This window comes from Strix uralensis, chromosome 38 (assembly GCF_047716275.1).
Source record: "Strix uralensis isolate ZFMK-TIS-50842 chromosome 38, bStrUra1, whole genome shotgun sequence".
In the NCBI taxonomy this organism is placed as follows: Eukaryota; Metazoa; Chordata; class Aves; order Strigiformes; family Strigidae; genus Strix; species Strix uralensis.
This window is the reverse complement of record NC_134009.1, coordinates 425,493-477,466: the sequence shown is the minus strand read 5'-3', so window position 1 is coordinate 477,466 and position 51,974 is coordinate 425,493. Positions and strand designations below refer to the sequence as shown.

Genomic DNA, 51,974 nt, shown 5'->3' with positions numbered 1-51,974 from the left:
GGTCCCCACTGTGTCCCCAACCTGTCTCCAACACCTCTTCAGGTCCCCAAGCTGTCCCCAACGCCTCCCCGGGTCCCCACTGTGTCCCCAACCTGTCCCCAGCACATCCTTGGCTCCCCAGCATGTCCCCAACTCATCCCCAGTGTGTCCCCACCACGTCCCTGGGTCCCTAACCTGTCCCCAAGTCCCACTGTGCCCCCACTGTGTCCCCACTGCACCCCTGCCATGTCCCCACCGTGCCACTGCATCCCCCTCCATCCCTGCCACCGTGTCCCCTGAGCCCACCATGTCCCAGCCACATCCCTGTGGCACAGCCATGTCCCTGTCCCCCCCCCAGTGACAGCGGTGTCCCCGCGGTGTCCCCACAGGTGGAGCTGGCCACGGGGCAGTTCCCCTACCAGAACTGCAAGACGGATTTCGAGGTGCTGACGAAGGTGCTGCAGGAGGACCCCCCACTTCTGCCCCCCGCCATGGGCTTCTCCGGGACTTCAGGCCTTCGTCAGGGACTGGTGGGTGACAAGCCACCCCCCCCTCAGGCTGGGGACACATCCCCGGGTGTCCCCGCGGTGCTGACCCCCCTCCCCTCTCCCGCAGCCTCACCAAGGACCACAGGAAGAGACCAAAGTACAACAAGTTACTGGTGAGTCCCCAGGGCCACGTGTGTCCCCCACTTTTGCTGTCGCTGTCACACGTGTCCCCAAGGAGGTCCCTGTCTCTGTCCCAGGGTGCACATGTGTCCCCTTCGTGGGTGGGCGCGTGCTGCCATCCCTGGGGGGATCCTCAGCCTCCCTGTCCTTGTCCCCAAGCCCCTGTCCCCATTTATGTCTGCATCAGTGTCAGATGTCCCCGTGTCCCTGTCCCCATGTCCCCATGCATGTCCCTCTCCCACACCAGTGTCTGGTGCCCCTGTCCCCATCCCCCTGCCCCTGCATGTCCCCACACCCCTGTCCTGCTGCTTGTGTCCCTGTCCCCATGTCCACGTCCCCCCTGCTTCTGCCCTGTGTTCCTGTGCCCATGTGTGTCCCATTTCCGTGTCCTAGTGCCTGTCCCTATGTCCCCAAATGTGTCCCTACACCCATGTCCCTGATGCTCATGGCCCTCTCCCTGTCCCCTTGTCCCCCATCCCCATGTCCTGGAGCCCACATCCATGTCCTGGTGCTCGTGTCCACCTCCCTGTGCCGTTCTTGTCCCCATCCTTGTGTCCCCCATCCCTGTCCCCAAACGTGTCCCTACAACCATGTCCTGATGCTCTTGGCCATCTCCCTGTCCCCTTGTCCCCGTCCCATGTCCTGGAGCCCATATCCATGTTCTGGTGCTCGTGTCCCCATCCCTGTCCCAAACGTGTCCCTACAGCCATGTCCTGATGCTCGTGGCCATCTCTCCACTTCCTGTCCTTGTGTCCCCATCCCTGTCCCCAAATGTCTCCCTACACCCCATGTCTTGATGCTTGTGGCCATTTCCCTGTCCTTGTGTCCCCATACATGTCCCCACACCCATGTCCTGGAGCCTATATCCATGTCCTGATGCCCCTGTCCCCATGTCCCCACATCCCCACTCTCACTCCCTCCCTCCCGCGCAGGAACACAACTTCATCAAGCGCTACGAGACGCTGGAGGTGGACGTGGCCTCCTGGTTCAAGGACGTCATGGCCAAGACAGAGTCCCCTCGCACCGGCGGTGGCCTCAGCCAGCACCACCTGCCCTTCTTCACCAGGTAGCACCCGCTGCCCGCCCCCGCCCGGGCCTCCCCCCCGCCGTGGCCGTGACCCCCGCCGTGGCCGTGACCCCCACCCATGACACCCGCCGTGGCCAGGACCCCCGTGACAGCCACCACGTGCCCCGGTAGCCGCGTGGACACCCACGGCACGGCGTGTCACGGCGTGTCCCAGGACATCCCAGTGTGTCCCAGCGTGTCACGGTGTTGTCCCAGGACATCCCAGTGTGTCCCAGCGTGGTCCAGGACCTCCTGGTGTGTCCCCCGCCGTGTCCCAGCACATCCCGGTGTGTCCCGACGTGTCCTGACATGTGACAGCACGTCTTGGCCTGTCCCAGCACATCCCAGTGTGTCCTGGTGTGTCCCCAGTGTGTCCTGGCACATCCTTGCCTGTCCCAGCACATCCCAGTGTGTCCCAGTACGTCCTGATGTGTCCCCAGTGTGTCCCAGTACATCCTTGCGTGTCCTGGTGAACCTAACACCTTTGTCCTCGTGGATCTACCAGTGTGTCCTCATCCTGATGTCCCCACCCCCCTTATAATGCTGGGGCATGGGGATGCCTGTGTCCCCCTCTGTGTCCCCTCTGTGTCCCCCCCCAGGGTGGCCTGTGCCTCAGTTTCCCCAGGGCCAGCCAGCTCCTCAGCCTCCGTGCTCAGGCTGTTCCCTGCCGCTGTCCCCTGTCCCCAACCCCGGGAGGACAGGGATGGGTACAGGACTGGATGGGGGACACTGGGATGTGACATGAGAACGTGACACGAGGACGTGACACGCTGGGACATGACACAGGGACGTGACTCGGGGACACGGCGCAGGGACGCGGCACGCTGGGATGTGACACGAGGATGTAACACGCAAATGTGGCACAGGGACACGGACTGTGACATGGGGACACGGCCCCACGGGCGTGGCACAGGGACGTGACACGGGGGCACGGCTTGGGGATGTGACACGGGGATGTGGGCACGGAGGTGGCACGGGGATGCGACACGGGGATGTGACGGGGCGGAGGACGACGCGTTGGGGACACTGCGGGGATGTGGCACCAAGGGACGGCGCAGAGGGACGATGAGATGGCACAGGGACGTGGCGTGGAGGTGTGACATTGGCATGGTGACACGGGGAAGAGATGTGACACGGCGAGATGCACGGTGACATGGCGTGGAGATGTGGCACGGAGACGGCATGGTGACGTGGCGTGGGAATGTGGCATGGGGACACGGCACAGAGACATGGGACAGGGGCAACACGGAGACTCAGCGTGGGGACGTAACATGAGGGACGACATGGGGATATGGCAGAGAGGTGACATGGAGGGGATGGCATGGAGATGGCACTGGGATGTGACCTGAGGACACAGAGGTGGCACCAGGATGTGACCTGGGGACGCAGATGGCACCAGGGATGTGACACAGGGACATGGAGATGGCACCAGGATGTGACATGGGGACACGGAGATGGCACCAGGATGTGACATGGGACACGGAGATGGCACCAGGATGTGACACGGGGATGGAGATGGCACCAGGATGTGACACGGGGACACGGAGATGGCACCAGGATGTGACATGGGGACACGGAGATGGCACCAGGATGTGACATGGGGACGTGGAGATGGCACCAGGATGTGACATGGGGACACGGAGGTGGCACCAGGATGTGACACGGGGACACAGCGCTGAAGGGTGACATGGAGAGGTGGCCTGGGGACGTGGCATGAGAGACAACACGGAGCGGTGGCACAGAGGTGGCTCGGGAGGTGGCACTGGGGGACGCCATGGGGATGCGCCTGGGGCCACGGCACAGATGTGGCACAGGGGGACATCAAGGGGACACATCACCACGGGGACGTGACCCAGAGGGACAATGTGGGGACGTGGCCCGGGGACGCCGTCCCAGAAGCCCCCGGGGTGACGGTGGCCCTTGGGTGACGCGAGGCCACGCGGTGACAATCAGAAGCTGGGGACAAGGGCCTGGGGGCCACCGCGGGGACACGGGGACACCTGGGCCCGCGGTCCCCCCCCCCCGTCCCCCGCCGTGTCCCCCGGGTTGGCAGCAGGTGCAGTTTTAGTGCATTGTGGGCGCGGGCGGCGGCTCCCCCTCGTTATCGTCATTATTATTTATTATTATTATTATTATTGTTATTATATTATTATTATTATTATTATTATTATAAATGCGCATGTGGAACCCGAGGGGCCGCGTCGGCGTCAGGCTCTGGGGGACATTGGGGGGATGGGGGGGGACGTCGGGGACAGGGGGACATTGGGGACACGGGGACATTGCAAGGGGATGTTGGAGGACAGGGGGGACATGAGGGGACATTGGGGGACGGGGACATCGATATGGGGGATGTGAGGGGACATTGAGGGACATTGGTATTGGGGGACATTGGAGGACAGGGGACATTGATACGAGGGACATTGGGGACGTTGGGAGAGGGGAGACATTGGGGACACAGAGCCAGGATGACGGGGACATTGATATGGGGGACAGGGATGGGGACAATGGGGGGACACTGGGCACAGGATGATGGGGGACATTGGGGGACAGGGGACATTGATACAAGGGACATGGGGGGACGTTGGGGATGGAGGAAGGTGGGGGAGGACAGGGCTGGGGACATGGGGGACACCAGGAGGTGGGAGATGGGGACATTGGGGACATGGGAGGATGTGGGAGGACAGGGATGGGTGACATGGGGGACAGGAAGCACAGGGGGGACATGGGAGTCTGGGGGGACATGGGGACATCCATACGGGAGATGGGGGGGGTGTGTTGGGACACAATGGGGACACAGGACACTGGGGGGGTCGGGGGGAGATGGGGACATGGGAATGGGACAGTGGGGACACGGGATGTTGGGGACAGGGGGGGGACATCGGGTCGTGGGAGGATGTTGGGGACATGGGACATTGGGGACACGGGGGGATGTAGGGGACATTGGGGGGACATTGGGGACATGGGGGGATGTAGGGGACATTGGGGGGACATGGGGGACATCAAGGACATGGGACGTTGGGGGACACGGGGGGGGGACATCAGGGACAGGCGGGGGTGGCTGGTCCCTCCCCGGGGTGACGTCCCGCAGCCCAAGGCCGGGCGGGTGTCACCCGGGAGATGGTGGCCTCGTGGGGGGGGGGGGGGGGGAGCCCCCCCTGCAGCCTCCCACGCGTGGGCGGGCCCCGGGGACCGCGCTGGGGACACGGACGCGACCCGCGGGAGCTGCCAGCGCCTGGGGAACCCCGGGGACACGCGGGGGGGGGTTGGACACGAGTGGGGACCCCCCATGGCGCCGAGCTGGAGCCCCCCCCCTCCTCCTCCTCCTCTTGCTGCCCGGGGGGGGGACCCGCGGGTGGGTTGCGGGGGGGGCACAGGGGGACCCAGAGGTCCGGGGGGGGGACGGACAGGGGACAGGAAGGGTCCCAGGTATCGGGGGCGGGGGGGGGACGGGGGACCCAGGGGTCCGGGGGACGTAAATGGGGGGGGGGGGGGGGGGGGGGGGGTGGTGTCACAGAGGGACACGGGGGGGGCACATGGGGGGGACCCAGGTGTCCGGGGAGGGGGACAGGGGGACCCTAGAGGGGTAAAGGGGGGGTCTTACGTGTCCGGGGGGGGGTCACAGGGGGACACGGGGGGACCCAGGTGTCGGGGGTGGGGGACGGGGGGAACCCAGAGGGGTAAAGGGGGGGGGTCTTATGTGTCCCGGGGGGGGTCACAGGGGGACACGGGGGGTCCGGGGGGGGGGGGAGGGATCCGACTGTGCCACTGCCGCAGGGCCCCCCCCGGGCTGGCCGTGGGGTGACACGGGGGACCCGGGGGGGGCCCCCGAGCCCCCCAGAGGCCGCGGTGCAGCGGGGAACGGCCGGGGGTGAGTGAGGCGGGGGGGGGGGGAACTGGGGTTAACTGGGGACACTGCGGGGGGTAACTGGGAGTTCTGGGGGGTCACCGAGGGGTAACTGGGTACTGGTGGGGGTAACTGGGAGCACTGGGGTGTTATGAGAGAACTGGGGGGGTTAACTGGGTATTGGGGGCGTAACTGGGAGCACTGGGGGTACTGAGAGGGATAACTGGGAGCCCCGAGGGGGCCGTGGGTGCTTGGGGGGGGGTGACTAAATTCACAGGAGGGGGGAGTACTGGGAGCACTGGTGGGTAACTGGGGCTCTGCGAGGGGTAACTGAGAGCCCTGTGGGAGGTACTGGGAGGTACTGGGGGGAACTGGGAGGCGCTGAGGGGGGTCACTGAATGGCCCTGGGGGGTAACTGGGAGCACTGGGAGTGACTGGGAGCACTGGGATGGGTAAGGGGGCGCCTAGGGGTGAGTGGATGGTAATGGGGGGGGGGGGGGGCACAGGGGGTGACTGGGAGCACTGGGGGTCACTGGGTGTGACCGGTCGGTTGCCGCAGCCCCGGTGCCCCCCCGGCCCCCCCCGCCTCCGCCTGGACGTTTCCGCCTCCCCGAGTTCCCGCCGCCCCGGGGCCGCGCGCGGTGCCGGCGGGGGGGCGGGTCTTCGTGCAGGTACGGGGGGGGGGGGCGGGAGGGGCTGGGGTGCCCCCCCCCGGGTGTGTCCGTCCCCCCCCCCCCCCGGGTGTCCCCGCCCCGGTTTTCCCCCACAGGTGCCCCCTGGGTCTCGCTGTGTCCCGGTGCCCCCCGCCCCGGTCCCCCCCATCATCCCCATCACCCCCCCCCCCGCTCCCCCCCCCGTCTCGATGACGCCCCACGTGTCCCCGGTGTCCCCCCCTGTCCCCGTCATTCCCTCGGTCCTTGTGTGTCCCCCCCCCACCCCCCCCGGTGCCCCCCCGGTCCCCCTGGTCCCCATCACCCCCCCATCCCTGTACCCCCCCCAATCCCCGGTGCCCCCGCTGACCCCCCCTCCCGCCCCCCCCCTCCAGGTCTCCCTCACCCGCGCCCCCCCCGGGCTTGGGTTTCTTCCCTCCGTCGCTGCTTCGTGTCCCCGCGCTCCGCCCCCCCGGACCCCCCCGGTCCCGCTGCCGGTCCCGCCCCGTCCCCGCGGCCCCTCGTGGTGCTGCGGGGGGGTTGCGCGGCGCGGGGGGGGGCGGCGGCGGCGGTTGGGGGTGGGGGGGGGCGCGGGGGGGGGCGAGGCGGAGGCTGCTCCTCTCCCTTCCTCCTGCCCCCCCGGTTCCCCGAACCGCTGCAGTTCCTGCACTGCCGCCTCCGCCTCTGCCGCGCGGGGGGGGCCCGAGGCCACGGGGATGGGCTGCCGCCGGTACGGGGGGGACACCGGGGGACACCGGGAACGGGGGGGGGACACGTTGGGGACGGGGACACACACCGGGAACCGGGGACGGGGGGGACACGGGGCCGGGGCGGGGGAGGGCAGATGGGACACACGGAGTAGGGGACACCGGGACCGGGGGGGACACGGGACACGGGGACACCGGGAATAGGGGACACCGGGACCGGGGGGGACACGGGACACACACCGGGACCGGGGGGATGCAGCGGGATTAGAGGCGCCGGGAACCGGGGTGGGGGGAGGGCACGGAGGGGACACACGGGGAATAGGGGTCACCGGGACCGGGGGGGGACACGTTGGGGACGGGGGGGACACACACCGGGATGGGGGACACCAGGACCGGGGGGACACGTTGGGGACACACAGCGGGATTGGGGACAACCGGACCCGGGCCAGTCCCCGGTGCCGGTGGGAGCCGCGACAAGAACCGGGGCGGGGGGAACCGGGCACCGGGAGTGGGGCGGGGAGGGGCGGAACCAGCACCGGCCCAGGCCCAGTATGGGGGGGGGGGGGTACTGGGAGCGGGTGGGGTGAACTGGGGGGCACCGGGACCGGGGTGAAGCGGTGCCCCCCCCCCCGCGCAGTGCCGGGCGGAGCCGTGTCCCCGGCGCCAGGGGCGGGGCCTCCGGGGACAGGCCCCGCCCCCCGGCCCCGCCCCGGCCCCGCCCCCGGCCGCTCCCTCCGCACCGTCACCCGCCCCATCGTGGTGACCCTCGGGCCCGTCGGCACCTCCGCGCCAGGTCCGGGACCCCCCCGGGGGCCCCCCCCGAGGCCCCCCAACCCCGAGACCCCCTGACCGAGACCCTCCTGGGACCCTCCCAACCCGGGACCCCCTCGACCAGGACCCCCCCCCACCCCCCCGGGGAACCACTAAACCACGGGCCCCCCCCCGCCCCGCCCGGGGCCCCCCCGCCCCACGGGAGCCCCAGCAGGACCCTCCAGGCCCGGGACCCCCCAACTGGACCCACCCCCCACCCAGAATCCCCCTGGGAACCTGCAACACGCCCCCCCCCCCCCCCCCCCGGACCCCAATTTTGCCCCCCCCAGGACATCAGGGACAGCCCCTCCCCGCTGTCCCTTCCCCGTGACACCCCCCCCCCAATAACCACCCCCCACCCCCCCAGGTGCCCCCACCGGTGCCGTTCCCGCCGCCCCCCCCCGTTCTGCGGCTCCCCCCGCCCCCGCTGCGGGACCGGCCCCGGACCCCCCCCGCGGGTGAGTGCTCGGTTTTCGGGGGGGCACCCAGACGCCTGGGTCCCCCTGGGGGGGGTGGGGGGAGGTTTGGGGGGGTCCCGGACACGGGGTCCCCCTGACGCTGCCCCCCCCCCCTCCCCAGAGCCCGCGTGCCCCCCGGGGCCGTGGCCGCCGTCTCCTTCGGGGCCTTCGTGGTGGGGGCGGCCCTGGCGGGGGGGCTCTGGTTCGTCCATGGCCGCACAGGTGAGGGGGACCCCCCCCACCCCCCGCCGTGACACCCCCCCCGGGATAACCCCCCTCTCCCAATAATACAGCCCCCTCCTCCCCCAATTTGCCCCCCCCCCTCCCAGCAACCCCTCGATAGTCGATGGTGATCACACGTGCACCCCCCCACCCCCCCCGGACCCCTCCTATAGGGGTAACACCCCCCCCCCCGAAACCACATAATTGGGACCCCCCCCAAAATCCAGGCCACCCCACTGGACACCCCCCCCCCCCCGCTGTGCCCCCCCTCCTTTAACCCCCCCAATCCACCTTGGACTCCCCCAGCCCCACCCAATCCACTTGGTACCCCCTTAAAGGCCCCCCCCCCCCGAAATCCACCTTGGCCCCCCCCAGCACCCCCCACTCTGCCCCCCACAATCCACCTGCCCCCCCCATCCTGCACTGGACCCCCCAATCCCCCCCTCACTGCTGATCCCCCCCCCCCTTTGCCCTCCAGCTGCCCCCCCGGCCCCCCCCGGCCCCCCCCAGCTCCAGCGCTGCCCCCCAGCCCGGCGGGGGCCAGGTAGGGGGGGCTGGGGGCTACTGGGGCACTGGGAGAAGGGTACTGGGAGAGATGGGGAGAACTGGGAGGTAACTTGGGGCACTGGGAGCAAAAAGCGGGGTCACTGGGGGGTAACTGGTAATACTGGGGGGGGGGGGGCCACTGGGAGCGCTGGGAGTGGCACAGGGGATACTGGGATTACCGGGGGTAGCACTGGAAAGGGATACTGGGAGCACTGGGAGGGGTGAAAATCGCAAGGAATGGGGTAACTGGAAGCACTGGGAGGGTGCTGGGAGCACTGGGCGGGAGGGAGCAGGACAGGGGGTAACTGGGAGCACTGGAATGCTACTGGGAGCACTGGGGGGGGGGGGGGGGGGGTACCAGCCTCTTCCACATTTCCCCCCCCCCCCCCCCCCCCCCCCAGCTCAGGACCGACCCGAAGGCGCCTCCGACCAGGACCCCCCCCCGGCAGCACCCTGAGCCCTGGACCCCCCAGGGGACCCCCCAATCACCTGGGGTCCCGCCAGGGCCCCCCCCCCGGACCCCCCAGGGCCCCCCGATTGCCTGGGTCCCCCCAGGGCCCCCCCTCTTTCCCGTGTGTGTGTGTGTGGGGCAAATAAAGGTGCTGCTGACCCCCCCCCCCATGTGGTTATTGGGGTCCCCTCGGGGGGGGGGGAAGGCTATTTTGGGGTGAATTCCCGGCGTTTTGGGGTCCCAGGGGGCCATTTTGGGACCAGTCTCAGGGATTTGGGGGTCGCAGTAGATTCTGCGGGGACAGATGCCAAGGATTTTGGGGGTCCCAGTACATTTTTGGGGGCAAATTTCAGGGGTTTGGGGATCCCAGCAAGTTGGGGCGTTTTTTTGGTATTCCTGGGGTTTTGGGGTCCCAGGGGACCATTTTGGGGCCAATCTCAGGGATTTGGGGGCCCCAGTGGATTTTCTGGGGTGAACTCCAGGGGTTTTGTGATCCTCGAAGGGGCATTTTGGGGCCAATCTCAGGGATTTGGGGGCCCCAGCACATTTTTCAGGGTGAATTCCAGGGGTTTTTGAGTCCCGGGGGGGCCATTTTGGGGCCAATCTCAGGGATTTTCTGAGTCCCAGCAGACTTTTTGGGGTGAATTTAAGGCTTTTTGGAGTCCCGTTGTCCCACAGCGTCTGTATTTCTCTGTACAGGGTATAAACAGCGAGGGGGGGGGTGAGGGGGGGGTGCAGGATCCGACCCTCTCCTGGGCCAGGCCACGTCAGGGCCCCCCCCGCCCCCCAAAAAAGTCCAAAATCCATTTCAGGGTCCCCCCCACGTGTCCAGGATCCAGTGGGGGGGGTCGGGGGGGGGGGGGGCAGGATCTGGCCACGTCTCAGGGGGGGGTCGGGGGGGTCCCCACTGCACCCACGGGGCTGCTGGGTGCTGGATCCGGCCTTGGGGGGGCCCATCACGCCCCAAGATCCCTCCGAGCGCAGGATGAGGCCCCTCGGGGATCCAGCGGAGCCTCAGGACCCCCCAAGCGCAGGATCCGGCCGATCCCCCCTGACCTTGACCCCCCCCCGCCCCACCCCATGGCCGCATCCTGCTCTGGGGTGCTGTGGGGCCCGTGGGTGTCCCCTGGGTGCCACAGGGCCCACAGGTGCCCCTGGGTGGCTGTGGGTGTCCCCCAATGTCCCTTGGGTGCTGTGGGGCCCATGGGTGTCCCCCAGTGTCCCCTGGGTGCCACAGCACCCATAGGTGCCCTCAGTGTCCCCTGGGTGCTGTGGGTGTCCCTTAGTGTCCTCTGGATGTCCCCCAGTGTCCCCTGGGTGCCACAGCACCCACAGGTGCCCTCAGTGTCCCCTGGGTGCTGTGGGTGTCCCTTAGTGTCCTCTGGATGTCCCCTGGGTGTCCCCTGGGTGCCCCTGGGGTGCCACGGGGCTGGCAGGTCCCCCCCGTCCCCGATGTCCCTGTGGCTCAGGGTCCCTGGGGTGGCCCCTGGGTCTCGCCGGTCGCTGCTGTCCCCGATGTCCCCGTGGGTCACGGTGCCGTGGGTGCCCCCTCGGTCTCGCTGTCGCTGCTGTCCCCCATGTCCCCGAGGTCCCCAAGGTCCCCGATGTCCCCGTGGGTCAGGGCGAAGGGTGGCAGCTCCTCGTCGGAGGAACCCAGCGAGTCCTCGTCCCCAAGGCGTGTCCCCAGCCCCACCGCCCCGAAGGCCAGCGGCCCCCGCAGCAGCCGGATCTGCGGGGACAGGGGACAAGGGGACAGGGGACAAGGGGACGTGGGGACACGATGGGTGATGGGACAAGGGGATGGGGACGAGGGGACAGGGGACAGAGGGACATGGGGCAAGGGGATACAATGGGTGATGGGACAAGGGGATGGGGGACAAGGGGACAGGGGACAAGGGGACACGATGGGTGACAGGACAAGTTAATGGGGTCAAGGTGACAGGGGATGGGGACAGGGACAAGGGGATGGGGACAAGGGGACATGGATGGGGCCGAGGTGACAGGGGACAGGGACAAGGGGATGGGAACAGGGGGACATGGGGACAGAGACAGGGATAATGGGACAGGGGATGGGACAGGGGACAAGGGACAAAGGGACAAGGGCCAGGTGATGGGTGGAGGACAAGGGTGGGGGAGAGAAGGGGACGAGGGAACAGGAGGGGACAAGGAGAGGGGACAGGATGGGACAAGGGCCAGCAGAGAAGGGGCAGAGGGAGGAGAGATGGGGAGAGACATTGTCACCAGCTGTCCCGGTGCCACGTGGCCCCGTGGGGACATCGGCGATGGCACCGTGGGGACGTCACCGATGGCATCACCACGATGTCACCCACAGGGCCATCCCCCCCCCGGGGACTGTCCCCAACGTGTCCTGGCCTTGGGGACATCAGGAAGCTTTCCCTGGGGCGGGGGGGGGGGGGGGGGGTGACACTGTCCCCTGTCCCCAGCATGGGGGGGTCACACTGTGCCCGGCCCTGTGTGGGGGCCCCCAGCACCCATGGGTGCAGGGAATGGGTGCTGTGGCACCCATGGGTGCAGGACATGGGACCCTGGTACGGGTCCCCCAGCATTTGTGGGTGCAGGACGTGGGTCCTGCAGCACCCATGGGTGCAGGTGACAGGTCCCAGAGCACCCATAGACGCAGGGTATGGGTCTCCCAACACCCATGGGTGCAGGATGTGGGTGCCACAGCGCCCATGGGTGCAGGGTACGGGTCCACCAGCACCCGTGGGTGCAGGACATGGGTGCCAAAGCACCCATAGGTGCAGGATGTGGGTGCTTGCAGCACTCATGGGTGCAGGGTACGGGTGCCCCAGCACCCATGGGGGCAGGGTATGGGTCTTCCAGCACCCACAGGTTCAGGGTACAGGTCCCCCAGCACCTGTGGGTGCAGGATAGGGGTGCTGCAGCACCCATGGGTGGAGGGTATAGGTCACCCCAGTACCTGTGGGCGCAGGACATGGGTGCAACAGCACCCATAGGCGCAGGGTATGGGTCCCCCAGCACCCATGGGTGCAGGACGTGGGTGCCGCAGCACCCATGGGTGCAGGTTACAGGTCCCCCAGCACCCGTGGGTGCAGGACGTGGGTGCCGCAGCACCCAAGGGTGCCTTACCTCGGCCTTGAGCTCGTCGATGTGGTTCCTTGAGCTGGCGGATGTACTGGGCGGCGTCCGAGTGGTTGAGCTGCCCCTGGATCATCCCCTCCTCCCTCTGCGGGGGCGCGGGGTCAGCGGGTGCCCCGTCCCTGCCCTGTCACCCTGTCAACCCTGTCACCCCGTCCCCGCCTTGTCCCCCCCCTCCTCGGCCTGTCCCCGTGTCCCCACTCACCTGGATCTCCAGCTCGGCGACGCGCTGTCGCATCTCAGCCAGGGCCGCCATGCTGTCGGCCTCGCGCAGCCGCACCGCCATCACCTCCTCCTTGCTCTGGGGACACCCCTGTCACCCGGTGCCACAGCGGTGACACCCCTCTGTCACCCCCCCACCCCCCCCGAGGGGAGGCTCCAGCCCCACCGTGTCCCCAGGGACAAGGGAAGGCTGGTGGAGGGGACATGGGGACACTATGGGAGGGGACACCAGGACTCCATGGGAGGGGGACATGGGGACCCCAAGGAAGGAGACACTGAGACCCCATTGGAGGGGACACTGGGACCCCAAAGGAGGGGGACATGGGGACCCCGTTGGAGGGGACATAGGGACACACTGGAGGGGACATTGAGACCCTCTCAGAGGTGACACACTGACCCCCTTGGAGGGGACATGGGGACCCCAAGGGACATTGTGGCCCTACAGAAGGGAAGGGCTGTGGGAGTCCCAGGGGAGGGGACAAGGGTGTCCCCACAGGAGAGGACATGGGTGTCCCAGGGGAGGGACAAGGGTGTCCCCAGTGAGGGTCTGTGGGTGTCCTCAGGGGAGGGGACAGGGGTGTCCCCACAGGAGGGGACAGGGGAGTCCCTGGGGAGCTTCTGTGAGCACCCCCAGGGAGGGGATGGGGAGCACCCATGGGTGCCCGCAGGGAGGTGAACGACAGAGGAGGTCCCCCCGGGGTGTCCCCAGGGTGTCCCCAGGGTGTCCCACCTTGCACTGGGCCTCGGCGTGTTTGCGGTGGCTCTCGCTGAGCTGCGCCTGCAGCCCCTTGCTCTGCGCCGCCGCCAGCCGCAGCTGCTCCCGCAGCCCCGCGCAGGTCTGCTCCGCCCGGCCCAGCACCGTGCGCTGGATCTGGCCCTGCGAGGGGGACACACACACACACAGGACTGTCACCACCCCCGGTCCCCAGTCCCTGTCACCCCCCAGCCCCGCCAGCTCCCACAGCCTGTCCCTGGTCACTGTCACCACCCCCACCCCAGCTCCTGCAGCCCCAGGGGTCTGGTCCTGGGGGGTGCAGGCACCCAGCACCCATGGAACCAGCACCCCTAAAGGGGCCCCTCCTGTGCCAGCACTCCCAGTCCAACCACCACAACCCCCAGCACCCTCCCAGTTCAGCTCTGCCCTCCCTGCCTCCAGCTCCCAGTCAGGATGTGGCCTAGGCTCTGACCTGTGTCCTGAGCTGCAGCACCCCCAGCCCCAGCACCCCCAGTTCAGCCCCAGTATCCCTAGACTCAGCACCCCCAGCCCCAGCACCCCCAGTTCAGCACCCACACCCCCAGTTTAGCCCCAGTATCCCTAGACTCAGCACCCCCAGCCCCAACACCCCCAGTTCAGCCCTCATGATCCCAGTACCCCCCCTGAAGCCCCTGGTCAGGATGTGGCCCAGGCTCTGACCTGCATCTCGAGCTGCAGGTCGAGCACTGGCATAGCACCCACAGCACCCCCAACATCCCCAATTCAGCGCCCCCCAGGTCCCAGCACCCCCAGTTCAGCCCCTATGACCCCAGTACCCCCCAGTTCAGCCCCCGGTCAGGATGTGGCCCGGGCTCTGACCTGTGTCTCGAGCTGCAGCACCCGCTGGCGCAGCGCCCGCAGCTCGGCCTGGGCCTGGGCCTCCCGCAGCCGCGCGGCCACCACGGCCTCTTGCAGCGCGTTGGCGTTGTTCCGCCGTGGGGACTCTTTCCAGCGCCCGCCCGACCGGCCCGCCTGCGCCCCGCACCCATCAGGCACCCGTTGGGTGGGTGGTGGGACCCAGGTGGCTCCCGTGGGGACCCGGGTGGCAGGGTGAGGGACACAGGTGGATGGGAGGGGACCCAGGTATCAGGACAAGGGACCCAGGTGGCCAGGAGGGACTCAGATGGCCAGGAATGGACCCAGACATCAGGACAAGGGACCCAGGTGGCCAGGAGGGGACCCAGGTGGCCGGGAAGGGACCCAGATGATGGAACAAGGGACCCAGGTGGCCAGGAGGGGACTCAGGTGGCCGGGAGGGGACCCAGGTGGCTGCAGGGAAGACCCAGGCATCAAGACAAGGAACCCAGGTGGCCAGGAGGGGACCCAGGCATCAGGACAAGAGACCCAGGTGGCCAAGAGGGGACCCAGGTGGCCAGGAGAGGACGCAGATGGCCAGGAGGGGATCCAGGTGGCCAGAAGAGGACCCAGATGATGGAAGAAGGGACCGATGTGGCTGTGAGGGGACCCAAGTGTGGGGACAAGGGACCCAGGTGGCCAGGAGGGGACCCTGGCATCCGGGAAGGCCCCAGACATCTGGGGGGGGGGACCCAGGTGAGGGGGGGACACCCCCAGGTGTCCGTGTCCTTACCTGCCAGCTGTCACTGAGGTCCTTGACCTGCTGCTGCAGCTCCGTCAGTGACTTGACGGCCTCGGCCTCGCGCAGCGCCAGCGCCTGCAGCTCCTCCTGCAGCCGCACCACGTTGTCCTCGTCTGGCAGCAGGCTGTTCCTCTGCGGGGACACCCGGGACATTGGTGGGGACATGCCAGTGTGGGGGCACCCTGGGGCGGGGGCGTTGGGTATCAGTGGGGACACCCTGGGGCAGGGACAACCCGGGGCAGTGGCACCGGAGGCCAGGAGGGACATCTCGGGGAGGTGGCACTGGATGTCATCGGGCCCACCTTGGGGCGGTGGCACTGGGCATCAGCAGGGACACCCCAGGGTGGTGGCACTGGGGGCTTGTCCCCTTTTGCCAGGTGGAGGTGGGGACACTCATGGGGGAGATGATGGAGGACACTGAGGACAGAGGGTGACACGTGGCACCGGGGATCCCCAGGCACAAGAGGAAACCCTGGGGACACCTGTGTGGCACTGGGGGTCCCCAGGGACAGGGGACACCAGGTCCAGGGCCCCTTGTGTGACACATCCTGTCCCCAAGGCCACTTGTGTGATCATCCCCAGGGTCACTCACATGACTGTCCCCAAGATGTGTGACACTCCCCATCCCCAGGGCCACTCGTGGGACCATCCCTGTCCCCAAGGCCACCAGCGTGACACCCGCAAGCCGTCCCTGTCACCTTCTCCATGTCGAGGACTTTATCCTGCATCTCCTTGAGGGCGCCGAGGGTCTCGCTCTCCCGCAGCCGCGACTGCTCCAGCTCCGTCTCCAGGTGGGTGACAAACTCCTCGCTGAAGCGGGGGTTCCCCTGCCACCGTCCCCAACGTGTCACCCGTGGGGCACAACACCCGCCGCGCCCATCCCCTACCCTTGCCTGCAGTGGTGGCACCCACCACCCGCACCCAGAGCCGGATGGCAGTGGGGCGTGAATTGAAATGCAGGGACACGGCGGGGTGGTGGGGATGTCTGGGGACATTTGGGGACATTTGGGGACACTGACCTGCTGGTCCTGCAGCTGCCGGATGGTGGTCTGGGCACGCTGCAGGTTCTCGGTGGCCGAGGTGCAGCGTTGCTTCACCACTGCCAGCTCCCGCTTGATGATGTAGTTCTCCTCGGCCTCCTGCGCCCGTGTCACCTGGCCCTGGGGACAGAGGGGACGTGTCACCCCCATGGCATGTCACTGGGAGGGGGGTGGGGGTGCTGGAGGGGGTGGTGGGGACAAGGGGGTGATGCTGGGGATGAGGGGGGTGACACCAGGGATGAGGAGTGACGCCAGTCCCACAGCGGGTGAGGCTGGGGACAAGGGAATGACACTGGGGACAAGGGTGTGACACCAGGGACAAGGAGTGACACCACTCCCACAGCGGGTGAGGTTGGGGACAAGGGAATGACACTGGGGACAAGGGGGTGACACCAGCTGTGGAGGGGGACACCAGCCCCACAGCAAGGTGATGACAGCAATGAGGGGGTGACACCAGCCCCCCCCCTGCAGCAGGTGACAGCAGGGACAAGGTGACATGAGAGTGATGCTGGCCCTGTGGTGGGTGACACTGGGGACAAAGGGGGTGACACTGGGGATGAGGGAGTGATACCAACCCCACAGCAGGTGACACTGCAGACAAGGGGGCTGACACCAACCCTGGGGGTGACACCAGCTCTACAGCAGGTGACACCAAGGACAAGGAGGTGACACCAGCCCCGTGGGGCCCCCCAGGGCCATTTTGTCCCCTCCGAGCCACTCTCACCCCATGACCCATGACCTAACACTCCAAATCCACTATTTTGTTCAAACTCATCAAAACTGGCTTTTACCCCATCCTGGCCAAACCCCGCCCCCAAGTGCCACCGTGCCACCCCCCCACTTTCCACTGAGCCCCAAAATGGGCCAAAACTCCCCCATTTTCACCAACCGCCCCCAAATCCTCCTCTCCCCGCCACCCCCCACAGCGGGGAAGGTGCGCGGGAGCCTCCGGAAAAGCAGGAAAAAGGGCAAATTTTCCCAAAACGAGCCAAACACAGGCGGGCTGGGAAGCAAAAGGGGGAAGAAAAGGGTTAAAACGCAGCGGAAAAGAGAAAAATAGCTATTTTTGACGCTACCTGGATGAGCCTGTCGGCGAGAGCCGCGCTCTCCTGCGGCCGCCGGCGGAGAAAAGAGAGAAAGAGAGGAGAGACGTAACGAGATAAACGAAGGAGACGGAGGCAGCGAGAGAAGCCACGAGGCGGAGGCACCCGGGAACCTTCCCGCGCATCATCAGTTCCCGTTCTGGGGTGTTTTCCAAGGATTTTAGCTTTTTTCCCCCCAGCATGGGGGAAAACACGGCGATGGTGGTGTTTTGTGCTAAAACGGAGCGTTTCCCACCTCCTGGAGGGAGCCTTTGCGTGGAAAAATGACGAAGCAGCCGCTCGCTGGACTTAAATCTCTGATTTTTGCAGCAAAATGGTGCTGGGAGGGGGCATTTTGGGGGGTGCAGCCCATAAAAGGGGTGCTGGAGGGTGCGGGGGATCTCTGGGCAGCAGCGACATGGGTGCCCCAGGGGAGTTTGGGGTGGCCCAGGGGACATTTTGGGTGCTCCAGGGGGGATTTGGGGGCCCACAGGGGGTTTGGGTGTCCCCAGAGGGGTTTTGGGGTGCCCCCAGGAGGGATTTGGGGTGCTGGTCGCTGGGCTCACCTTCTCCAGGGTTTCGATCCGCTGTTTCAGCAGGCGGTTCTCAGTGCGGAGGCGCTGGGGTGTGGGGGGGGGAAAATGGGGAGGAATCAGCCCCAGGGATGGTTTGATGGCCCTAGGATGGGTCATGGTGGCCCCAGGATGGCTTAGATAGCCCCAGGGCTGGCTCAAATGGCCCCAGGGATGGGCTAAACATCCCCAAGGATGGCTGAAAGTGGCCCTGGGATGGCTCAAACTGCTCTGTGAGGGGTCAAGTGGCCCTGGGATGGCTTAAGTGGCCCCTAGGGACACCTTAAATGGCCCCTGGGATAGGTGGAAGTTGGCCCAGAAGGGCTCAAGTGGCCCTGGGAATGGCTCAGAAGGTGCTGGGGACAGGCTAAAGGGTACCCAGGATGGGCTAAGTGGCCCTGGGGACAGCTTAAATGGCCATGGGATGGGTCAAAGTGATCCCAGGATGGCTTTGATGGCTCCGGGGATGGGCGAAGTTGTCCCAGGATGGCTCAAGGGACACTAGAGATGGGTCAGGTGGCTCCAGGGAGAGGTTAAGTCACCCTGAGATGGTTCAAGTGGGCCCAGGAATGGGCTACACGGCCCTGGGATGGCTCAATGTGACCCCTGGGATGAGTCAAAGTGGCCCTGGGATGGCTTAAATGGCCCTGGGGATGGGCTATGACATGCCAGGAGGGCTCAAACAGCTCTGGAAATGGGTCAAGTGACCCTGGGATGGGCCAAAGTGGCTCCCGGATGGCTTAGATGGCCTCAGGGATGGGCTACACCATACCAGGAGGGCTCAAACACCTCTGGGAATGAGACAAGTGACCCTGGGATGGGTCAAAGTGGCTCCAGGATGGTTTAGATGACCCCATGGGTGGGCTACGCCATGCTAGGAGGGCTCAGCTGGCCTTGGGGTTGGGCCAAGTGTCCATGAGGATGATTCAAGCAGCCCCAGGATGCCAACACTTGACCCATCTCACCTTGATTTCGATCTGCTCCTCCATCTCTTTGTTTTTGATGGCGGCGTACTCCTTCTCCAGCCTGCTCGGGACATGGGGACAGGCTGGGACACGAGGACAGGGACCAGATTGCCTGGCCCTGTGCCCCACAGCTGCCGGGGGGGACCCCACCCAAGCGCAGGAACCCGTCTCCCCGTCTCACCTCTTCATCTTCTTGGGGTTGTACTTGACCTGGAAGGCCCTGAGGATGAGTTTGTCGGGGCAACTGTCAAACTGGTGTGGGATCACCTTCTGGAAGTACTGTGGGTGCAGAAACCGGCCATGAAACGTGGCCCCAAAATACAGGCCCTCATGTAAACCAGCCCCAAAGTAGGGCCCATTGGGTAAAACCAGCCCCAAAATAGGGTCTGTTGGATAAATCTGCCCCAAAACACACCCTCATTGCATAAATCCACCCCAAAATACAACTTATAACATAAACCAGCCCCAAAATACGGCCCATCATGCAAACCCAAAATATAGTTGGTTACATAAATCCATCCCAAAATGTGGCTTGTTGCATAAACTGGTCTGCAAACACATCCAGTTGGGAAAAACCTGCCCAAAACCACTAAATTTGGGGCTAAATCTGCCCCAAATTACATCCCCTTGGACAAATCTGTCCCAAAATACATCCCTTTTGATGTCCTCTTGGACAAATCCTCCACAAAATATGTCCCGTTGCCTAAATCCACCCCAAAACGTGTCCCATTGGATAAATCTGTCCCCAAACAAGTCCTGTTGGACAAATTCACCCAAAAACATGTCCTGTGGGTAAATCCACCCCAAAAGCCACCGGCACATACCTGGGACATGCCCTCCATGTCGAGCTGGACGAGCTCAGCCTGGTTGAACTGCAGCAGTGCCATCCCCACGCGGAAGACGATCTCCAGCCCCTGGGGGAAAAGGTCCTCACTTGACCTCACGCCATCACCTTTCACACCCCGGGTTTGGGGGTTTTCTCCCCCAAAACCAGACCAGTTGGTGTGGGGAGAATGTTTCCACATCCAAGTGGAGAATGTGGTTGTGGTTTCTTTGTGATTTATGGTGTTGGCCGCAGCCCAGTTACCTCATACATGAAGATGTCGAAGATGCGCGTGGCCACGGGAAGAGGGAAGGTGGTGAGGAAGAGGGTGAGGAACCACGACGAGGCATACATGGAGGTGAGGAAGCTCTGCGAGCGGAAGTGGATGTTCAGCTCCGGCAGCTGCTCCTGGATGTGAGAAATGGAGGGAAACGAAGAGAAACGGGGAATGGTGGATGATTTTAGGGCTCATTCATGGCTTCGGAGGTTTCAACAGGTCCATGAGGTCTTGTGGAGGGGTCTCATGGAAGGTCCTCTGGGAGAGGGCTTGGAGATGGTCCCCAGGGTCTCGTGGATGTCCCTCAGTGCATCTTGTGGATGGTCCTTGGGGTGTCCCATGGATGGTCCCTTTGGGTGTCTCACAGATGGTCCCTGGGGGCATCTCATGGAGGTGCCCTGGGGTCTCATGGATGCCCCCAAGGCGTATCGTGGATGTTCTTGGGGTCTCACTGATGATCCCCTTGAGGAATCATGGATGGTCCTCAGGGCGTCTCACAGACGGCCCTAAGATCTCCGTGTTGCTGGACACGAGCTCCGTTGGAGGAACCCATTTCTCCCAAGAGCTGCCACCTCACTCCTACCTCTCCCTGTCCTTGTCCCCCGGCTCTACCCATCGGTCACCACCACCTCGAGCATTTTGGGGGGGCGTGGGGTGGTGCCTACCTGCAGCATGTACTCAAACTGGTAGATGCAGAGCCCCAGCTCGGCCATACTGGGTTTGAAGAGCTCCCGTAAGCGGTATTCCTGCATCAGCCTCACGAACACGCAGAAGGCCTCTTCCTCGGGCATCTGGAGACCCAAAGGGACATGAATTACCTTTAAAACTCTACCTGCAGCTCTGGGTTTGGAGCCTCTTCCCACCAGGTGATGGGATGGGACATGCTGGGAGCCATCCCTGGGTGAAGGGGAACGTGAACAGGGAATTTTAAACCCATCAGGAGTAAGTGGGATGGGGGGAACAAGCCCATTTTGTTCCTGAGGATCAAGAAAAAGGCTCCCATTTCCCAACCCTGTTCTACCACATCTCCAGAGGGTGTTAAAAACCCATCGGCAGCTCCTCCTCACCCCGGAGTCATTACAAACCTGCATGAGCAGCAGTCCCACAATGAAGGCGCTACCCTGGCAGTATCCGACCTCCCGGTCCACCAGCGAATAGGCCTGGAAGGAGGAAAAAAATTCATAATAAATATATGTGTGAGCAGGGGAATTGGCCGGGCCACCAGCCCTGCTTGCTGTGGGAGGCCTTGACCAGAACATCAAAATTAGCTTTTTTTTTTGGTTGACAACACCTGTGAGCACAATGTTGCTCCACACTTGAATTTAGACCCCAAAATACTCAACCATTTGTTTCTTATTTCAGAGTAAAACTCAACGGGAAAAATGAGGTGTGGGATGGATGGGGAATGAGGTCCCCTTGCTGCAAGAAGTGGTGGTTCCAGGAGTTTGTGGTGGAAACCAAACCCATCAAAAATGAATAGCCAGTTAAAACAGCTTCAAAACCCAGAGCGGTGTCCAAGGCTGTGGCCAAGATCCGTTGATGTTTGAGGAAAGACGTTACCTTCATGACGTTGAAGAGCACCTCCTGGCCCAGACTGTCCTGTCCCTTGAAGAACTCGTGCTCCGGGTAGGTGCGGGCGATATCCCGTCGGATGAGCTTCTCGCAGGGAGAGGACATCTTGAGCAGCTCCGAGTATTGGTTTTTGACGGGCATGTCGGTGGCACTGCAGAGCAGCTGCCAGACAATGGCACGGAAGTGGTGGGGGATCCCTTTGCGGATGAGCTCCTGTGGAAAAATGAGGCAAAAACTCAAAAAAATGGGTTTCAAGAAGGTGGGGAAGCTCCTTGTGGATGGGTAGACATCATCCTGTCCAGCCACGGGGAAGATCATGCTGCAGGTTTTTGCAGTGGGGTTAAAATAGAATTAAAAATAAAGTGTTTTTCTCACCTTCAGCAGCTTCTCCTTCTTCTTCCGCCACTCGTCCCACTCGTTGACGATGCGGCCCCAGAGGATCCAGGTGTCCTCCTCGAGGTGGCTGAGGTTGGAGGAGGCCGAGGAGCTGGAGACCAAGGAGGAGCCACTGTTCCTTCGCGAGCCGTTCATGGAGCGCATCGACTTGGAGTCGGCCTCCAGTAGCCTGCGAGAGACTGAGATAGCCCCAAAAAGGCCCCACAGGAGGAGAGAGCCCCCCATACTGCCCCAAAAGAGGAGATATTCCCCCAAAACAATCCCCAAGGAGAAGACATTCCCTCCAACAAAATCCCCAAGAGGGAGATATACCCCTAAAACAGCCTCCAAGGGGAAGAAATTCCCCCAGAATTGTCCCCAAAAATGAGATACTCCCCCAAAACAGCCCCAAAGAAGGAGAGATTCCCCCAAAACTGTACTAAAAGAGCCCCAAACAGCAGGTATTTCCCCAAAATGCCCCAAAGAATGAGATATTCCCCCAAAACAGCCTCCAAGAAGAAGAGAGTCCCCCAGAATGGTCCCCAAAAAGGAGATATTCCTCCCCAAAAACCCCAAAGGAGGAGATACTCCCTCAAAACCAAAACCACTCCAAAAGAGGAGACAGTTCCCCCAAAACTGCCCCAAAGGAGAAGAGAGTCCCCCAAAACAGTCCAAAAAAGGAGATATCCCCCCCCAAAAAGCCCAAAGGAGGAGAGATTCCCTGCAAACCACCCCAAACAAGCAGATATTCCCCCAAAACCATCACAAAAGAGTAGATATTCCCCCAAAGTTCCCCAAAGGAGGAAAGATTCCTCCAAATTCACCCCCAAAAAGAAGATATTCCCCAAAAAACACCCCAAAGGAGAAGATATTCCCCCAAAACTGTACTAAAAGAGCCCCAAACAGCAGATATTCCCCCAAAATGCCCCAAAGAATGAGATATTCCCCCAAAACAGCCTCCAAGAAGAAGAGAGTCCCCCAAAACAGTCCCAAAAAAGGAGATATTCCCCCCAAAAAATCCCAAAGGAGGAGAGATTCCCCCCAAACCACCCCAAACAAGCAGATATTTCCCCCAAAACCGCCACAAAGGAGTGGCCAAAATGCCCCAAAGGAGGAGAGATTCCTCCAAAACCACCCCAAAAATGAAGATATTCCCCCCAAAAATTCCCCAAAAGAGGAGATATTCCCCCAAACCACCCCAAAACAGCACCGATGGGCTATTTGCCCTGGCCAGCTGCCAACAGCTGCCCGCGGATGGTTTCTTTAATGGATTTGTTTAAAAAACAGATTTTCAGTGGTTTGTTTTTTTTTTTTTTTCCAAGAGGAAATTTGCTTAAAAATGGCTTTGCGAGGAAATTTGCATTTCAGGCCTTGATTTTAACACCGGTTTAACGCCAGGGATGGAGCTTTTTGCCTGGTATTTCGGCAAAATGAGCCTCGGGGCTTGTTTCCCATCAAGAGCAGGTTTAAAACCCACCACTGAAGCGGGTGGGTTTATTATTTATTATTTCCAAACAGCCGCCTCCTTCCAGAAATCCCCTTTGCCTGCCCGAACGAGCAAACCCTGCTGCTTTCAAAGAGAAAAATAAAACCTTGAAAATAATAAACCGGAGTGTTTTCACCCCGGCTGGAGCGACGCTTGGGGGAAGTGGTTGGTTGTTGTCCAGCGCTTTTGATTTTAAGGGAAATACTTGAAAAAAAAAAAAAAAAGGACGATAAAACGGCCGAATGGGGCCGGCGCTCACCGATTTTGCTCCTCCAGCTTCGCCAGCAGCTCCAGTTCGTCGGGGCTGAGGTTTTCCGAGTCGGAGGTGGGCGAACACGCCGGGGCTGAGTTGACGGAGGAGAGGGCTTCGTGCGAGGACGAGTCGGGGCTGACGGCCGGCGACGCCATGGTGGTGGGGGCCGGCAGCGCGCCGAGCCCGCGGGGATTTGGGGGTCTCACCTGGAAAGCCGAGCACCAACGTGAGCGGGACGTGTCCCCCCTGTCTTTTCCTCCTCACCACGTCGCATCAAATCTCTTAAAAAACCCCCCGTTTAAGCCAATCTGATAGAAAACAGGAGGCGAGCATCGCTCAGTTTGCAGCCCACTGAGATATTAATTCCCTAAAAAAACCCTATTTAATCCCGGTTTTTACATCAAGCCAGGTCTAAGTGCATCGTCCTGTGTTTGCCCTAAATTAGTTGAATTAAATCAGACTAAAAATTGGAATTAAACTCTCATTTTGGGAAGGAACGGGCCAATGCGGGAAAAGAGGATTTACAGAAAGCTGTCCTTGCTGTGGATTTGCTTTAAGGGGTTGACAGCACCCGGTTTGCCCATTTTGGTGGTGTTTTATGGAAAAATGCCTCCCTGGGGAGGAATGAGTCCTGGTTTGGGATTGCAGGGACTGGTAGAAATGGGGTGGAAAATGGCGGGTTGAGGGGTGCTACAAAAAAAGAGGGGTTCAAGCAGGAGGATGAGCAGGGACTGGGATCCCTCAAGGAAGCTTTGTCCGTTTTTGGGTTGAAAAACTCTCCTTTTGGTGAAAAATGCTGCTGAAGACTGGTAAAACGAACCCTCAGTTGCTGCTGTGCTCAAAGGAGATGAAGAAAGCGGAGGAAATAAATACAAAGCAGCAGCGCCCGAAGGATGCGCTGTGAATGTGTGATTTACCTGATTTGGGCTTAATTTGCTCTCTGTGCAGATTAAACTATAAATCGGGCAGGTTTTAACCAAAAAGCCATTGTTCTGACCCCTCTTTTTGGGGGGAAAAACTGTCTGGTGGAGCAAAACGAGCTCGGAGAAGAGCAGAGCAATGAAGGAGCGCTGGGCGAGCGCGGCCACACCGCAAATGGGGAAAAACTCTTGTTGTTTGGTTAACGGTTTTCCAAAACTGGCAAAATTTAACAGAGCGGCTTCGTGGAGAATCGGGTCAATCGTTCACAGGATCATGTGGATTTTATGAAGCAGGAAATTTTATAAAGCGGGAGGGGAAAAAAAAAAAAAAGCTTTGATTATATTGAATTCATCCCCATGCTGCTCACCACGGGATGGGGCTCGTCCAGCAGCGCCTTCGTCTCCAGGAGAGCCGTTAATTTATTTTTTATAATTAATATTTCCCTGCAACACCTTGCTGGCTGATATCACCCAAAATACTGTTTTAACAAAAAAAAAAATAGTGAGTGGCATCGGTGGCTTCGCTGCAAAATTATAAGTTACCGATCAAACAGCAGCCGCAGCACAACCTGCCACGGTTCAGCGGGCTGCGAGAACATCCTGAAATGGCTTTTTAGGAAAATATACATTTCCACGTTGATGGGGGGAGGAGGGAAATAAAAGCAACAACCACGCCTGGATGAGCATGGGATGGCCAAAACGCGTGATTTCAACCAAAAAATGAGGTAGGCAAATGGTAATATTGTTTATTAGACCCAGCAAAAAAAACCAAACCAAACCAAAAAAAAAAACAGGTGGAAATGGGAAAAGAGGAGAAAAGGCAAGTTGAAATTTTTAAGGGTTCTTTTTTGGGTGAAATCCTGTTGGTTTTTCAGGCATGGCGGGAAGGAGCCGTCCTTCAGGGGGTCTTGTCATGGCAAGAGCTTGTTCCAGGATGATGCGTATCAAAATTTGCTGAAAACGCTCGAATTTGGAAGAAAAAAAAAAAAATGTCCGAGGGGTTGTCAAAGGCACTGAGAAAACTGGGGGAAAAAATGATGGAAATGGTCCCCAAAACACCACCACGGTGCCCAGGATCTGTTTTTAAAAAACTGGCTCAAAAAGGGGATCGGCTGCTCCTGATTTCAGCCCGTTTGCAACGGTGGGTTAATAAAAAAAGAACTTTCTGGGTGTGACGGGGCGCTGCAGAGTCCTCGAAGTCCCCATGTGTCCCCAAAGTCCCCTCCCGTCACCGTCACATCCACTCGTTTTCCCCCAAAATACCATCCCGCAACCAAAACGCTGTAAAAAAAACCCAATTTCAGCAGGATGTCAAGATGCCGACCTCCAGCCGGAGCGTTTTGGAAGGAAAATGTTAAAATATCCCCCCTTGCACTTAAAAATCTGCCAATTCGTAGCTTTTTTGACCCATTTTCGCAGTTTTGCCCTGGAGCTTCGTACCGTTTCCGTGGCGTTTTGTGCCTTTTTTGCCCCTTTTTATGCCTTTTCTGCCCATTTTTTGCAGCGTCTCTCAGTGCTGTTTTGCACCTTTTCCACCCCGTTTTCACAGTATTTTCTACCGTTTTCTCAGCGTCTCTCAGTGCCGTTTTGCGCCTTTTTTGCACCATTTTTGCTGCGTCTCTGAGCTGTTTTCACGTTTTTTCTGTGCTGTTTTCGCTGCCTCTTAAAAGTTCATCAAAGTGGGGATTCACCCCCAGTTTCAGCAGCGATTTTTGGAGCCACTGGGTAGCGACGCCGAATTTCCGTCGTACACAAACCATCAAAAATCCACCAATTTGCCAGAAACCCCAATTATTAACGTGCCAAAGGAGCCGGATCAGGAAAAAAAAAATTGATTAAATCACAAATATTTCAGCGGGACGTTCTCGAGCTTCACCAACATCTGCGGTTGGCGGAAAGAGGAGGGAAATGGATAAAAATGGGTTTAAACACCGCGCGTTTTGCCGCTGGTGGGGATGAAACAAGTGCAAATTTTAAGCTAAAATCCCCCCCAAATGCTTTAAAACCAACCAAAACCCACCCAAAACCAGGTGAAAATTGAATTTAGCACCAAAACAGAGCGAGGAAACCACCACCCCCCCCCAACGCCGGCCACCAAACTGCATTTTCAAATGTGGCTTTTTGGGGAAAAACTACCCAAAATGCCACTCGGGTGGTGATTTTTTTGTTTTTCGCAGTCCTAAATTGGTTGAAATGAGCCCAAAACTGGGAGGCTTTGGTGTCTTTGGGGATTTTTAACCAAAATAGGGTGTTGTTTTTTTCCCCCCCCCAGCCGGGCTGCTGGTGGCAGCAGGTATTAAACGCCGCCGGCAACGCCGTTGGCAAAGCCCCGATTGATGGAAAAAGGGGGAAAAAAATCAAAAAGGGAGGGGGAATTTGGGGGAAAAATCTGTAATTTGATGGGAAACCCGAGTCGTCCTGGCGTAGCTAAAATCCCTGGGTTTGAACCCAAAAGGAGAGGCGCGCCAGGGACAGCACAAAGCCGCGGCTCTGGGGGCTGCGGCCGCGGTTGCTCCATCTTCTGGGCGGCTGCGGAGGGAGGGGGGGGGTGGGTGTTTTGGGGGGCACCCAGGGACCCCCCCCCCCAAACCCCCTCCCCACGGATGGGGGGCACAGGGATGCTGGTGGAGAGGGTGGGTGTGCACTGGCTGGATGGGGGGGTGATAAAAGCCTCCCCCCCCCCCCCCCCAATAAATGACATTTGGGGGCCCGTGGTTGTGACGGGGGGGCCCTGCTGCCTGCCGCAGACAGCCCCCCCCCCCCCCCCGCTTATTTTTTTTTAACCAAAATCTCATTATTTTAAGGGAAAAAGAAACAAGGGACAACACCCTCTTTGCACAGAGGAGCGCAGCCACCGGCAGGCTGCAGTGGTGGGGGGCCCCAATAAAGGAGGGGAATAGGGGGAGACCCCCCCTCAATGTCAGCCTCTATAGTGGGGGGGGGACCCCTAATGCCTCCCCATGGCGTGGTGGGGGCACCCCCAATGCCCCCCCCTAATATAACCCCAAAATTACCCCACACAGCAGAGTGGGGGCACCCCCCTGGTTTCCTCGGGGGGGGGTAAACCCCCAATTACCCCCCAAAAGTGGGAGGGAACCCCCTTTACCCCCTCAGCCTGGGAGGGGGGGGATCCCCCAGTTACCCTACAGTCCTGGGGGGGGGGTTACCCCCAGCTGCCCCCATAGCCAGGGGGAAGATCATCGCAGTGCCCCCCCAATAGGGGGGCACCCCCAGAAGCATGGGGGGTGTACCCCAATTTCCCCCCAGCTGGGGGGGGTGGGAACCCCAATTAGTCCCCCCCTATAGACTGGGGGGGGCATATTTACCCCAAATTACCCCCCCAGCATTACCCCCCCAGACAGCCCCTCCTCACAGCCTAGAGGGGGGCTTTACCCCCAATACCCCCCCCCCACAAGGGGGGGTCACCCCCCAAAACCCCCGCACCCCGCGAAGCGGGGGTTACCCCCGATTCCCCCCCTAACCTTAGGGGGGCGATTACCCCCGATCACCCCCTCATAGCCCCCCCCCCCCCGCGGGGGGGGGGGGGGGCACCCCCCGTTCCTGAGGGAGGGCGCCCCCCCCAGGGGGCGGGGCGCCTCTCCCGGCCCCTCCTACCTGCGAGGCGCTGCCATGGCGACCGCCGGCTGCCTCCGAGGGGAGGGCCCGCGGCGCCCCCCCGCCGCCACCGCCGCTTGGAGCCGAGCGGGAGCCGCGGCCGCCGCGGGCCCCGCCGCTGCCATGGGGGGACCCGCCGCCGCCGCCGCCGCCCTGACTGACACTGACTGACAGGCGGCCCCGCCCCGCAGCCAATCAACGCGCCGCTTCCGCGCTTCCGCCCGCCTCTCCCAGGCGCCACCGCCAATCGTCGCGGCCCGCCCGGGAATGAGCCGCCGCGGGGGACCCGGCTACAAACCGCGCCTGCTGCGCGGTGAGCCAATGAGCTGGCTCGCCGGTGGTTGATGGGCAAGCTGTCCTTCCAATGAGATTCAAGGAGATGCTTCCCCCCTGAGGGGGGCTGTGCGTCTCCTTGCTGGGAGGCGAATGGCAGGCGCAGGTGGTGATGATGGATAGGTAGAGCGGCCAATCAGCTGCCACATCTCGCTTGGAGTGGCATCTGGCTGACAGGAGAGGACAACAAGCCCCGCCTCTTCAACTGAGGGGTTCGGATTTGATTGACAGAAGAATCTACCAATCGCTGGAGCAGGAGATGCTGAGGCAGCCTATGGGGGCGCGGAAACTAGGCGGCATTCACCCCTCCAGCACAGGTGGCTGATCCCACCTTCTTGGGGAGATTTGCGGCTCTTATTGGCTGATGGGGATGATAGGCAGACGCTTCCACCTATGGGGCATCGAGTAGCTGATTGCAGCTCTGTGGTGAGGGGTCCAGTGTGGGGTTCATTACGTCAGGGAGGGCGTCTGGGCAGGGGGACCCGGAATGGGGGTCCCCAGTTCCCCAGGGACAAGAGTGTCGGGGGTCCCTGGTCACCCAGAGATGGAGGAATTAGGGTGAAGCCCCCTCATTCCCACAGGGACCTGGGTATGGAGGTCATGGGGATCCCCAGGTCCTCAGGGATGGGGTGACGGGGTGACAGGGGACCCCATCTCCCATAGCGATCTAGGGATGGGGACACTGGGGGCTCCTGGGATCCTCAGGGATGGGGATAATAAAAACCCCAGCTCCCCAGAAATGGGGGTGACAGGGGTCCCACGTTTCTCAGGGACTGAGGTCTTGGGGCACTGGGGGTCCCCAGTGATCTCAGGGGTGCAGGGACACTGGTATCCCCAGTTTGGGGGGCATCAGGGATGTTCCCAAGGACAAGAGTGATGGGGTGCGGGCTGTCCCCAGGGACACCGAGCGTCCTGCTGTCCCCCGGGATGGGGGTGTGGGACACTGGGAGTGCTGAGGAGCCACTGGGGATATTTTTAACAGTGCTGAGAAGTGGATTTTTTAGGAGCTTAAAGGGATTTTCAACCACTCCGGCTTCAGAATTTAAAAAACAAAAAGATAAAAAACCCTAAAAAAGACTAAAGAGAGAAGGATGTGGGAGGTTTAGGGGTGGGAGCTGGTGTTTTTGGTCCTTCCTTGACTTTTATCTCACTTTTCGATTCTTTTAGCTTAAAAAACACTACCCTTGATTTTTTTTAAACCTCTCCCATGCTACCAGGACAAACCACATGCTGGCAGCAGAGGGGAGAATTCACAGCGTTTTGACTCAAAACAGTCCACTGCTTATTGAAAAGTGCCGGAGCCCCAAGGGCATGAGTAGCCACCCTGGGCAGAAGTTTGTTCTTGACTTCCCCTAAATTTGGGATCAAAAAAGGGGAAATTGGACAAAAGGAGGAAGCTGCTTGCTCTGAGAGCAGGAGAACCGGAGTAAGGGACGTCCAACTTTTGGCTGCGTTTGCTCTTCCTGGGGTGCCTCTGTGAAATTCAGCTGAAATCGGTCAATGATGAAGTTACTCATAAGTTCCAATTTTCGTTTTCTGTGAAAGCCAGCCCAGGGGACGCCTGGCTCGAAGCCCTGAGGGGGTTCAGGCAAGGAAAAGAATTTTCCTGGAGAAGGAATGAAGGAAACAAGTGCTTCCAAAAATGAGGATTTTCGCAACACTGTTTCGTGCGTTAAAAACTTAAGAAATTATCACCAAAACTGCTGAGCAAAATGCTGAAGAATTCCCACCAAACAAAAGAAAAAGCTAAATTTACGTGTTCACCTCAGAGAACACCGGTTGCTATTTCAGAATGAAGCCCCCAGAAACCACCTCCCGGGGCAGGTGTTGGCCTTGTCTGAGGAGAGCAGAGTGTGTTTTTTAACCAATTCTTCTAAAAATCAAAGGGAAGAGGGTGTGACATGTGGGGAGGGGCTGCCCAAGTGCATCAGCCCCTCCAAAGCTCCTGAATGAGCAGATTTTTTTTTTTTTTCTAGGAAAACAGAATTACGAAACACAAGTGTTTCCTTCCCCCCAGGATGAGATGACGTGTCTTCCCCACTGTATAAATCAGGGCAACGTCAAAAAAAAAAAAAGCATCAGAAATGTCACAAGGGGAAAGCGCTGTCAGCACCTCTGAGAAATGGGATTTTGCTCAGGGGATGGAGTTGGAGAAGCAAGAGAAGAGGAAAACACCTAGAGGAGGTATTGGGGTGAGGGAGCAGCTCTGGGGATCCAGAGACATGAAAACTGGAGGGTTTCGTCTCTTTAAACGAGTCTTTCCCCGAAGTTATAGCTGAATTTTTGATGCCTGGTTCCTCCGTTGGGTCATCACCTAGGAAAAAGAGGTTTGAGCGTGGAGAACAGGGTGGTGGAGCCCCTTGAGAGGTTGTTTTGGGGGGGATCTCTCCTCTTTGTGCTCTTCTTTAAGAAAATTTCCATTGGGGTGGGAGTTACTTGGGGCCGCCTCACCCCATTTCACCCCTTGCCGTGCTGCCCATCCCAGCCTCGTCCCCGGAGAAAGCCGTCATGCTGCTGTACGTGCTTCTGGCCCTCACCTTCGTGGTCTTCACCGCTCTCACCGTCGTGAATCTCCAGAGAGGTAAATAATGGTTGGACCAGGTGATCTTCAAGGTCTTTTCCAACCGAGATGATTCTGTGAAATCCGCCGCGCGCTCCTTGTTCCGATCGCCAAGCGCGGGGGCAGGGGGGTACGATTTGGGGGGAAACACCAGTGGATGGAGCAAAACGTGTCTCCAAGTTAGGACTGAAGGCCTTTTGGTAGCCCGCGAGCTCTCCAGGGCCGGATCCGGAGCGAAGGCGAGCGTTCTTTTCCTCTCCTCCAGTATCCGCGGCGTGGGAGGCGTTGGAACAAGCCCGGATGCGGAGCGAGAGCAGCCACACGACGGCGTGGCGGAACCTCTCGGAGGTCCAGCACACCCTCGGTACAACATCTCACCCCAAAACGGCTCCCTGGCACCTGCCGCACCCTTGATACCGACAGGGATTTCCCCCCCCGGCACTTCCCAGGGCGCTTTTTCCACCAAAACAATGAACTGAAGACGCTTTCCATCAGAACAGAGATGGCCAGGGCTTGTTCTGAGCTTTCTCCTCTTGTTTTCCTCTTAGATAAACAGCTCTCTGGTGGGATCCAGGCAATTCACAGCCAACTTCTGAACGGTACGCCAAAGAAAAGGCGGTTTTGGGGAAATTCAGGCAGAGTTCTGAATATTGGGTGGAGGCAGCAGTGAGACAGGGTCAAAAGCGGAGTTTTTCCTCCTTCCAGTGTCACAAGAAGTGGAGAACGTGCAGTGGAAGGTGACGCAGTGCAAAGCGGAGTGCGGGAAGGAGCTGTCGGATCGCCTCCGCACCCTGGGTGAGAGCCTGATTTTGAGGGAAAATCGTTAAATTCAGTCCTTCTCCTCGATTTCCAAACACGCGGTATTGGGTAGATGCTCCAACGATTCCTGAAATGTGCACCGCGTGTAGCCAATCTTAATGAGTTTGAGATATCGTTAAGTATAATATTAAAGGGAAAAGGTGGATAAACACAATAAAAATCTCATTTAAACGAAAGGGCTTTGAGGTTTTACAACCTGAATTTCAGTAAACGGTAACTCGCACCAGGAAAACACACCGCGAAAGCCACGGTGTCAATTGGGATGGAAAGGAAAAGGGGAAGGGAGACAAAACGGGTGGGTTTTAGGTCTTCGTGGCAGCTGAATTACCTTTTGTGCTCTCCCCGGCAGAGCAAAGGGACGTGTTGGAGCCGGTGCAGCGGCAGCTGGCGGAGGTGAAGCAGGCACAGAGCCGCGCGTCGGGGCTCCTCGACACGGCGCTGGAGCAGATACGCAGCCTTTCAGGTGAGGGGTAACGGCCAGGCTGAGCCCGCGGGCGTCCCTCTGTGCTCACCGCGCGCTCTCCTTTTTATTTTTCGCCGTTTTCCCTCAGATATTCTCTGCACGAAGTGTCCCGCCGGCTGGGAGCAGTTTGCCAAAACCTGCTACTTCTTCTCCTCCACCACCAAAAGCTGGACGGCTGCTAAAGACTTCTGCGCCAACTACAACGCCCATCTGGCCGTTGTCAACAGCGAGCAGGAAAATGTAAGCTGAGAAATCCTGTAAAAAGCAGAAAAAACCCCCAGATTTCATGAGTTTAGAGGAATATTAGTCTCCAGTTCCACAAATGGAATGCGGAAGGTTAAGCATGGGAGACTCAAGTCTGCCTGCAGAGGGGGGAAGATGCAGCCAGTTGAGGTTCTGAAGTGATTTAGCCAAATTGAATGAATCTGTCCCCAAAATGGCTGACGGGATTTAATGTTTTTTTTGGGGAAATGCCAGGGGGGAGCCGCTGCCCTGCTGGGGTCTGTGTGACCCCAAGGGACTCCTGGGGTACGAGAGGCGCTCACCTGAGTTTGGGGTGGATGCACCATGGCTCCACGGTGATGCCTCCTCACGATCATTTAGGAATGATAAAATTACAGCAGTTATTTAGGGATTACAGGTTTTTTTAGAAATTACAGAAGTTTTTTAGAAATTACAGCAGTTATTTAGGAATTACAGATTTTTCTTAGAAATTACAGAAGTTTTTTAGGAATTACAGATTTTTTTTTGAAATTACAGAGGTTTTTTAGGAATTACAGAATTTTTTTAGAGATTACAGAAGGTTTTTAGGAGTTACAGGTTTTTTTAGAGATTACAGAAGGTTTTTTAGGAGTTACAGATTTTTTTAAAAAATTACAGAAGTTTTTTTTAGAAATTACAGAAGGTTTTTAGGAATTACAGAATTTTTTTAGAAATTACAGAAGTTTTTTAGGAGTTACAGATTTTTTTTTAAAATTACAGAAGTTTTTTAGGAATTACAGGGGTTTTTTTTAGAAATTACAGAAGTTTTTTAGAAATTTTTTAGGAATTACAGATTTTTTTTTTTAAATTACAGAAGCTTTTTAGGAATTACAGAGTTTTTTTAGAAATTACAGAAGGTTTTTAGGAATTACAGGGTTTTTTTAGAGATTACAGAAGTTTTTTAGGAATTACAGATTTTTTTTAGAGATTACAGACGTTTTTTAGGAATTACAGATTTTTTTCAGAAGTTACAGAAGTTTTTTAGAAATTACAGCAGTTATTTAAAGATTACAGAAGTTTTTTAGGAATTACAGATTTTTTTTAGAAATTACAGAAGGTTTTTAGGAATTACAGCTTTTTTTAGAGATTACAGAAGTTTTTTAGGAATTACAGATTTTTTTTAGAAGTTACAGAAGTTTTTTAGAAATTACAGATTTTTTTTAGAAATTACAGAAGGTTTTTAGGAATTACAGTTTTTTTTAGAAGTTACAGAATTTTTTTAGGAATTACAGAATTTTTTTAGAAAAATTCCAGAAATTATAGAATGAATTATAGAGATATAACCCAAACTATGCACAAGTTAGCACTTCTAACCCAATTTAGACATTCCCTACCTCCCATTCAGGAGGGTGTTTTCACCGACGCGGCTTTTAAAAGCACATGGGGTCTGGAAAAAGCTTCTTTCTCCAGGTATTAGAAATTTCAGCACTTTTTTCCATTTCTGGTGGGAAATGTTGCAATTTTTGTCACACTTGTGACACGTCACAGTTGTTCTCTGCGAGGGACAGGCTCCCCGATGTCACCGACTGCCGGCGCTGGCCTCGGCGCCACTGAATCCCTTTGCTGTCACCTTCCACTTCCCCTCGTGACGCTTCTTTTTTTTTCCCCACTTTTTGCAGAAATTTCTGGCAAATCACATCATGGACAACAGGGTGTTCTGGCTGGGCCTGACCGACATGCACAGAGAAGGCAGCTGGCAGTGGGTGGACAGCCGCTCCCTCTCTTTCTCGTACGTTTTTAGCCTCATCGGGTGGTAAATTGCCCCAAAAAATCAGCTCTGTTCCTCCTTGGCCCCTTTTTTGCTCAAAAAAAGGCACCGCACCCTCTGCTCTGGTTTAGTGCTTAAAAAGCACGGAAATAAGTTCCATGGTGGCACGTGAAAATGCCGGGTGGAGGGAAAGGTACGAGGAGCCACCCTGCTGCAGGGTGCAGAGGTGCAAAAGATTTTGGCTTTTTCCCCCCAAATTTATTTTGGTTTGGGGGCTGAAAACCCAGGTGGGAACACGCAAGGAGCTGCAGCACCTGCTTGGCTCCCCCTGATCTCAGTCGGTTCCCGATCAAGACTCCTCAATCAATCTCCTCATTCTTGGGATTTTGGGAAAAACACTGCGCTTGAAGCGGAGCCATTTCCCTGTGTTAAATGAGGAGAAAACGGGAAAATCACTGAAATTGCATTGCTGCGTTAAATGGGGGGAGAAGGTTTTTTGAGGGGGGCTGTTGCCCTCCCTGGGAGACGCTGCAGGGTGGGTGTGCTCTCTGCCTGACTCCCCCCTACTTAAAAAAACCCCCAAAACCCAACAAGTTCCCAAACAGCGAGCTTTCCACCCAAATGTCTATGCTCCCCCCTCACAGGTTTTGGAACGCTGGTGAACCCAACAACGTGGGCCAGCACGGCGAGGACTGTGCCACCATCTACGCCAACGGCCGCTGGAATGACGCGATATGTTCCAACCCCGAGCACTGGATCTGTGAGCGCAGCTGCTAGTGGCTCCCCTCACCGGGGCGGAAAACCAGTAAAAACCCAGAAAAACCAAACACAGGGTGAAAACACGAGGGTCTGGGGAAAAAAGGTGTAAAAAAATGGTACTCTACTTCCCAAAAGCAAAGTGCGCTGACTGAGGCGGGCACAGCACTGCGGCGGAGGGGTTTGAGGGGGTCACTCTTTGGAGGGGGGGGTGCTTAGAGATTTTTGGGGTGTTTGTTAACATTTTGTGAGCTGTTTGGCTGTTGCGCGGAGACCAGACGTAGCCCTTGCTGGTTAATCAGGGAAAGAAATTAATAAATAGAGTGCTTCGGTTGTGATTTGAACCAAAACTCGCGTAATTCGAGCTGATGCGGCGCTGAGGAGGGTTGGAGCGCACCTTTTTTCCCAGGGTTTAGGTAAAAAACCTCCAAAAAAGGGAAGAAAGACCAGTGAAGACGAGGCGCGAGAGTGTTTTCAGGGTGTGTATGCAAATCCCCAGCTCGTGGCTGCTGAAGCACGACGCTTGTTTTGCCAAAGGGCCGCGCTGCCGGATTCTCCTCCCGGCACGGGCGGAGGCTCCGCTGGACGACTTGGGATTTCACCGGTGCCGTGTTTAACACCTGTAGGTGCCACCGTGGCGGTTTTATCTATAATTCCAAAAAAAACCCCACCAAATCCGTGTGGGAGCCACCTTCAAATTCCCGCTGATGGCAGAGCTCTTGCGGCGTCACCGTTTCTCCCCCAAACCCAAACCCGTCGTCTCCAAACTCACCGAATCCCACGGTCCACCAAAAAGGTGTATTTTTTGCACGGGGAAGAGCACAGCCTCACCCTCATTTCGCCGCCCATTTGCATGTCACCACCGCCCCGGCGTGGAGAAGGAACCGAAACCTCGGCGCCGAACCGCCGGCCAAAATGGGGTGCTGGAGGCGGCGAGGGGTGTGCCGGGGTGCGTGCCGAGGGGTTTAGCTCCCCGCCGGGCGCCTGCGCGGCTCCTCTCCCCGGCAAAGCATGGCCCAGCAGGAGACCTATGGCAACTGGTTGGGTCCCCCACCAGCCCCCACCAAGCGGCTGGTGAGACAAGCAGGTAAAATTGGGAAGATCCCTCCTCTCCGTGTCCTTGGCGTGTCCTTGGCGTGTCCTTGGCGTGTGTTGTTGGGGCTGGCGGGTGTCTCAGTGAAGCGTAGCGGTGTCCGAATACGCCGGTGGGGCACCGCTGTTGTATGGAGCAGGGCGAAATGCCTTTGGGGTGCTCAAAGTCGTGCGGGTCCTGCTCTGTGCTTGAGAGACCCTAAATCTCCGATTTTGGCCCCAATTTCATCTATAAACTCCACCTGGGCCTTAAAAAAGCACCGGCAACTCCCTCACCAGTGGCAACGGGCTTAGAGGAAGCTCTAGTGGTGGTTTTGAGGATCCTCCCCTCATCTTCAATGTTCTTTTAATTTCCTTTTTTTTTTTTTGGCAGGAATTTACTCCGTTGCTGGGAAAATGACACCTATGGGTGACTTCAGACCGGGTAAGTCATCATTTTTTCACCTTTTCAGGCTTTTTTGTAGCGCGGATGGAAAGCGGAACTCCCCAAGGTGCCTCCCCAAGGCCAAACTGGGCTTTATTTTCAGCTCGGTTGGTCAAACATGTCTCGCTATATACAGCGTTTCTCTCTGAATTTGGTTCCTTCCGTCAAACAAGATCAAACAGCCCCAAAAATATCCTGAAAGTCCACACTGGGGGGATCAAGAGGGAATTTATCGCTTCATCCTCACTCTCGGAGCCGGCATTTGCACCTTCACAGGCTCAAATTCATCCCCTTCCACTGCAGAGAGCTTCAAACTTCAGCAGAATTGCTCAGATTTGCAGCCGAGGGGAGAACCTGGCTTTGAAAAGCGGAGTGATGTTGTAAAACTCCGTAAAAATGATAAAATCAATATATATTGGGAAAAGGATGTAAAAACCTTGTCGGAGGTGCTGCGGATTTACCAAAGGGGGAGGGAAATTGTATTTTTCATGCTTCCTGAAGGATTGAGCTGATTGATAACGGCTGGGATTCCCGGTTAGTGTAAAACCCTGATTTTTACCCATTTTTCCTCTTGTGTAGCATCTCCAGACAGCTTCGAGGATGATTATGACGACGTGTCTCTGTCGGAGTCGGATCGTGGCCACAAGCCGCCGGCGACCGATGAAGATCTGCAGAGCCAGAGGAGCAAAGGAGGCACAGGTAGCACCCACCTCCTCTCCCTCCATCGCCTGTGTGGTTGAGGACTCCATGGGGCAGGATTTGGCCCTAAAATGCCCCAAAACCATCCCCTAGTGACTCTTTCTTTCCTCTCAACAGGGGTTTACATCCTGGCGGGGAAACCGGCATCTCCAGGTCCTTACCAAAAGGGTGAGTCGCTCTCAACCGATGCCGCTATCCCACAGCAGAGGCCTCGGCCGGATCCAGACCTGGAAAACTGGGATTCCTCCCCAATTTCTCCCCCGCGACTCTCTGCAGGTGACCCAGAGCCCAGAGGTGACAGGGGACAGAGCCGCAGGGTGACGTCAGTGGCCATCCTCTACGTCCTGGTAGCGCTGAGTTTCGTCGCGTGGGTGTTGCTCTTCGCGTTGGCCGTGGTGAAACGTGAGTGTCCCCAGAAGGGTCCTCGCTGAGCCGGGAAGTAGCTGGTTTGGTTAAAACTCCCCCAAAAAAGCGTTTTCAGTGTTAGAAATAACACATGGTTTGTGCCCGTGATGCTTTAAGTGTCTGTCCATGTGGAAACGGCGGCTAAAGCCTGTCTGTCATCACAATTTGGTTTTAATTCCACTCCAGTACGTGAAGTTTCGGGTTTTATCACCAAATTGCCCCCAGTGCGCTCCATCGGGGTGCAGCCTGCACCAGCAGCGCTCCCCATTTGCTACAGGGTGTAAATCCAGAGTAAATACACTCTGGAATTCCCAAGTCAGCCCCCCCCGAAAAAAGAGCCATAAATTGGCCAAATTTAGAACCTGCTCTGGAATTCCCCACTCAGCCCAAAAAAGCCATAAATTGGCCAAATTTAGGTGCTGCTTGCAATTCCTTGGTATGATCCAGCCATGTTTTTTCTTTCAATTTTGTTTCAGAGATGGAAATCATGGCAGAGTTAAAGCTCTTGAGGTCAAACTACTCAGAGAATCAAGCCAACGGTAGGTCCTCGGACTCAGCCCCGCGTTGGAGTTTCACAGCAGTCGCGAGACACTGATTTTGTGATGTTTGGCTCTTTTTTGGCACCCGTTTTGCCTTTTGGTGTAAATTAAGGAAAAATCAAATTGTCTGAGTGTCTCCTGGTTCTGCTCCATCTCTTAGTGAAGCAACGCTGACTTCAACTGACTTGTTTCTGATTTGCACCGGGAGTTACGCGGGGGTAACGGTGTAGATCAGACACTGACTGAGCTCATGCCCCAGTTCTGAAGGAATTAGCCCCAAAATGGTGCAAATAGGAGCAAATCAGCTCTTGGGATATCACAGGATTTATCCTGGTTAGGATCTTACCGGGAGGAAAATCCACCCCATTATCTCTGTTAAAGGTTATGGGAAGGGGAGGACGTAAATCCTATGGAAAATTCTGCAAAAGTCAAATATAATGGGCCAAATCCTTAATCACCACCAAATGAGTGATTAATTAAATTATATTATGGGTGATATTGCAGCAAAATGTCACCCAAAGAGAAAAAAATACATGCAGCAAAGCCAGCGGCCAGGGTTTTGCAGCCCTATTTCAGATTTCTATGTGTGGAAAAGTAATAAATCCTGGGGGAAAGAGCCCAAGGTTTGGGTAAACCAAAATGGGGAAGCGGGAAAAAGTGGGGGGACACGGGTCTGGCGGCGGTTGCTCACCCCACTGCGCTCCCCAGTGCTGCAGGAGCTGTCGGAGACGCGACGGGAACAGCTGCGGATGCGGAGCGGGATGCACAAATACTACGAGGAATTGCAGGACATCACAGGTAAAGCCGCCGTCTCCATTTTGATGGTCTCTCATCGTCGTGGGCCAGGAAAGAAACCTCCTGGTTTTACCCCAGAAAGAACACAGTGGTCTTAAGGGTGGAAAATTCGGGTGATTTAAGCCAATTTTGAGATGTCACCCCATCAGGGAAGCCGTGGAGATTTCCTCAGAAGAGAAAAAATGATTTTTGCCTGAGTTTGGGGGGTTTCTCGTCCTTCCAGCGCTGATCTGCAGATCCGTCCTGGACAACAAGAAGTGCTCGGCCGGCTGGAAGGTCTTTGAGAAAAGCTGCTACTCCTTCTCGACGGAGACGATGAGCTGGCTGGACGCGAAGGAGATCTGCGCCGACCAAGGCGCTCACCTGGTCATCGTCAACTCGGAGATGGAGCAGGTCAGTTGGCCGCTTGCGAGGGAAAAATAACCAGTTTCTTGGCTTACACAATGCCCAAAATACCCATTTTCTTGGAGAATTCCTGCCCTGGGCAACACAGGAACTCTAAACCCTGTTTTTTGGATGAAATCAACCAAGATTGGCCATCAGGCTCCGAGTTATTTGAAGGTGGAGGGAAGCACCAATGATCAAGATGAGTTCAGTCAACTACGATTTCCTGTTTTTAGGGAAAAGTGCTAAAAATGGACCAAAAATGTCAACATCTCCTTTTCAGAGTGCTGTACATGCACTTTAATGCACTCAAATTGCTCACTATTTACCAAAAAAACACTGCTTGGATATCGTGGCAATGACCTCACCTTAATTGCCCTAAGCCTTGAGTTGCTCCGTAGTCCACTGGAATGATTGTTTTGGGGCTGTTTTAACCAATTCTGCTTTTCTAGAATTTCCTGAAGGACAATATTAACAGCAGCAGCACATACTGGCTGGGAGTGACGGATCAGCTGGAGGAAGGCACCTGGGTCTGGACTAACGGCGAACGTACGAGTATAAGGTAAAAATTCCCTCTGAGGATTCCCCAAAACCAGAAAATAATCAGAAAATAAATGGAAAAAGGTGATGCTGACCCACCAAAACTTTGGTTTTTGTTAGTTTTACTTAAGTCAAAGGGTCTACATTGCAAAAATGAGATTATCAGAGCGTTTTCTTTCTGGTGGTAAAAAAAAAAATCGCGCTTTTTAGTGGTTTCCTTCCCTCGAAAAACAAATTTTACCTCTTCCTGAGAGAGCTTTGCTGCCGTGCGGCTTTTTTTTTTATTTCTTTATTATTTTCTATTTTCCTTTTTTTCCTTTTCCTCCTTCCTCCAGCTACTGGAACACATGGAAGGAGAACAAAGACAAGGACCAGAAAGACTGCGGCAGCATCGGGCCCGACGGCATCTGGAACGACGACAGATGCTCCCACTTCCACCACTGGATTTGCGAAAAGTCCTGGAATTGCTGACTTCAGCTTTATTTTTTTCCCATTTTCAGACAATTATCAATGTGCCTGTTAAAAAAAAAAAAAAGTACATTTTAAACTTCCCGTTTGGGAGCTGGATGAACTCACGTAGCTTCAGGGGGATCTGGAGGCTCCACACTCCCATTTGTTGTCTGTAAATGATGTGAAAATCCCTAAAAAAGTCAGTGAAATCCCTGTGACACCCAACCTGACCCACAAACCATGAAAAAAAAGGTATTTTAAGTTAAAATAACTACTGTAAAATGGTTAAAACCCCACTCACCAGCGCAAAACCAGTCCTGTTTCTCAGCGTCACTGAATTTCTCTTTTTTCCCCCCAGCTGTGCTGCCACATGGTGGGTTCTGCTTAACTCTCAGAAAAGACAATTTCAGTAAAATCCTGTTTTCTTCCTATTTTCCAAAGACTTTTTTTCCATATTTATCCTTCCCTCCCCCAGGCACCAGCCCCCAACTTTCCCCAACTGTGGCCTCACAACCAAAAAATGCCCAAAACCCCAATTCTGCTCATTTGTACATCTCTTAATTCAGCACATTATCACCCAATAAATTTATATTTTTTTTCCCTAAGAAATGCAGCATGTGCCATTCAGTCTTTTTTTGCCCCAGATAAATAAAGTGGCCTCATCAGATTCATCCCAGAGACTGAAAATTTCTGGAATTGAAGAAATCGAGTTAAAACCATGGTGTGATCTTAACACATGTTTTTTTAAGGGTTATAAGCTAAAAATCCGTATTTTGGGGGAATTTATACATTATCGATCGGTAGAAAAGCAATGATTCGTTACGGGTAACAAAATTCCCTCTCCGGGTTGAAAATTAACCATGGGAGCTCCCCCCCCCGCCCCCCGAAAATTAGGAAATTTGAGCTGGGCTTGAGAAATTTCCTGTAAAATCAATAAAAAAAAAAAAGGACCCGTGGCAGAAAATGAAACTGGTTTTAGGCTGGTTTTGGCTGTTTTTCAACAACAAACAATTGACCAGTGGTGGAGCCGACACGAAGAGACACTTCTGCCCTCAATAAAAATCTGTTAATTTAACAAAAATACCCATTTCTAGCAGGGAAATGGGCTGGCAGGGAGGTGGTCCTTGCTTATGTGGTGGTGGAGACTGGGGGTTACTGGGAGCACTGGGGCTAAGGGATATGGGGAAGGCACTGGGAGCACTGGGGAAGTAGGCTGTGGGGGTACTGGGAGGGCTCTGGAAACAGGACTGGGGATTACTGGGAGCTCTGGGGCTGAGGAGAGTACAGGGAACACTGGAAGCACTGGGCTGGAAGGTACTTGGAGGGCACTGGGAGGCTATTGGGAGCACTGGGGGTACTGGGCAAACACTGGGAGCTCTGGGGCAGGGACACGGGGCAGGGACACAATCTGGTCCCAGCACTGGGGGGTACTGGGAGCACTGGGGCAGGGACGCAGCCCAGTCCCAGCACTGGGGGGTACTGGGAGGGCTCTGGAGGTGTGGGGGGGGGATGCCCAGGGCCCCCCAAAGCCACCATCCCCCCTCACCTCTCCTCAGGAGCCTCCTCAGCCTCTCTCGACGCGCCATTGGCTGAGCCACTCTGCCCATCTCAGCTCACAGCCAACCGCCGGCTTCTCTGTGCTCTTGGGGGCGGGTTTCCCCTTAGCACCACCTCCCAGGACCACCACTGCCCATTGGCTGGCACCGCTGCTTGTTCATCCCACCCCACCACACGATAGGCCTTCCCTGCTCCTGGCACCGCCCAGCTCCCACCTCTCACCAATCAGACACCTCTCTGGCACGTCAGGGCGGGAAGTCACATGCCCAGCACCATTGGGTCAATCAAGAGCTAGCAGGAAGCTAATTGGCCTCTGGGGAAGGGAGGCGGGGCTTGACTGGCCACACCCCCCTTGGCCTGGACCCAGGCGTCCAGGGCCCCTTCCCAGACCCCCAGGTAGATCTGGGCCCCCTCCCCGGACCCCCAAGTAGTCCCAGGCGTCCCCCGCCCCCAGCTGCATCCAGCCCCACTCCTCAGGGACAAGCCATGTGCCTTTAATCAGCTTTTTTCAGCCCAAAAATCCCGTTGGAGCCCTGAGGAGAAGGTGACCAGAAAAGGTCAGGAATGGAGCAATCCTGGGGGAAAACATGCTGGAAATGGGTCATTCTGTGGGAAAACACCAGAAATAGGGGGAGCGTGGAGGGAAGTAGACAGAAAAACGGTGCAAAACTGCTGGGAAAATGCTGGAAACGGGTCATTCTGTGAAAAAATGCTGGAAATTGGTTGTTCCATGGAAGAATGCTGGAAATGGGTCAAGCGTTGCGGAAAAATGCTGAAAATTAGTCGATCCTTGGAGAAAATGCAGGAAATGGGTAAAGTCCACAGGAAAAATGCTGGAAGTGGGATGTTCCATGGAAAAGTGATGGAAACAGGACGTTTCTTAGAGCAAATGTTGGCAACGGGTTGTCCCGTGGAAAAATGCTGGGAAAGGCTCAGTCTTGGATGAAAATGCTCGAAATTGGTCATTCCTTTGAGAAGATGCTGGAAATAGGTGAAATCAACAGGAAAAATGCTGGAAACAGGTCCTTCCGCAGAAAAATGCTGGAAATTTGTTGTTCTTTGGGGAAAATGCTGAAGAATGGTCATTTCACAAGAAAATGCAGGAAATGGGTTGATCCTGGGGAGAAGCAGCTGGATATGGATTGATTCCAGGGGAAAACGCCAGAAATTGGTCATTTCTTGGGGAAAATGCTGGAAAATGGGCCAGATATGCAGGAAAAATGCTGTAAATGGGTTGTTCTGCAGGAAAATGCTGAAAATAGGTCGGACCTGTGGGGAAAACACTAAAGCCAGGTTGTTCTGCAGGAAAAAAAAATGCTGGAAATAGGTCAAATGAGCAGGAAAACTGGGAAAATGGGTTGGATCTGCAGGAAATATGCTGGAAATGGGTTGAATGCTCCAGAAAGCTGCTGGAAGTGGGTTGGATGTGCCAGAAATGGGTCGGTCCTGGGAGGCACCTGCTCTCACTTCTCCCACATGCAGCCTTCGGTGCTGTGGCTCTGCGGCCTCTCCCCTTCCTGGGGGCAAAAAGGAGCCATGTTGGGGTGAAATGAGAACAAAATGGGGCAAAAACAGGGTAGAAATGGGACAGAGGTTCTGGTGGTTTCTTGCCAGACTCCCAAGCACCCTGGGGGGACCTGGCGGTCCAGGCAGCCTCCCCCATGCCACCCCTGGCGCCACCTCCTTTTGGTGGCAACTAGAGGACCCAGATGTTTGGGTGCCCACCCCACAGGGACCCGGGTTTTGGGTGCCCACCCAGCACCCCACGGGGACTGGGATGCCACCCAGCACCCCACAGGGACCCAGGCGTCCGGGTGCCCTTACCGTGACATAGGAGACATGAATCTCGGTGGTGACCATTTCCTGGGGGTGTGCTCGTCGCCCCAGCGCCCTAAACCAGCGCCAATACTGCTCCGTCACCTGTGGATGGGACCCAGAGTTGTGTCCCGAGTGTCCCCGTCCCCTCACACACACCCCACGCCTGGGTCCCCTCCCCAGTACCTGCCGGTTGAGGACGCAGTGCACAAGGAAGATGAAGGCTCCCTGCAGGCTGTTGATGATGGTGAAGATGAAGGCCACCACTCCATTGTTCCCCCGCGACTGCAGGAAGCCCAGACCCCACGTGCAGCCCAAGATACAGATGTGCGCCAGCGCCTTGAATGTCATCAGCCTGATGGAACACTCATTTTGCTCTTTTTTCACCCCAAACCCATCCCAGATGCTCTTCCTTCTCCCCCAAAATACCCAACATGCTTCCTGCTGATGCAAAAACCCACCGGGTGTTTTTTAGGGCTGTGATATCGGTGTTGAGGGAGGAGATCTTGTCCCGCAGAGTCCAGAGGGTGATGAGAAAAAATATCAAATTAACCTGGGCAGAAAGCAAAAACCAGTCATTTTGCAAGACAGGGTCCATGGGTCATAAATTTGGTGTGGAAAAGGGTCAACGGTGCAAAATCATGCACTGTGGCATGACCTGCACGGAGCACACCCAGCCCATGGGGTGTTTGCTTAATGCCATCCTTAAATAAACATGTGAAGTTGCTCTTTTTTATGCAAATCTCTAAAAATCCTCGATTTGGGGTCTATGGGGGAAGAGCTGTGGCCACAATCATAAATTTGGGGTGGAAAAGGTGCAAAAAACCCGTCATTAATGCACCATGGTGCAAGTTCTGTCAGGTGCCCCCAGCCCATGGGGTGTTTGCTTAATATTGTTCTTAAAGGTAAGTCTAAATTTGCTCCTTTTTCTCCCAGTTTTTCCCCCTCTGCCTCCTTTTTGCAGCAGAACACCCACCAGGATGATGACACAGACGGGACCGAGGAAACTCCAGATGAAGCCTTTCTCTGTGCTCAGCCAGCAGCTAAAAAGGGAGAAAAAGGGAAGTATACCCCCAAATCCCTTTGGTGATTTTGGTGGCACAAAAATACCCACATCTGGCTGCTGTGGCATCTTTTTTTTTTGGGATGATTTAGGCAAAACACATGATGTTCTCCACTGGTGATCCCACCCCGCTTGATTGACCCCAGCCTGGGTGCTGGTGGGACTCACTAGTGCATCGTGCCGTAGCCACCAGGGTGGATGGCGGCGGAGATGGCCACCATGATGGCTGGCGTGCCGTAGCCCACGGGGTAGATGTATCTTTTCCTGAAGCGATTGACACTGGTGTAGTTGAGGACACTCAGGTTTCTGACGGTGAGGAAGAGATTCAAACCCTCCAGGAACATCCAGGTGAAGCAGGCAAGGAAGAGGTAGTGGAGGAAGCCCGCCGTGATGGCACATGCCAGCTGGATGGGGGACACCAAGGCTGTGCTGGGCTCCCCAGTGTCACCACAGTGTGGCCTGGGGAGGTGGTGGCATCTCCGGCGCTTGGAGATGTTCCACACACCCCAACATGGCCTCAAGGAACCTCAAGGAAGTGGAAATGTGTTGGGCTGGGGGCACATCAGAGATATCCAAATGTCTCTTCCAAGCTGAGCTATCCCATAATTCAACTGGCTTCGCCCACCCAGAGGAAGAAGGGACCCAAGAGCCTTGAGGAACCCCAGTTGGGTGGACCTGCTTTGAGTTGGGGTTGGACTGGAGGCCTCCAAACATCCCATTCAACCTTGGTTATCCCGTAATTCAGGTGTTTTCACTCAACCAGAGAGAGATGAGACCCAACAACTCTGAGGAACCTCAACTAGTTAGACCCACTTTGAGTGGAGATTGGTCTGGAGACCTCCAAACATCCCATTCAACCTTATTTATCTTGTAATTCAGGTGCTGACACCCACCCAGAGCAAGAAGGGAACCGACAACCTTGAAGAACCTCAACTAATTGGAACTGTGTTGAGTTGGGGTTGGACCAAACCTTCCAACCTTAGTTACCCCATAATCCAGGTGCTTGTGCCCACTCAGCGTGAGATGGGACCCTTGGCAGAAGGTCAGCTGGAGCTATTCGGGTAGAGACTACAGCCAAGAGCCGTGACCCTGGGTCCTTTTCCTCACAAGCTCCCCAAGACCTCGTGGAGACCCAGAGGAGCAGAATGAGAATTCTGAGGAGCCCCAAACTGCCCCAAGATGCTCAAGGAAACCCTGAGGAGCATGTGAAGACCTTGAGGAGGCTTGAGGAGACCCTGAAGAGCATGTGAAGACCCCCAGGAGGTTCAAGGAGCCCCTGAAGGTCCCAAGGTGCTCAAGGAGACCCTGAGGAACATGTGAAGACCCCAAGGAGGCTCAAGAAGACCCTGAGGAGTCCCTGAAGGTCCCAAGATGCTTCAGGAGCCCCCAAGGAGCATGTGGAGACCCCAAGGAGCTCAAGGAGCCCCTGAAGGTCCCAAGATACTCCAGGAGGCCCTGAGGAGCCCGTACCTGGTTGTCGGTGCGGGGCACAGCCACGAGGAAGAGGAGGTCGGCAGCGAAGAGGCAGATGCTGAGCTGCAGGTGGAGGCTGATGCTGACACTCCAGAGCGAGCGGCACAGGAGGAAGGTGACGATGGCAAGGAAGAGGCAAACCAGCGACACCGACAACCCCACATAGGTCACCACCATCAGTGCGAAGCTCTCCTGTGGGCGACGTCACACTCATGACATCACGCGAGTCCCGTCTGGTGCGTGACCACATTCAACCATTTGGGAAGGAAAAAAAAACACCCCAAAAATGGGTGTTTTAAGGGTGCAAACGGGATCTTACCGTCACGGGGTCGGTGGCCATGAGGATGCTGAAGGTGGAGAAGTGGGTGCAGGCGCAGGTGGAGTGGAGGTTGTCACCCCCCACGCGGGTGCAGCCTGAGAGATTCCAGTAGCCTCTGGTGCCCACCATGTGCCAGGACACGCAGAGCGGCTCCTCGCCTGCCCGGGTCTCCTGTTGAGCACGGCCCGCTCGTGGCACGTCCCGCGGCCCCGGGGAGGGGCTGCACCGCCCCTCGGTTTGGGTGTGGGACGGGATGGGGATGTGCTGAACCCGAATTTGCACAGGATCTGGATTTGCACCGGGGTGGGGATGCACCAGCCCCAAATTTACACGGGATCCAAATTTGCACCTTGATAAAGATGCACCAAACCCAAATTTGCACCAAGATGGGGATGCACCACCCCCAAATTTGCGTGGGATCCAGATTTGCACTGTGATAAGGATATACCAGCCCCAAATTGGCACAGAATCCAGATTTGCACCAGGATTGGGATGCACCACCCCCAAATTTGCACCAAGATGGGGATGCACCAGCCCCCAGTTTGCACGGGATCCCAATTTGCACAGGATCCAAATTTTCACCATCACGGGGATGAGCTGAATCTCGCACCAGGGTGGGGATGCACCGAATCTGAGTTTGCATCAGGGTGGGGGTGCAAGGGCCTGAATTTGCACAGGATCCGAATTTGCACCGGGATGGGGGATGCACCAAGTCTGGATTTACGCTGGATCCAGATTTGTACCAAGACAGGGATGCAGCAAATCCAAATTCGCGCCAGAACAGGGATACACCGCCCCCAGATTTGCACAGGAGCCAAATTTGCACCAGAACAGGGATGCACCGCCCCCAGATTTGCCCCGGGATGGGGGTTCACCCCAAAATTCACCATCCCCATGCTCCAAATTTGCACCATCACGATGCCCCGTTGCCAACCGCTGCCATAATTTGGTCCGACGCACTTGGCGCAACAAACCCTGTTGTGCTTCCTGGTGCCAATCCCCGCCTCGTGCAAACCCTCCCAACCCCGGGGCACCCCCCACAGCCCCCCCAAACCCTGGGGCAGCCCCCCCAGCCCCCACCGTGTGGTGTTGCAGGGTGATGTTGACGGTGACGCTGAAGGTGACACCGGTTTTCCCCACGGTGCCACCGACCACGTGGGAGTTGAGTCTTCCCTTGGGCAGCTCCGTGATGTTGTTCAGCAACTCCTCTACATCCTTGTAGACGATGAAGGCCACCGCGCTCTTGCCTGCTGGGAGAACTGGGTCAAAAAAACACCCCAAAATACCAGATTTGGGGGTTTTTTGGAGCTTTTTGGGGGTGTTTTTTGGTAATAACGTGGTGGCCGTACCTGCCGGGGCATTTTTAACCACCTCATGGCAGCTGATGGTCAGGTTCTGCTCATCCACCGTCAGCACCAGCGTGTTCTGGGAGCAGTTGTCATGCACCACCTCCACCGCAGCCTCTGATTTGGGGTGAAAAAAGACCTTTTTGGGGTCTTTTACCTGCCCTGGGTGCCACCATGCTCTTGCAGAGCCCAGGGAAGGGATGCACTGATACCACCAAGGCGGTTCATGGGGTGCCGCAATCCTTTTTTTTTGCGATGCTTTTTGGGGTGCTGCAAGAATTTGCAGGGCGTCTTGGGGGCACCCATGGGTGCTGACATACCCATGGTGGAGGTGTTGAAGGTTTGGGGGCCGGAACCAGGGTCTTTGAGGGCCGCCTGCAGCACGAGGGCTTCGGTGGTCTGCAGCAGCAGCTCGGTGGCTTTGGTGGTGATGGACTGGGGGTCCTCAAGTGCCTCCGACTGCAGGTGCTGCAGCACGTTCTGGGGGGGGCGGGGCACACGTGTGTGTCAGGGCACACGCGTGTGTCAGGGGAGTGCGGGGATGCGCACGGGGGAGGGTGGTGCAGGGGAGGGATGCACATGGGGATGCACGGGGGTGATGGGGGATGCACGTGGGGGATGGATTTGTGGAGGGGTGCACACGTGTGCGGGGGCGCACACGGGATGGACACATGTAGGGGTAAACATGGGACACACACACATGTAGGGGATAGACACTGGGATGGACATGTGTAGGGGATGCACGGGAGGATGCACACGTGTAAGGGATGGACACGTGTGGAGGGGGTGCACACGGATACACACGAGTAGGCGCACGCATGGGATGGACACGTGTAGGGGGCAAACACGGGACATGCACATGTGTAGGGGATAGACACCGGGATGCACACGTGTAGGGGATGCATGGGAGGATGCACATGGGATGCACACGTGTAGGGGATGCACACGTGTAAGGGATGGACACGTGTGGAGGGGGTGCACACAGATACATATGAGTAGGGGCGCACATGGGATGGACATGTGTAGGGGATGTGTGGGAGGATGCACACGTGTAGGGGACACAGGAGGTTGCAGAGGATGCACATGTGTAGGGGATGCACGCGGGACATAAACACATGTAGGAGATGGACATAAAAAGGCACATGTGTAGGGGACACATGTACAGGGCGGACACAGGCCATGCACGTGTGTAGGGGATGCACACGGGGCATAGACGTGTAGGGGATGGGCATAGGCACATGTGTAGGGGACACACAGGGGGATGCACACGGGATGCACACGTGTAGGGGATGCACATGGGGCATAAACACGTGTAGGGGATGAACATAGACACATGTGTAGGGGACACATGTACAGGGCAGACACAGGCCATGCACATGTGTAGGGGATGCATGGGAGGACCCGCATGGAATGCACACGTCTAGGGCCTGGACACGGGATGCACACGGGACACACAGACACACCCGGCCCCGTGGACACGCGTGTGCCCGCCCGTGTCACCTGCAGGTTTTCCTTCGTGGGGTTGGTGCAGGCGTCCGCCAGGCGCTGCTGGGTGCCCTGCAGGTGGGTGCAGGAGGCCTCCGCCGCGCGCTGGGCGTGGGGGTGTCGGTGTCTGTCTGTCCTTCCCTCCCTGCCCCCAGCCTCCCATCCTCCCTCCCTCTGTCCATCCGTCTGTCCCGCCATCCCTCCCTCTGTCCCTCCAACCTTCTGTCTGCCCCTCCCTCTTTCCGTCCATCCCTCTGTCCCCCCATCCCTCCCTCTGTCCATCTGTCTGTCCCTCCCTCCCTCCCTCCCTCCCTCCCTCCCTCCCTCCCTCCCTCCCTCCCTCCCTCCCTCCCTCCTTCTGTCCATCTATCCCTCCCTCCCTCCCTCCCTCCCTCCAGCCGTCCAGCCGTCTGTCCCTCATCCCTCCAACCATCCCTCCCTCCATCCTTCTGTCCCTCCATCCCTTCCTCCATCCCCGTATCCATCTGTCCGTCCATCTGTCCCCCCTCCTTTGCTCCCACCCACCCCCTCCCCTCCCAAACCCCACCTTGGGGTCCCTGCACGCCTTCTTGGCCTCCTCCAGGATGGGGATGTTACAGGTGGAATCTGGTGTGGGGCCAAATGCTGCAGATTTAGGTCAGTTTGGGGCCTTGCGGGGAGGGGGGTGCTGCATCTTGCCCTGCCTGTGTGGCTTGGAGGGGGCTCAGCACCCCCAGAATGGGGGAAAAGGGGGGTAAAGTGTTAAAAAGGGGGGATAAAAAGTTTAAGGGGAGGGATAAAGGGTTAAAAAGGGGATAAAATGGGGGGGGGGTGGGGTGGGTGGAATGGTAAAAGTGGGGTGTTTGCCCCCTCACCCTGGCAGGAGATGGTGGAGTTTTGGAGGGTGGGGACCGTGCCGGGGGGGCACCCACAGACCCAGGGCCCCTTCTTGGCCTCCGTCCCGTGACCCAGGCAGCAGCTGTTCTTGGAGCAGAAGTGGGGACCACAGGACACTGTGGGGACATGGGGGGGCCATTGGAGGGACATTATGGGGTCCCCAAGAGTGGGGACAGGATCCAGGGCTGAGCCTGATCCCCCGATCTCCTGCTGTGGCCCCTGGATTCCCCTCAGCCCCCCACCCTTTACAGCCCCTCCCACCTTTCACAGTCCCCCCAACCTCTCACAGCACCCCCCCCTCCCCCGGCCCCCCCACTCACGTCTCTGGTCACCCTCAGTGGGGGGGAGGTGGCTCAGGAGGTGGCACAGCACTGGGGGAACACAGGGGGACATCAGCACCCCAGGACGCCCCACCTTGAGGAGTGACACCCCCCCCCCCCAGGATCAACTCCCCCCTAGAGCTCAAACCCCACTTTTGGGGGTCAAACCCTTCTCTTGGGGGGTCAAACCCCATTATCGGTGCTCAAAATCCCCTTTGGGGGTCAAACCTTAGTTTTGGGGGCTCAGTTCCTCCCTTTTGGGGCTCATTCTTCCCCCATCAGGGCTCAACCCTCCCCTTTTGGGGTTAAACACCCCCTTCTTGGGCTCCACAACCCCAGTAGGGATCAAAACCTTATTTGGGGGGGTCAAATCCCCCCCTTTTGGGTCAAAATCATCCTTTTTGGGGTTCATCCTACCTATATGAGAGCTCAGAACCCCCTTTTTGGGGGTCACCCCCCCCCCAAAGCTCAAACCCTTCTTTTAGAGTCTCAACTCCCACCATGAGGTGTCAAACCCCCTTTTTTAGGGCTCAACCCTCCCCCTTCAGGACTCAACCCCCTTTTTGGGGCTCAAGACCCCAGTTTGGGGACTTAACCTCCACCCTCCAGGCTCAAACCCACCATTTAGGGTCTCAATCCCCCATTTCAGGGCTTGACACACCCCCTCCCAGCTACGGAAGCCCCATTTTGGGGACATTTCAGGCCATTTTGGGTTGCTTTGCACTGCAGCTCTTACAGCCCTGACCTACTTCCGTCCCTGCCTCAGTTTCCCTTTCCCCATTTCCCTCTGTTTCACCCTAAAATCCCCTCCCGGAGGGAGATAGGGCATGACTCACCCCAGAGGCAGATGGCAAGGGGGGGACACCCCATGACAGGAGCCAGGACAGGGGACGCAGTGGCCCCACAGCACCGGTGGCAGAAGGGAAGTGGCACTGGACAGCCCCGAAACCACCGAACGGCCCCACAAACCGCTTCCCCCCGCCCCGTGTGGGCTGAGGCCTGAGGCTGCTCATGGCACGTAACAGCGGTGATGAGGCTCCCCCGCCCGGATGCCTGGGTCCCTTCTTGGAGATGTTGACCCCGTGGCCTCATTCCTGCCCAGACACCTGGGTCCCCTCCAGGTGACATTAACCCTGTGGCCTCATCCCTGCCTGGATGTCTGGGTCCCCTCCTGTATATCTGGGTCCCCTCCTGGATGTCTGGGTCCCTTCCTGGACGTCTGGATCCCTTTCTGGATATCTGGGTCCGTTCCTGGACATCTCGGTCTCCTCCTGGTGACATCAACCCTGTGGCCTCATCCCTGCCCAGACATTTGGGTCTCTTCCTGGACATCTGGGTTCCGTCCTGGATATCTGGGTCCCCTCCTAGTGACATCAACCTTGTGGTCTCATTCTTGCCTGGACATCTGGGTCTGTTCC

At 57.7% G+C, this 51,974-nt stretch overlaps 4 protein-coding genes across 7 annotated transcripts; 2 read left to right on the top strand and 2 right to left on the bottom strand.

Annotated features, from left to right (window-relative positions):
* Nucleotides 1-10,030: 10,030 nt before the first annotated feature.
* Nucleotides 10,031-28,211, bottom strand: LOC141937156 (EVI5-like protein). Of its 3 annotated transcripts, none has more exons than XM_074854637.1 (20): nt 28,075-28,211; nt 23,546-23,745; nt 21,801-21,990; nt 21,414-21,638; nt 20,939-21,013; nt 20,519-20,644; nt 19,841-19,984; nt 19,578-19,667; nt 18,935-19,032; nt 18,754-18,814; nt 17,783-17,836; nt 17,211-17,243; nt 16,114-16,254; nt 15,793-15,921; nt 15,086-15,226; nt 14,317-14,469; nt 13,474-13,620; nt 12,727-12,834; nt 12,513-12,609; nt 10,031-11,130 (listed from the first exon to the last, which is right to left on the bottom strand). In XM_074854637.1, the coding sequence occupies exons 2-20, from the start codon at nt 23,692-23,694 to the stop codon at nt 10,358-10,360; spliced, it is 2,934 nt and encodes a 977-aa protein (XP_074710738.1). In that variant the 5' UTR covers nt 23,695-23,745; nt 28,075-28,211; the 3' UTR covers nt 10,031-10,357. The 3 variants fall into 3 exon arrangements, with proteins under 3 accessions (XP_074710738.1, XP_074710739.1, XP_074710740.1); XM_074854638.1 differs by having other exon boundaries at nt 12,727-12,822; XM_074854639.1 differs by lacking the exon at nt 17,211-17,243.
* Nucleotides 28,212-30,470: 2,259 nt separating this feature from the next.
* Nucleotides 30,471-35,324, top strand: LOC141937217 (C-type lectin domain family 4 member G-like). Its single transcript, XM_074854769.1, has 9 exons — nt 30,471-30,591; nt 30,893-30,988; nt 31,233-31,331; nt 31,516-31,566; nt 31,673-31,762; nt 32,136-32,249; nt 32,338-32,489; nt 34,130-34,239; nt 34,863-35,324. The coding sequence occupies exons 1-9, from the start codon at nt 30,492-30,494 to the stop codon at nt 34,993-34,995; spliced, it is 945 nt and encodes a 314-aa protein (XP_074710870.1). The 5' UTR covers nt 30,471-30,491; the 3' UTR covers nt 34,996-35,324.
* A 589-nt stretch (nt 35,325-35,913) lies between these two features.
* LOC141937211 (C-type lectin domain family 17, member A-like) lies at nt 35,914-40,608 on the top strand. Of its 2 annotated transcripts, none has more exons than XM_074854760.1 (10): nt 35,914-36,061; nt 36,440-36,490; nt 37,070-37,189; nt 37,283-37,357; nt 37,466-37,591; nt 38,071-38,133; nt 38,842-38,931; nt 39,152-39,321; nt 39,765-39,874; nt 40,188-40,608. In XM_074854760.1, the coding sequence occupies exons 1-10, from the start codon at nt 35,986-35,988 to the stop codon at nt 40,321-40,323; spliced, it is 1,017 nt and encodes a 338-aa protein (XP_074710861.1). In that variant the 5' UTR covers nt 35,914-35,985; the 3' UTR covers nt 40,324-40,608. The 2 variants fall into 2 exon arrangements, with proteins under 2 accessions (XP_074710861.1, XP_074710862.1); XM_074854761.1 differs by having other exon boundaries at nt 35,917-36,061; nt 37,307-37,357.
* A 1,729-nt stretch (nt 40,609-42,337) lies between these two features.
* On the bottom strand, nt 42,338-50,386 carry LOC141937264 (adhesion G protein-coupled receptor E3-like). Its single transcript, XM_074854848.1, has 14 exons — nt 50,215-50,386; nt 49,908-49,966; nt 49,376-49,465; nt 48,196-48,355; nt 47,879-47,992; nt 47,610-47,776; nt 46,530-46,700; nt 46,208-46,402; nt 44,906-45,141; nt 44,651-44,717; nt 44,136-44,227; nt 43,861-44,029; nt 43,684-43,779; nt 42,338-43,376 (listed from the first exon to the last, which is right to left on the bottom strand). Exons 1-14 carry the CDS (start codon nt 50,384-50,386, stop codon nt 43,323-43,325), a joined length of 1,842 nt encoding a protein of 613 aa, XP_074710949.1. The 3' UTR covers nt 42,338-43,322.
* Nucleotides 50,387-51,974: the final 1,588 nt, after the last annotated feature.

Coding starts and splice junctions, on each gene's coding strand:
- LOC141937211 (XM_074854760.1), top strand. CDS start 35,986: ATGGCCCAGCAGGAGACCTATGGCAACTGGTTGGGTCCCCCACCAGCC. Junction 38,134..38,841: donor CTCAGAGAATCAAGCCAACG/GTAGGTCCTCGG, acceptor TGCGCTCCCCAG/TGCTGCAGGAGCTGTCGGAG. Junction 39,322..39,764: donor TCAACTCGGAGATGGAGCAG/GTCAGTTGGCCG, acceptor CTGCTTTTCTAG/AATTTCCTGAAGGACAATAT.
- LOC141937217 (XM_074854769.1), top strand. CDS start 30,492: ATGTCACAAGGGGAAAGCGCTGTCAGCACCTCTGAGAAATGGGATTTT. Junction 30,592..30,892: donor GAGGAAAACACCTAGAGGAG/GTATTGGGGTGA, acceptor TGCCCATCCCAG/CCTCGTCCCCGGAGAAAGCC. Junction 31,332..31,515: donor GGAGGTCCAGCACACCCTCG/GTACAACATCTC, acceptor TTTTCCTCTTAG/ATAAACAGCTCTCTGGTGGG.
- LOC141937264 (XM_074854848.1), bottom strand. CDS start 50,386: ATGTCCCTCCAATGGCCCCCCCATGTCCCCACAGTGTCCTGTGGTCCC. Junction 44,228..44,650: donor CCGTCTGTGTCATCATCCTG/GTGGGTGTTCTG, acceptor CTTTCTGCCCAG/GTTAATTTGATATTTTTTCT. Junction 43,780..43,860: donor ACTGCGTCCTCAACCGGCAG/GTACTGGGGAGG, acceptor TCCCATCCACAG/GTGACGGAGCAGTATTGGCG.
- LOC141937156 (XM_074854637.1), bottom strand. CDS start 23,694: ATGGCGTCGCCGGCCGTCAGCCCCGACTCGTCCTCGCACGAAGCCCTC. Junction 21,991..23,545: donor AAGCTGGAGGAGCAAAATCG/GTGAGCGCCGGC, acceptor AGTCTCTCGCAG/GCTACTGGAGGCCGACTCCA. Junction 14,470..15,085: donor ACCTCAGTGACAGCTGGCAG/GTAAGGACACGG, acceptor TGCGGGGCGCAG/GCGGGCCGGTCGGGCGGGCG.